The sequence below is a fragment of the Eubalaena glacialis genome, chromosome 6 (genome assembly GCF_028564815.1).
Source record: "Eubalaena glacialis isolate mEubGla1 chromosome 6, mEubGla1.1.hap2.+ XY, whole genome shotgun sequence".
In the NCBI taxonomy this organism is placed as follows: Eukaryota; Metazoa; Chordata; class Mammalia; order Artiodactyla; family Balaenidae; genus Eubalaena; species Eubalaena glacialis.
This window is the reverse complement of record NC_083721.1, coordinates 22,480,793-22,552,881: the sequence shown is the minus strand read 5'-3', so window position 1 is coordinate 22,552,881 and position 72,089 is coordinate 22,480,793. Positions and strand designations below refer to the sequence as shown.

General features: G+C 35.0%; 1 pseudogene; it reads left to right on the top strand.

Annotated features, from left to right (window-relative positions):
* Positions 1 to 23,122: 23,122 nt before the first annotated feature.
* On the top strand, positions 23,123 to 46,048 carry LOC133092933 (protein downstream neighbor of Son-like; annotated as a pseudogene).
* Positions 46,049 to 72,089: the final 26,041 nt, after the last annotated feature.

Below are 72,089 nucleotides of genomic sequence, written 5' to 3'. Positions count from 1 at the left end.
TTTGATATTGAGCTGCATGAGCTGCTTGTAAATCTTGGAGATTAATACTTTGTCATTTGCTTCACTTGCAAATATTTTTTCCCATTCTGAGGGTTGTCTTTTTGTCTTGTTTATGGTTTCCTTTGCTGTGCAAATGCTTTTAAGTTTCATTAGGTCCCACTTGATTATTTGTTTTTATTTCCATTTCTCCAGGAGGTGGGTCAAAAAGGATCTTGCTGTGATTTATGTCATAGAGTGTTTATTCTTCCTTTTTTTTCTTAGCCATGTGGCTGACAGGGTCTTGGTGTTCCGGCCGGGTGTCAGGCCTGAGCCTCGGAAGTGGGAGAATTGAGTTCAGGACATTATACCAACAGAGACCTCCCGGCCCCATGTAATATCAGTCGGCAAAAGTTCTCCCACAAATCTCCACCTCAACGCTAAGACCAAGCTCCACTCAATGATCAGCAAGTTACAGTGCTGGACACTCTGTACCAAACAACTAGCAAGAAAGGAACACAACCCCCCCCCCCCATTAGCAGAGAGCCTGCCTAAAATCATACTAAGTTCACAGACACCCTAAAACACACCACCAGACACAGTCCTACCCACCAGAAAGACAAGATCCAGCCTCATCCACCAGAACATAGGAACAGTCTCATCCACCAGGAAGCCTACACAACCCACTGAACCAACTTTAACCAGTGGGGACAGACAACAAAAACAATGGGAACTACGAACATGCAGCCTGTGAAAAGGAGACCCCAAACACAGTAAGTTAAGCAAAATAAGAAAACAGAGTAATACACAGGAGATGAAGGAGCAAGGTAAAAACTCACCAGACCAAACAAATGAACAGGAAATAGGCAGTCTACCTGAAAAAGAATTCAGAGTAATGATAGTAAAGATGATCCGGAAAAAGAATGGAGAAAATAAAGAAATGTTTAACAAGGACGTAGAAGAACTAAAGAGCAAACAAACAGTGATGAACAACAAAATAAATGAAATTAAAAATTCTCTAGAAGGGAACAATAGCAGAATAACTGAGGCAGAGGAACGGATAAGTGACCTGGAAGATAAAATAGTGGAAATAACTACCACAGAGCAGAATAAAGAGAAAAGAATGAAAAGCATTGAGGACAGTCTCACAGACATCTGGGACAACATTAAATGCAGCAACATTCAAATTACAGGGGCCCCAAAAGAAGAAGAGAAATAAGAAAAGGAACTGAGAAAATATTTGAAGAGATTATAGTTGAAAACTTCGTTAATATGGGAAAGGAAAGAGTCAATCAAGTCCAGGAAACACAGAGAATCCCATACAGGATATATCCAAGGAGAAACATGCTAAGACATATATTAATCAAACTATCAAAAATTAAATACAAAAAAATATTAAAAGCAGCAAGGGAAAAGCAACAAAAAACATACAAGGGAATCCCCATAAACTTAACAGCTGATCTTTCAGCAGAAACTGTGCAAGACAGAAGGGAGTGGCAGGACATATTTAAAGGGATGAAAGGGAAAAACCTACAACCAAGATTACTCTACCCTGCAGGGATCTCCTTCAGATTGGACAGAGAAATGAAAAACTTTACAGACAAGCAAAAGCTAAGAGAATTCAGCACCACCAAATTAGCTTTACAACAAATGCTAAAGGAACTTCTCTAGGCAGGAAACGCAAGAGAAGGAAAACATCTACAATAACAAACCCAAAATAATTAAGAAAATGGTGATAGGAATATACATATCGATAATTACCTTAAATATAAATCGATTAAATGCTGCAACCAAAAGACACAGACTGGCTAAATGGATACAAAAACAAGACCCGTATACATGCTGTCTACAGACCCACTTCAGACCTAGGGACACATACAGACTGAACGTGAGGGGATGGGAAAATGTATTTCATGCAATTGGAAATCAAAAAAAAGCTGGTGTAGCAATTCTTATATCAGACAAAATAGACTTTAAAATAAAGACTATTACAAGAGACAAAGAAGGACACTACATAATGATCAAGGGATCAATCCAAGAAGAAGATATAACAATTGTAAATATTTATGCACCCAACATAGGAACACCTCAATACATAAGGCAAATGCTAACAGCCATAAAAGGGGAAATCAACAGTAACACAATCATAGTAGGGGATTTTAACACCCCTCTTTCACCAATGGACAGATCATCCCAAATGAATATAAATAAGGAAACACAAGCTTTAAATGACACATTAAACAAGAGGGACTTAACTGATATTTACAGGACATTCTATCCAAAAACAACAGAATACCCTTTCTTCTCAATGACTCATGGAACATTCTCCAGAACAGATCATATCTTCAGTCACAAAACAAGCCTTGGTAAATTTAAGAAAATTGAAATCAAATCAAATACCTTTTTTGAGCAAAACGCTATGAGACTAGATATCAATTATAGGAAAAAATCTGTAAAAAATACAAACTCATGGATGCTAAACAATACACTACTAAATAACCAACAGATCACTTAGGAAATCAAAGACAAAATCAAAAAACACCTACAAACAAATGACAATGAAAACACGATGACCCAAAACCTATGGGATGCAGCAAAAGCAGTTCTAAGAGGGAAGTTTATAGCAATACAATCCTACCTCAAGAAACAAGAAAAGTCTCAAATAAACAACCTAACCTTACACCTAAAGCAATCAGAGACAGAAGAACAATAAATCCCCAAAGTTAGCAGAAGGAAAGAAATCTTAAAGATCAGATCAGAAATAAATGAAAAAGAAACAAAGGAAACAATAGCAAAGATCAATAAAACCAAAAGCTGGTTCTGTGAGAAGACAAACAAAATTGATAAACCATTAGCCAGACTCAAAAGAAAAAAAGGGAGAAGACTCAAATCAATAAAATTAGAAATAAAAAAGGAGAAATACAACTGACACTGCAGAAATACCAAGTATCATTAGAGATAAGTGCAAGCAACTATATGCCAATAAACTGGAAAACCTGGGAGAAATGGACAAATTCTTGGAAAAGCACAACCTTCCGAGACTGAACCAGGAAGAAATAGAAAATATAAACAGACAAATCACAAGCACTGAAATTGAAACTGTGATTAAAAATCCTCCAACAAACAAAAGGTCAGGACCAGATGGTTTCACAGGGAAATTCTACCAAACATTTAGAAAAGAGCTAACACCTATCCTTCTCAAGCTCCTCCAAAATATAGCAGAGGGAGGAACACTCCCAAACTCATTCTACAAGGCCACTATCACCCTGATACCAAAACCAGACAAAGATGTCACAAAAAAAGAAAACTGCAGGCCAATATCACTGATGAACATAGATGAAAATATCCTCAAAAAATACTAGCAAACAGAATCCAGCAGCACATTAAAAGGATCATATACCATGATTAAGTGGGGTTTATCCCCGGTAGGCAAGGATTCTTCACTATACGCAAATCAATCAATGTGATACACCATATTAACAAATTGAAGGAGAAAAACCATATGATCATCTCAATAGATGAAGAAAACGCTTTTGACAAAATTCAACACCCATTTATGATATAATCCATCCAGAAAGTAGGCAAGGAGTGAAGTTACCTCAACATAATAAAGACCATATATGACAAACCCACAGCCAACATCGTTCTCAGTGGTGAAAAACTGAAACCATTTCCACTAAGATCAGGAACAAGAAAAGGTTGTCCACTCTCACCACTATTATTCAACATAGTTTTGGAAGTTTTAGCTACAGCAATCAGAGAGGAAAAAGAAATAAATGGAATCCAAATCACAAAAAAAAGAAATAAAAATGTCAGTTTGCAAATGACATGATACTATACATACAGAATCCTAAAGATGCTACCAGAAAACTACTAGAGCTAATCAATGAATTTGGTAAAGTAGCAGGATACAAAATTAATGTGCAGAAATCTCTTGCATTCCTATACACCAATGATGAACAATCTGAAAGGGAAATTAAGGAAACACTTCCATTAACCATTTACCAACAAAAAGAATAAAACACCTAGGAATAAACCTACCTAAGGAGACAAAAGACCTGTATGCAGAAAACTACAAAACACGGATGAAAGAAATTAAAGATGATACAAACAGATGGAGAGATATACCATGTTCTTGGATTGGAAGAATCAACATTGTGAAAATGACTCTACTACCCAAAGCAATCTACAGATTCAATGCAATCCCTGTCAAACTACCAATGGCATTTTTCACAGAACTAGAACAAAACATTGCACAAGTTTTATGGAAACACAAAAGATGCCAAATAGCCAAAGCAATCTTGAGAAAGAAAAACAGAGGTGTTGGAATCAGGCTCCCTGACTTCAGACAATACTACAAAGCTACAGTTATCAAGACAGTATGGTATTGGCACAAAAAAAGAAATATAGATCAATGGTACAGGATAGAAAGCCCAGAGATAAACCCACACACATATGGTCACCTTATTTTTGATAAAGGAGGCAAGAAGATACAATGGAGGAGAGACAGCCTCTTCAATAAGTGGTGCTGGGAAAACTGGACAGCTACATGTAAAAGAATGAAATTAGAACACTTCCTAACACCATACACAAAAATAAACTCAAAATGGATTACAGACCTAAATGTAAGACCAGACACTATAAAACTCTTAGAGGAAAATATAGGAAGAACACTCTTTGACATAAATCACAGCAAGATCTTTTTTGATCCATCTCCTAGAGTAATGGAAATAAAATCAAAAATAAACAAATGGGACCTAATGAAACTTAAAAACGTTTGCACAGCAAAGGAAACTACAAACAAGATGAAAAGATAACCCTCAGAATGGGAGAAAATATTTGCAAACGAATCAATGGACAAAGGATTACTCTCCAAAATATATAAACAGCTCATGCAGCGAAATATTAAAAAAAACAAAAAACCCAATCCAAAAATGGGCAGAAGACCTAAATAGACATTTCTCCAAAGAAGACATACAGATGACCAAGAAGCACATGAAAAGCTCCTCAACATCACTAATTGTTAGAGAAATGCAAATCAAAACTACAATGAGGTATCACCTCACACCGGTTAGAATGGGCATCATCAGAAAATCTATAAACAACAAATGCTGGAGAGGGTGTGGAGAAAAGGGAACCCTCTTGCACTGTTGGTGGGAATGTAAACTGATACAGCCACCATGGAGAACAGTATGGAGGTTCCTTAAAAAACTCAAAATAGAACTACCATATGACCCAGCAACCCCACTGCTGGGCATATACCCTGAGAAACCCATAATTCAAAAGGAGTCATGTACCACAATATTCACTGCAGCACTGTTTACAATAGGTAGGACATGGAAGCAACCTAAGTGTCCATCAACAGATGAATGGATAAAGAAGATGTGGCATGTATATACAATGGAATATTACTTAGCCATAAAAAGAAACGAAATTTAGTTATTTGTAGTGAGGTGGATGGACCTAGAGACTGTCATACAGAGTGAATTAAGTCAGAAAGAGAAAAACAAATACCATATGCTAACAGTTATATATGGAATCTAAAAAAAAAAAAAAAAATGTTCTGAAGAACCTAGGGGCAGGACAGGAATAAAGCTGCTTATGTAGAGAATGGATTTGAGGACACAGGGAGGGGGAAGTGTAAGCTGGGATGAATTGAGAGAGTGGCATGGACATATATACACAACCAAATGTAAAACAGATATCTAGTGGGAAGCAGCCGCATAGCACAGGGAGATCAGCTCAGTGCTTCATGTCCACCCAGAGGGGTGGATTTGGAGGGTTAGAAGAAGACGCAAGGAGGAGATATGGGGACATATGTATATGTATAGCTGACTCACTTTAGTATACAGCAGAAACTAACACACCATTGTAAAGCAATTATACTCCAATAAAGATGTTAAAAAAATAAATAAATAAATAAAAATTTTAAAAAACTTATATATCTATAAAACCATCACTACGATGGTATGAGCAATAAGAAGACGATTTCAATTTAAATGGGATGTAAATTATATATTTAAAGAAAATGTAGGACAGTAATAGGATATTTGTGAGAATGAGAATAATGGAGATAGTGTCCAAAGCTTAATTCCATGCTTGCTAATATATTAAAAATACCAATTAAGATGCAGAGCTGTTAAATCTGGGTTATTTGGGGATGATGTAATTTCTAACAAAATCATATTGGTAATAGTACACGAAGGTAAAACAGTCTAAATCTGGATATGCCTTTTAACATGGTTTCAGAAATTTAAAGCAAAAACTACTAAAAACTACTACTACTAACTATCATGGAGATATAGACTCAAGATCATCAGATTCATGCTCTTTAATAAAATACAGAATATTTGCAAAAAGTATGCTCATATAGTAATCATAAAGCAAATCTAAACACATTTCCCAAGGCCAAAATCATACAGAATATTTTTTAGTAGAGAAAACAATTAGTTTGAGATCATAGGAAGAGGCAGTCCAAGATGGCAGTGTAGGAAGATCCTGAACACATCTCCTCCCACAGACACACAGAGTATACACCTATATATGGATCAGTTCCCTCTGAAAAAGACCTGAAAACTGACTGAACAACTCTTCCACAACAAAGTATAAAAGGGCCACGTGGAGATGGGTTGGAGAGGCGGAGATGAGGGTCTCACCAAAAACTCCACCTTCAGAGCAGCAACACACAATTAAAAGGGATATTACAAAGCAGAAGTTTCTTCCTGAGGAGTAAAGGGTTTGTGCCCCACAGCATGTACCTCAAGCCTTGGGAACTGTACCAGAAAGCACTCAAACCATCTAGTTTTGAAAAACAATAGAGCCTTTGTCCAGGACACCCTAAGGGCTGTAGGAAACTGAGATACTTCTCTTAAGGGGCTTACACACAGACTCAGTCACCCTGGGCCCCAGTGCAAAAGCAGCAGTTTGAAAAGTATCTAAACTATTTGTGAAGGACATCCATTTGCTAATCTTAAAAAGCCTTTTGGGGTGGGGGCGTGCCGGGGGAGGCAGGGCCTGTTGGAAATCTCTCCCGGACAGAGGCAGTGGTGGGCGCCATTTTTGCACTTTCCTCCTGCATTGCTAGTGCAAGCAGGTGTACCCACTTCCTGCAATTTCCCACTTGCCATGCTAATGCCAGCAGGCATGCCCCATCCCTGCACTTTCCAGCAGCTCTGCTGAAGCTGGTAGACATGCACTCTCCTGTTCTTCCATGCTTCCTGCACTTTCCCACTGCCTTGATAAAGCCAGTGGTCATGTTCAGACCACACAAGGGGACTTGACTGCCTGACTCTGGTGGTCAGAGTGGCTTGTGTTCCTACATCTCACAGATCTGTAACAACCGGAGACAGTTCTTGGCAGGCTACCACCCCCACGGCACCACACAGACAGCAGACTGAAACACATCCCCAGTCTTCCTGTGGAAAAGGCCAATTCACATGTTCCTTAGCTTCAGCCTGAGTGGCAGGCTTCAGGTTTTCCACACATCTAGAGGCTATAGTGTTGCTCTCAGGGACATATGCCAGGAGAAGTCACCTTTGTGCTCTCCCTAGGTCTCACTACAGCTAGTTGGTGCCTACCAGAGAAGGGCTTATACTCATCTGGAACCCTGATTTTTGCAACTGTTCACAGGGGACATCTACAGATCACTAGGGTTTATGATGCTGGTCTCACAGGACTGTATATATTTGCACTTTAAAAGTTGTGGACTGAGTGTCTGGCTTCCAATCAGCCTGCAATTAGGTGCTGAGTGACATTCCTCCCTTTGGAACGCTAACAGATTTTTGGCATATCCTCAACAACTGGAACTTACCAAGAACAAATCAGGCTGCTTAGACAATCACAAAGGTTCGAGAGACAACCAAGAGCTAGAGCAAGGTTGAACAAAAAATACTCATTTCCCACATAAGGTCACTCCTTCGCGACTGGAAGAGGCTGTTGTTTCACCTAATACACAGAAACAGAGAGAGCCAAGCAAAATGAGGAAATAGAGGAATATGTTTAAAATGAAAGAGTAAGATAAAATCTCTGAAAAAAAGTAACGAAATTGAAATAATTTATCTAATAAACAGTTCAAAGTAATGGTCATAAAGATGCTCATCAAACTGGGAGAAGAGTCGATGAACACAGTGAGAATGTCAATAAAGAGATAGGAATGATAAAGTATCAAACAGAAGTCACAGAGCTGAAGAATAGAATAATTGAACTGAAAAATACATTAGAGGGGTTCAGGAGTAAACTAGACGAAGCAGCAAAAAGGATGAGTGAGCTAGAAGACAGGGCAGTAAAACTCACCCAAACAAAGCAACAAAAAGAAAAAAATAATTTAAAAAAGTGAAGATAGCCTAAGGGACCTATGAGACAGCATCAAGCAGACTAATATTTGCATTATAGGGGTCCTAGAAGGAGAAGAGAGAAAGAAGCATACTATACACATATATAGTATGAGCCTCATGGTAACCACAGAGGAAAAACCTATAATAGATTCACAAGACAATGAGAAAGGAATCTAGATATGACACTAAAGAAAGTCATCAAACCACAAGAGAAGAGAACAAGAGAGGATCTACAAAACAATCAGAAAACAAGTTACAAAACTGCAATAATTATACACCTATCAATGATTACTTTAAAAGTAAATAGACTAAATTCTCTAATTAAAAGACATGGAGTGGCTGAATGGATTAAAACAAACAAACAAAATAAGATCCAACTATATGCCTTCTACAAAAGACCCACTTCCAATATAAGGATACACATAGACTGAAATTGAAGGCATAGAAAAAGAAGTTCCATGAAAATGGAAAACAAAAGAAAGCTGGAATACTATACTTATATCAGACAAAATAGACTTTAACACAAAGACTGTAATAAAAGACAAAGAAAGGCATTACATAATAGTAAAATGTCAATGCAACATGAGGATATAATATTTGTAAATATTTATGCACTCAGTATAGGACCACCTAAATATATAAAGCAAATATTAAAATATATAAAGAGAGAAATAGTAACACAATAATGGTAGAGAGTTTTAATACCCCACTTACATTAATGGATAGATTATCTAGACAGAAAATACAAAAGAAAACATTGGCCTTAAATGGCATATTAGATCCGGTAGACAGAGAACATTCCATTCCAAAATAGCAGTATAAATATTCTTCTCAAGTTCACATGGAACATTCTCCAGGATATACCATATGTGAGTCTACAAAACAAGTTTCAGTAAATACAAGAAAAGTGAAATCATATCAAGCATCTTTTCTGACCACAGTGATATAAAACTAGAAATCTATTGCAAGAAGAAAACTGGAAAAAATCACAAATATGTGGAGATTAAACAACATCTAATGAACAGCAAATGAGTCAATGAAGAAATCAAAGGAGAAATCAAAAAGTACCTTGAGGTAAATGACAATGGAAATATAACATATCAAAATCTATGGGATGCAGCAAAAGAAGTTCTAAGAGGGAAATTCACAGTGATATGGGTTTACCTCAAGAAAGAAACAAAAAAAGTTCAAATAAACCATCTAACTTACCCCTAACTGAACCAGAAAAAGAAAGACAAATAAACGCCAGTTTACTAGAAGGAAGAAAATAAAAATCAGAGTGCAAATAAAACAAAAAGAGACTAAAAAGGAAAATAGAAAAGATCAATGAAACTAATGGCTGATTCTTGGAAAAGAGAAACAAAATTGAAAAATGTTTAGCTAGAATTACCAAGAAAAAAAGAGAAAGGGCTTTTATAAATAAAATCAAAAGTAAAAGAGAAATTGCAACTGATATCACAGAAATATAAAGGATCATAAAAGACTACTATGGACAATTTTACACCAACAAAATAGTCAAATTAGAAGAAATGAATAGATTTCTAGAAACATACAATCTTCAAAAACCGAATCATGAAAATTTAGTAAATTTGAATAGAGTGATTACTAGTTAGGAGATTGAATCAGTAATCAAAAACTTCCCAACAAACAAACACCCAAGACAAAACAGCTTCACTGGTGACTTCTACCAAACATTCAAAGAAGATTTAATGCCTATCCTTCCCAAACTCCTTGCAAAATATTGAAGAGGAGGGAATACTTCCAAGCTCACTTTACAATGGCCAGCATTATCCTGATACCAAAACCAGACAAGGACACCTCACAACAAAAGAAAATTATAGGCTAACATCACTAATAAACATAGATGCAAAAATCCTCAAAAAATACTGACAAATTGAATTCAACAATACATTAAAAGGATCAAACAAGAAAATCAAGCGGGATTTATTCCAGGATGCAAACATTTTTCAACACCTGCAGATCACTCAACATGATACACTACATTTAAAAAATGAAGGATAAAAATGATTTGTCTCAATGGATGCATAAAAAGCATTTGGCAAAATTAAACATTCATTTATAATAAAAATTCTTAACAAAGTGGGTATAGAGAGAATGTACCTCAACATAAAGGCTACATATGACAAGGCCACAACTAACATCATACTCAGTGGTGAAAAGCAGAAAGCTTTTCTTCTAAGATCAGGAATAAGACAAGGATGCCTACTCTCACTTCTTTTAATCAACACAGTATTGGAAGTCCTAGCCAGAGAAATTAGGCAAGAAAAATAAATAGAAGACATCCAAGTTGTAAAGGAAGAAGTAAAACTGTAACTATATGTGAATCATATGATTATATATATATGGGTGTGTGTGTGTGTGTGTGTGTGTGTGTGTATACACAAACCCTAAAGACTCCATCAACTAACTTTCAACACTAATAAATGAATTCATTAAACTTACAGGGTACAAAATCAATACACAAAAATCTGTTGTATTTATTTACACTAACAGAAAACTATCAAAAACATAAATTAAGAAAACAGTCCCATTTACAACTGCTTCAAAAAAGAAAAAAACAAACCTGGGAATAAACTTAACCAAGGACATGAAAGAACTGTACACTGAAAACTGTAAGATACTGATGAAAGAAAATGAAGACATAAAAAAAACAGGAAGATATTTCATGCTCATAGATTGGAAGAACTAATACTGTTAAAACATTCATACCATCCAATGCAACCTACAGATTCCATGTATTCTGTATCATAAGTTCAATGGCATTTTTCACAGAAATGGAAAAAAAAATCTTAAAATTTGTATGAACACAAGAAAGATCCTGAATAGCCAAAGCAACATTGAGCAACAAAAGCAAAACTGGAGGCATCACACTCCCTGATTTCAAACTATATTACAAAGCTACAGTAATCAAAATAGTATGATATTGGCATAAAAATAGACACATAGGTCAATGGAACAGAATAGGGATCGCAGAAACAAACCCACATATATATTGTCAAATAATTTACAACCAGGGAGGCAACAATATATAATGGGGAAAGGACAGTTTCTTCAATAAATGGGGTTGGGAAAATTGGACAACGACATGCAAAAGAAAATAGATTACTATCTTACACCATTCACAAAAAACTCAACATGGATTAAAGACTTGAATGTAAGACATGAAACCATAAAACTCCTAGAAGAAAACATGGACAATTAGTTCCTTGACGTCTGTCCTGGTGATGATTTTTTTCTATCTGACTCCAAAATCAAAGGCAACAAAAGCAAAACCAAACAAATGGAAGTACATCAAAGTATACATCTGTATAGCAAAGGAAACTGTCAACAAAATGAAAAGGCAATCTCCTGAGTGGGAGAAAATATTCATAAACTGGGTATCTGATAAGGGGTTAATGTCTAAAATGTATAAAGAACTCATACAACTCAATAGCAAAAAAAAAAAAAAAAAAAAAAAATCTGCCCATTCAAAAACGGGCAGAGGATCTGAATAGACATTTTTTCAAGGAAGACATACTAATGGCCAACAAGCACATGAAAAGATTCTCAAACTCACTAATTATCAGGGAAATGCAGATCAAAATCACAATGAGATAACACCTCACAAGTGTTTGAATGGGTATGACAAAAAGGACAAGAAATTTCAACTCTTAGTAAAGCCATGCAGAAAAGGGGACCCTCATGCACAATTTGTATTGATGGGAATACAAATTGGTGAGGTCACTATGGAAAACAGTATGAAGGTTCCTCAAAAAATTAAAAATAAAACTATTATATGATTCAGCACTTCTACTCCTAGGTACTTATCTGAAGAAAAGAAAAACACTAATTCAAAAAGATGTATGCAACCCTGTGTTTACTGCAGCACTATTTACAACAGCCAAGATATTAAACAGCCTAAGTGTTCACTGATGGATGAGTCAATAAAGAAGATGTGGTATACATATGCAATGGAATAGTATTAGCCATAAAAAAGAAAGAAACCTTGTCATTTGCTACAACATGGGAAGGACCTTGAGGAAATTATGCTAAGTGAAGTAAGTCAGAGAGAAAAAGACAAAATACTGTATGATTTCACCTATATGTGGAATCTACAAAACAAAATAAAAAACAAAAATCAGAGATACAGAAAACAGGATAGTGGTTGCTGGGGGTAGGATGAGATTGGGTGAAATGGGTGAAGGGAGTCAAGAGGTTCAAATTTCCAATTATAAAATAAGTAAGGCATGGGGATGCAATGTACAGCAAGGTGACTGTAGTCAGCAATATTGTAGAGCATACAAAGTTTCCAAGAGAGTAAATACTTAAATTTCTCATCACAAGAAAAATAATATAATTTTGTAAGGGAAAGGATACCTAGACCTACTGAGGTGATCATTTCACAGTGTATACAAATAATGAATTATTATATTTTATATCTGTTACTAATATAATGTTATATATCAATTATACCTCAATTTAAAAAAACAGCTTGAAGTTAGTATCCAATATATAACTAGAAAATACCTATGATTTGTTAAGTTAAGAAAATAACTTATTAAATAAACCTTTATGGAAAAGTCCTAATTGAAACTATAGAATATTTAAGTGAATTATAAGCAAAGAAATATGTATGAACACTTGTGCATTGCTATAAAAAGACATTATATAATCTTAGAAGCAAATATTAGTAAGAAAAAATAGTTTTAATTTCATGAAATTTCATCCATATTAAGAAGTTGGGAAAACATTAGATGAAAGAAAATAAAAAGATAAAAACAGAAATTAATGAAATAAACTATACTAGAGAAGATAATTTCAAATGTTTACTTTTAAAGGCTTTTAAAAGACTAAAATGATACAGGCCATGAAAAAATAATAAAGATAAAGATACCAAGTACCATCACTTTGATTCAGTATTGAACTAAAGTTTCTAGGCAGTAATACAAGAAAAAGAAATGATGTTATAAAAATCAGAAAGGAAGAAATAAAGCTCCCATTTTCCATGAAGATGTGGAACACACAACAGACTGAAGATAAATTTAGGGATTTAAAACTGGGTTTAGAAATCTTACAGAATACAAGAAGAAAGAAAATTCTATTGAGTTTCTATAAAATTACACACACTTGGGTATGTAAATGCATATATATTCTAATTTTAGGAATATATATAAAACACCCAGAAGGTATTCAACAAAATGTGCAAGACACATACAAAGAAAATTATAAAAGACTATGAGGAAATTAAGAAAAAGATAACTAGTTAACAGCAAAGATATATCATGTATATGGTTTGGAAGAGTCAATATTAGAATGAAGCTCACTGTCGCAAAATTATTCTGATTCGACTCAATCTAAACAAAAAAATCTAACAAGTAGACTCTAAAGCACATATGGGGAAAAGGGAACAAGAATAGTCAAAATATTATTTAAAAATGGAAAACAGAAAATAATGGTTTTTCCAGACTTCAGGAATTATTATAAATCTGAAGTAATTAAGACAGTGTAGATTGGGACATAAGATACATTTTTTAAAAAATGTTGAATACAGCAGTAGACAGAATATTTTTCAATAAATAGTACTGGGACCATCGAATATCCACATATATATGAAAATAAAATCTGACTCCTTTCTTCTGTCTGCACAAAATTCTAAATAAATTATATGTCTAAGTTCAGATCTTAATTGTATATCATAACGTGAAAATACTTTCTTGGCTTGTACATAATATTTTTAAACAATACACAAAAATTCACAACAAATGAAATGATTAAAAACTAAATTATATTCTTATTAAAAACATAATCAAAAGAAAACAAGAAAGTAAAAATGAATATCATCCTTTGAAAATATATGCAGCTTATTTAACTAAAATATTGTTAATAAAATATACAGGTATCTAACTGTACGAGGAAAATATTAAATGAAATCAGCAAGAGATCTTATCAACCACTTTTAAAAAGAGAATATTCCAAGTTCTAATATGAAAAAGTTCTTAACATCATTATTTATAAGGACAATTAAAATTAAAAAACAAAACGCTGCGAACCTACTCTGATGACTGAAATTCCAAAGATTTAAAATATAAAGAATTCATAAGTATATGGATCAATGGATCTTTTGATGAAAGAGTAAGCTGGCACAATTGCTTTGTAACAATCTCTACTGAAGTTCAGAAGTATCTATTGAAGTTGAACACATGTATTCAGACATGTATCAGCATTTGCACTGAGAAATATGGACAAGAAATTTCTGCAAAACTTAACCGTAGTAGCTAAATCCTGGAAACAACACGAATGTCAACCAATACTATAATGTAAAAGTAAATTAAGATATATTCATAAAATGGACTTCTATTTAGTAATAAAAAATAATGAACTCCTTCAAGCTATTTAAAAGATAAATCTTACAGATGCAATGTAATCAATGAAGCCAGACACAAAGAAACAAACTTCATTCTTTCCTTGATGCAACAAGCATCAAGCATTCTTTCCTTTATCAACAAGCAAACCTAAACTGTAATTTTAGGTGTAAATACATAGGTGACAAAACCCTAAAGAAAAGCTAATTAATTACACTGAAGGAGAAATGAAATTGGCAAGAGGTATGTGGAATGCTTTGGGTTCCTAATAATGCTTTATTTCTTTTTCCATGTGGTAATTACATGCATTTAATTGATAATAAATACAATAAGTTGTACTTTCTTTCACCATAAAAAAGTGAAAATTCAGTTGCACTTAAAACAGAGAGCGAATGGAAGTGAGAAACTTGAAATAGTGAGTATGAAAAGAAATATTAAAGAAATGCTCAGTTCACTAAAGAGAAATGGTTGGTTGTAGGGGTGATGTGAGAAGTTTTTTGTTTTTTGTTTGTTTCTCAAAATTATGGGAGGCATTACAACATGGATATATAATAGTCAATGTATTAGTAGATAGACTTTCTTATAAATTTAGAACAGAATGATAAGTTATAATTAGGACAACAGAACCAGAAAGTTTACCAATTTATATAATAGAATAGAAAGCCATAGAAAAATATTTAATATTACTATAGTAAAAAAGATTAAGAACAATATTGAATGTCAAATATATTTTTAACATACCAGATTTGCAAAAAGAAAAAATATATACAGTGTGTAAACTGGAGGAAAAGTGCATATTGTGAGGAGAAACAAGCATTCTAATACAGTTATTTATAGTAAAATACTGTTAAATATTCCAGAAGAATACCTGATAAAACTCATCAAAAACTTTATACTTTTTTTTACATGGAAATTCTACTTCTAGGTATTTAAAAACAACAACAATTTCTTTCTCTACAATAATTATATACAATATTTTATTGCAAATTGTTAACAATTGCTGAAATATAAAATAAACATCTATGGGAAATTGACCAAAATTATTATATTTATGGATACATGAAAAGTCACCTGACATAGCTATTCTTAATTATAAAAGACGTTTGCAAGAAAGCATTCTCAGTGTTATCCTATTTTGGGGAGAGAGAGTACCTCATATACTTTTTAGTTATCCACCTATCTTCCCACATATTTTCCTAAAGAATTAAAAATAATAATGATAATGGAATACATTCATGTACTGCTTAATTCGGGTCAAACACAGTTTGGAAATCTTAACATTTATGCTCGTATTTAACCTTTACAAGTGCCCTATGATAAAGATATTATTCCAATATCATCTGTGTCTTTTCAGATTCAAAAACGTATGACACAAAAGGTTAATTAACTTGCCCCAAACAATCCCTAAGTGTTCGAGTTTGAATTTTAATTCAGGCATTTGCTTCAGCATTTATGGTCTTAAACACTACACTGAACTGTCATCACCACAAAGTATTCTATTAAAGCAATCAGGAAACAAACCATTATCTCGATAGTTTATTTTTTCTGATCTTGTCAGCTGTTAAATTTCACAGGTACCTCTTCTCTGGAGAACTGTCCTCTGCTAAATGGAGCTGCCTCACCAGGGAAGTTCCACTCCCAACAGCAGTCTTCAGTCAATGCCTGCCTGACCTGTGGTTACAAAGGCTAGATCAGACCTTTAGAGGCTTAACCTTGTGATGCAACTGATGCTCCAAGGGAGTCCCTCTGTGGGTAAGGCCAAGGCTAGGCTTTACCTGAAACCAAATCCTTGCTCAGCTCTCTCCTAGATTCCTGTTCTGCCTCACTTCTTCCCTTGTACGCATTCCGTGAAAAATCCTCTCCGAACAAATCATACGCACTTGGATCCTTGTCTCAGGCTCTGCTTTTATAGAACCTGGCCTAAAAAGTTCAACCTTCTCACGCCACATTTTCAAAATGCAAATACATGGAAAATTGAGACACTAATGAAAATAAATGAAGTTGACTGCAGATAATGAACTACAGAATTGAGGACCTCTTAGAGAGGCAGCAGTTACAGGGGAATGCAGCCAGGTGTAAATTCAGCATCCAGGCTCAATTTTCCCAGATGTCTATTTTTAAAAAGATTCAGAAAATATTTAATTTAGGTGAAGCATGTGATGGCTAAATTCGACAAATTCTTCAATTAAAAAGTTACATTATGTGAGATAAAACATTTACAAGCTAATATGGCATGCAGGCTCCACTGTTAAATTTCTGTATTTCCTTTTTATAATCAGAAAATAAGTTATAAAGTCCAGATGATATTTTAAATTTATAGTCTTATCTGATTAGGTTGGATTTTACCTAGCAACTAATGTTTATTGAATCCCCTAAGAATTTTATAACTACACACTTATAGGATCATCAGAACATGATTAATACTTATTAATTATTAAAATCATTATCATTTAGACAAGAGAACTGAAAATAGATATATTAACTTTACTCTCTGTATGACAATGGGCAACTGGTAGATCAGAGTGTCAAAGATAGATCAGAGTGTCAAAGATTATGTTTTAAACACCATGCTATCTTGCCTCTGACCAACAAAGCTGTTGTTTGTTTTGTTCCACTCTGAAATGAAATAAAGCGTATGAAAGAAAGTATCAATTAGAAAATGTCCCTAAAGGATGGTGAACTGCTCTAGGACAGATTATACATTCATAGAATTAATCAGTTCTTCATAGGACCACCTAATCTACTTTGCTGACTGTTAGACTGAATTGACCAATTTAAAGAGTCGATTTGTCTTCGAGAAAATACATCTTTGAAGAACAGTCACAAAGCCCAGATTTAAGGGGAGAGGATGAAAGAATATTAGTGCCAGATTTGAAAATTGACCTACATACACAGAAGTATGCATACACACGATTTCCAACCTGAGTTTTCTGTTTTGTTCTCTTATGCTTAAATTTTTTCCATCACAAATCATTTTAAAATTTATTATTTACATGAGTTTCATATTTTTGAATGCCTGCAATCTGTCTTATAAAAATAACTGGTTGATAATGAAAAGATTTATCAGAGACCATTAGGCTTGGGCAAATAAGCTAACTGAGAAAATCTTGAGGAATTAGTGACAGGTAGTGAGTCTACATTAGAAAAGAAAAATAAAGTCTGCTGAAAAATGTAAACTGATCCATTAAATATGTATTTGCAAAGAAGGAGAAACCAGTGAAGTATTAAAATAAAGAGAGAGCAGCTGTTCCCAAGTATGGTCCATAAACCGGTAGCATGGACATTACCTGGGAACTTATTAGAAATCCAAATTCTTATATCCTATCCCAAACCTATGGAAATTCAATCTGAGGGTGAGGCCCAGAAATCTATTTTAATGATTCTTGCAGGTGACTCTAATCTACTCAAGAGTTTAAAAATCACTGATATATAGAATATAAATTTTTGTGCATATTCAGCATGCCACTCAGCAAATTTTGCAGGTTAGACAGGCTCTTATTTGTTGTTCATTTGTTGTTTATTTTAACTTAAATTATATCTTAACAGAGATCATCAGAATTAAGAATAATTGTCTCTGCTAAGCAATCTCAAAAGAACTGATGCATTAATCAAAAGGCAACTATTAATTTCCTAAAATAGATGATTGATATGTAAATGTAGGTTTTGTATGAGAACAGAAAACACTGCAGGTATTTTATTGAAATGTAAGTTACAGAAGAAATGTGTTGCCCTCAAAACCATTGCAAATGGATGGGGAACAGATACCATGAGGACCAACAGGAGGGAATCTGGTGGTACAGAGGTCATGGGCAGCTACCTCCAGTGGTCTAGCTGCCTGCATCACGTAATCTGATTCACTGTAGATGTCCTGGAAGCCACAGCCAACATCATTTCTTCTAACTGCCCAAGCAGTTAGCCATTTCTGCAGGTGTAGAATAATAGCTTATGCTTTTCTTCTAATTTCTAAACCTCACATATGTGCTTTTAATTTGGAATCCTGCAGTCAAGGGAGTCTGGGAAATGTAGTTGCTAGGTTTCCAGCCCTTGCTACACAACAAGATATTAGATGGGTAATGGTAGTTTTTAATACAAAAATAAAACAGCCCACACAATCTGTCCCTTTGGATGCTCAACTTTCAAATACACCCTTCTTTACAAATTAAAGTACAGAAACAATAATAACCAAAAACATGTTTCCACACTGTATGGTTGTAAATACTGTACAAATGAACAGATGGTCACCCTTTTCCCCAATAGGGAAGGCACAAAATCCATCAATCACTGGAGCCATTTCTGGGTGACCTACAGAATCTTCTATCTTCCAAATATATACCCCTTACCTGATAGCAGTCTCATTTCTTCTCGATCATGATAATAAAAATCAATTACCACAGTCACTGGTGATGCTTCAGTAGCATATGTCTCAGAACCCAAAATGGCCAGATGGCATGAAGAAATCAAAATGGAAAGGCGATAGTATCAAACTCTAGTTCAGTGGAACCATTACTGTGTTCCATGGTAGAAACACTACTACCTTGGAGAAACAATACCTCTAAATCACAAGAGGGTAAAATTGGGGAAATAAGAATTAAGGACAACTGAGAACGTAATTAGGAGTGGTAGTGAGAGAGTATTCTGCCTTGCACCTCTTGGTTCTTATAAGTGAGTTCTGGTTTGCAATAAAGTACTCTATTTTAGATGCAGATTTCAAGGGCATGGTATGTTTTTATAGACAGTACCTAAATATGTAAGCTCTTATTACCTAGATGGCAGTGTAACTGATATTTCAATATTCTGTTACAAATCTTTCCAAATGTCATGTATGTAGTAAGACCGCACACTTCCTTGAGGTGTTGCTCGTTGCCTCTTTTGTTATACAATTATTGACTCGTCAAAAGCAATGTTGTGTGAGGTGGCAGGGAAGAAGATAATGACTAAATCAACATATGAAAATGTGGACAGCAGCCACAGAAGCAAGGAAGGTAAATCAACATTAAGATTAATTCACTTATCTAATAAAGTGAATTTATTAGATAAAAATAAAAATCAAAAAAAAAAAAAAAACTCAGTGTAATCAATTTGCTACCAGGTAGCTAGCTTGTTCTCTTATGGAAAAGTAGCATATTGGTAACTCACACTGGTCTCTACCATTGACAGAAGTGGTACTCAGAAATATGTCATGGCTAGTTATGACAATGAAAAAATAGTATGGCTGAGAAAGCAAGCTGACAATCATATAAACAACTAGCTACGTGGTATCCTTCATTATCAAGATGTTCCTCTATGATGGTGAAATTTGGTGTACATTCAAATAGGACACAAAATACGCTTGAAATACCAATTTTGCTATCAATATAAACCTGTCACAGATCTCCAAGTAAACAATTCCATGATCATACACCAAATCATTACTTACTGTGTATAAATCAATGTATCTTTTATCCCTGGTCATATTATATACCAAGGAAGGTAAGCAGCAAGATCCACTTTTGACATTCTAATCAATGGGAGGATTTTTTCTCCAATTTTCTTACATAATCATATAAGTATAGGGTTATAATGCAGGACAGGCATTGTCAACTCTTACCAGAATCTTCTAAAAACCAAGATTGAGGTTTCCTTGTTTGTTTGTTTTCGCAGACAAAATTTCTTTGGAAACCACTATGAGACCAGAAGAGAGGGTTGATGGAGAGATCTAAATACATCATAAATAGCTGCCCAGTGGATGAAGTCAGTGTCAAGAACTGTATAGGGTCTGAGATTTTAAACTAGTTGCAAGCTAACAAGTTAGGCTGCCTCAGTTTCAAGGATGTTGGTAGTTGACAGGAAATTCCTGAGTCAGAAATGAAGAGAAGTTTATTCCTCACGAAAATAGCAGTAGGCAGAGTATCAGCATTTTTTTTAACCTACTCCCAAGTCCAAATTCCCACAGGGAGATGGTAAAGCGAGTCAGATGGTTACCAGCACCCATATGGAGTAGCATTATAGGAGAGGAACCCTGAGCTTAGGGAATCTGAGTCTTTTACAATGGACACCAAACATGCCGTCCCTTTGCTCTTGAGGAATACATTTATTATACTAGATAATAAACATACCTGTCTTTTGCTGTATAGACAGTAACTGAAGTATGCATGTGTAATAAGTAATTTGTATCAAAAATATAAAAAAACCTTATGACTCAGTAATAAGTAGACAAGCAACTCAAAAATAGGCAAATGTTTTGAACAGACATATCACTAAGTATGGAGAAATATAAGCACATAAAAGTATGCTCATTGCCTTTCATCTTCAGGGAAATGCCAGTTAAATTTCAGGAAGATTCCACTACACCCAACAGGATATATAATATTCGAAAGACTGAAAATACCTATTTTTTGTAAGGATAGGAAACAATGTTTTTTCTCATACATGGCTGGTGGAATTGTAAAAATATACAACCATTTTGGAAAGATATATGAGAGTTTCTTATGAATATAAATATTTTTAATAAACAAATCACCAATGTCACTCTCTGATATTTATATTATTCCTTACTTATTTATTGCCTTTACCCTGCTACCAGAATATAAGCAGTGTAACAAATATTCAAATAAACCTCTAAATCAGAGGTTCCCAATTTTGGCTAATTAATATCTGGAAATTTAACTATATATTTATAGTTATAACTATATAATTAAACTATATTAGTAACTGTATACTGTATATTACATATAATTTATGTATTGTTATATACAATTTAATATGTATATATAATATGTATTATTAAGTATGTAACTATCTGGATTTTTAAAAAATACCTATACCATTTATCACCACACACACACACAAACCACCCCCCCTATGTGTAAGTCTCACTCCAAACAAACCGAATCAGAATTTCTGGGAGTGGGCCTGGGCATCATTTTAGTAGATGAAACAAAACATAGGATGTCAGAACTATGTCAGCCATGTCACAAGAGGCAGGATTCCCATTTGCTTTACATGTGTGAAAGAACAATTAAATAGCAATACAAAAATCTGTGAGGCATATTTTGCAAGTAAATCTTTTTTTTTTTTCACGATAGATTCATTTTATTATTTCCCTATGTCCGGCCCTGCCAGTTTATACCTAGAATCTGCATAGCCAGCTTTCTTCCCCCTATACATATAAGACAAACATTTGAACATGCTTTGATTGTCATTTTCAGTTTCTTACAAACTCAGATACACTCCTACACTTGTCTAGTTGCTTCTGAACATCAGGTAGAATGACTGTTCTCTGCTGTCTTACTCAGAATCATTTGGGTCTTGGAATTAAAATTTATGTTTCCACTCCATACGGCAGTGTCAAACAATGACACCTAATTTCCTATGGCTGTGTTCTTTGTCACTAATTATCTTGTAAAACTGAAATATTTAAAGAAACATTTCTGATATGATTGTACACTATTACTCTGTTAAAGTACATATTGAGGTATGCATGCATTGTGTTAATGCAGATCTTTGGGATTTTTCAGGCTTGAAAAACACCATTTCTTTTTTACTTCATACAAAATTTTTGTTAACCTGAAGCCATTTTACCTCTCCTATCTAAAGTGATTGAGACTAGTTTGTAGGAATCAATAGTTGTTAAGGGATGCCGTAAGCTCTGAGGCAGAAGAAATTATTTTATCATGTCCTCCTCCTTGGATATTCAGTTTAAAGGAATGTAGTGGCTTTAAACCTAGGCAAGAGACAGCCCTGCATCTTGCCCCAAGTATATGGGAACCCTTGTCTGAGCTGCATTACCCCTGGAATGAATTTTGTCTACCTTTGAAGAGTTTTATTCTTGGAGAGCAGAATACTCGAGCATAAATCTTGACTCTAATATACTGGTTGACAAGTGTTGGGTGAGGCATTTAATTCTCTGAGCTTCAATTTTCCTCAAGTGTAATGTGGGGGATGATTTCCATCCCAAAGGACTGTTGATTGACTAAGAAAACTCATGTAAAATCTGGTGTTGGCAAACAGAGAAGTCGAAATCCAGAAGTCATTACTATTCAGAGACTTACCAGGAGGGTCTGTGCAGAGGTCCTCCCAGGTGGAATTTACACCAACAGAGGAGAGGGGGAGGTTTGAGATTATTGTCCAAGGGGTGACTCTGGCTGCAGTGTGGTGTCCATCACATGGGCTGTACTGTAGCCCAAGCCTTGGGACTTCTGCCTTAGTCTCAAGAGGAGCAGTGCAAGTGGAGCCAAGGGCATTAAGATGCTGCAAGCAGAAGTCAGGATTGTGTTGCAGCCCGTATATCACATGTGGCACAAGGAGCTGTAGGGCACTGTTCACACTTGGTCTGAGTGATGGCACGAATCATGGGCTTGATGATGAGCTGGTGCAGCCTTTGAGGGACACCTCGCTTCAGGAGCTCTGAGGCCCAGTCACAGCAGACATCCCACTGCTGCTTGAGCAGGAGGAAATAGGTATGACTCATTCATGGACTCCTCAGACGGACACATCCTCAGAACCACTGTGGAGGTATTTGAGGCAATGCTCAAGTATCCAACAAGAAATGGGGGAGGGTGGAGCCAAAAAAAATTTGCTCTTTCCAGGCTGCTCTGGCTATGGGACCCGGGTTATTTTTGCATTCTCAGTGATACCCCACAGAGCTCTTCATTCCAGATATCAAGTTCTAGTTCCTCTCTAGTTGGCTTGCCATCTATTTTTTTCCTCTTCTATATTTGTCTATGTATCATTTGTGCCATTCTTGGAGTACGAATAACCACATGTCATTTCTTTGGATTTGTTATTAGTTGGATTTTGCCCAACCTTTGTAGTGTATAGAATGTGGAATATGGTTTTCACACTTGAAATCGTTTTCGCTCCTATTCCTCAGACTTGTTCCTTGAACCTCTCTATCCAGATAATCTTAGTTCTCCCTTAATACTTTCTTTTTCCTCCAGCTTTCACTTCTGTTTGCTTTTCTGTTGTTTCTTTTAATATTTTTAACATCTTTATTGGAGTATAATTGCTTTAAAATGGTGTGCTAGTTTCTGCTTTATAAAAAAGTGAATCATCTATACATATAAATATATCCCCATATTTCCTCCCTCTTACATCTCCCTCCCACCCTCCCTATCCCACTCCTCTAGGTGGTCACAAAGCACCAAGCTGCTGTCCCGGTGTCATGCGGCTGCTTAACACTAGCTATCTATTCTACATTTGGTAGTGTATATATGTCCATGCCACTCTCTCACGTTGTCCCAACTTACCCTTCCCTCTCCCCATGTACTCAAGTCCATTCTCTACATCTGCGTCTTTATTCCTGTCCTGCCCCTAGATTCTTCAGAACCACTTTTTGTTTCTTTTAGATTCCATATATAAGTGTTAGCATATGGTATTTGTTTTTCTCCTTCTGACTTACTTCACTCTGTATGACAGACTCTAGGTCCATCCACCTCACTACAAATAACTCAATTTCATTTCTTTTTATGGCTGAGTAATATTCCACTGTATATATGTGTCACATCTTCTTTATCCATTCATTTGTCGATGGACAATTAGGTTGTGTCCATGTCCTGGCTATTGTAAATAGAGCCCCAATGAACACTGTGGTACATGACTCTTTTTGAATTATGTTTTTCTCAGGGTATATGCACAGTAGTGGGATTTCTGGGTTGTATGGTAGTTCTATTTTTAGCTTTATACCATTCTCCATGGTGGCTGTATCAATTTCCATTCCCACCAACAGTGCAAGAGGGCTCGCTTTTCTCCACACCCTCTCCAGCATTTATTGTTTGTAGGTATTGTGATGATGGCCATTCTGACGGGTGTGAGGTGATACCTCATTGTAGTTTTGATTTGCATTTCTCTAATGATTAGTGATGTTGAGCATCCTTTCCTGTGTTTGCTGGCAATCTGTATATCTTCTTTGGAGAAATGTCTATTTAGGTTTTCTGCCGATTTTTGGATTGTGTTGGTTGTTTCTTTGATATTAAGCTGCATGAGCTGCTTATAAATTTTGGAGATTAATCCTTTATCAGTTGCTTCACTTGCAAATATTTTCTCCCATTCTGAGGGTTGTCTTTTCGTCTTATTTATGGTTTCCTTTGCTGTGCAAAAGCTTTTAAGTTTCATTAGGTCCTATTTGTTTATTTTTGTTTTTAATTTCCATTTCTTTAGGAGGTGGGTCAAAAAGGATCTTGCTGTGATTTATGTCATAGAGTGTTCTGCCTATGTTTTCCTCTAAGAGTTTGATAGTGTCTGGTCTTACATTTAGGTTTTCAATCAATTTTGAGTTTACTTTTGTGTAAGGCGCTAGGGAGTGTTCTAATTTCATTCTTTTACGTGTAGCTGTCCAGTTTTCCCAGCACCACTTATGGACGAGGCTGTCTTTTCTCCATTGTATATTCCTGCCTCCTTTATCAAAGATAAAGTGACCATATGTGTGTGGGTTTATCTCTGGGCTTTCTATCCTGTTCCATTGATCTACATTTCTATTTTTGTGCCAGTACCATACTGTCTTGATTACTGTAGCTTTGTAGTATAGTCTGAAGTATGGGAGCCTGATTCCTCCAGCTCCATTTTTCTTTCACAAGATTGCTTTGGCTATTTGGGGTCTTTTGTGTTTCCATACAAACTGTGAAATTTTTTGTTCTAGTTCTGTGAAAAATGCCATTGGTAGTTTGATAGGGATTGCACTGAATCTGTAGATTGCTTGGGGTAGTATAGTCATTTTCACAAGGTTGATTCTTCCAATCCAAGAACATGGTATATCTCTTCATCTGTTTGTTTCATCCTTAATTTCTTTCATTAGTGTCGTGTAGTTTTCTGCATACAGGTCTTTTTTCTCCTTAGGTAGGTTTATTCCCAGGTATTTTATTCTTTTTGATGCAATGGTAAATGGGAGTATTTCCTTAATTTTTCTTTGAGAATTTTCATCATTAATGTATAGGAATGCCAGAGATTTCTGTGCATTAATTTTGTATCCTACTACTTTACCAAATTCATTGATTAGCTCAAGTAGTTTTCTGATACTAGCATCTTTAGGATTCTCTATATATAGTATCATGTCACCTGCAAACAGTGACAGCTTTACTTCTTCTTTTCTGATTGGATTCATTTTATTTCTTTTTTTTTCCTCTGATTGCTGTGGCTAAAACTTCCAAAACTATGTTGAATAGTACTGGTGAGAGTGGAAAACCTTGTCTTGTTCCTGATCTTAGAGGAAATGGTTTCAGTTTTTCACCATTGAGAATGACGTTGGCTGTGGGTTTGTCCTATACAGCCTTTATTATGTTGAGGTAAGTTCCCTCTATGTCTACTTTCTGGAAGGTTTTTATCAAAAATAGATGTTGAATTTTGTCAAAAACTTTTTCTGCAACTATTGAGATGATCATATCGTTTTTCTCCTTCAATTTGTTAATATGGTTTATCACATTGATTGATTTGTCTATATTGAAAAATCCTTGCATTCCTGGGATAAACCCCACTTGATCATGGTGTATGACCCTTTTAATGTGCTGTTGAATTCTGTTTGCTAGTATCTTGTTGAGGATTTTTGCATCTATGTTCATCGGTGATATTGACCTGTAGTTTTCTTTCTTTGTGACGTCTTTGTCTGGTTTTGGTATCAGGGTGATGGTGGCCTCATAGAATGAGTTTGGGAGTGTTCCTCCCTCTGCTATATTTTGGAAGAGTTTGAGAAGGATAGGTGTTAGCTCTTCTCTAAATGTTTCCTGAAATTCAACTGTGAAGCCATCTGGTCCTGGGCTTTTGTTTGTTGGAAGATTTTTAATCTCAGTCTCAATTTCAGTGCTTGTGATTGGTCTCTTTATATTTGCTATTTTTTCCTGGTTCAGTCTCGGAAGGTTGTGTTTTTCTAAGAATGTGTCCATTTCTTCGAGGTTGTCCATTTTATTGGCATATAGTTGCTTGTAGTAATCTCTCATGATCCTTTGTATTTCTGCAGTGCAGTTGTTACTTCTCCTTTTTCATTTCTAATTCTATTGATTTGAGTCTTCTCCCTCTTTTGTTGATGAGTCTGGCTATTGGTTTATCAATTTTGTTTACCTTCGCAAAGAACCAGCTTTTAGTTTTATTGATCTTTGCTATCGTTTCCTTCATTTCTTTTTCATTTATTTCTGATCTGATCTTTATGATTTCTTTCCTTCTGCTAACTTAAGGGTTTTTTTTTTTGTTCTTCTTTCTCTAATTGCTTTAGGTGTAAGGTTAGGTTGTTTATTTGAGATTTTTCTTGTTTCTTGAGGTAGGATTGTATTGCTATAAACTTCCCTCTTAGAACTGTTTTTGTTGCACCCCATAGGTTTTGGGTCATCGTGTTTTCATTGTCATTTGTTTCTAGGTATTTTTTGATTTCCTCTTTGACTTCTTCAGTGATCTCTTGGTTATTAAGTATTGTATTGTTTAGCCTCCATGTGTTTGTATTTTTTTACAGATTTTTTCCTGTAATTGGTATCTAGGTCTCATAACATTGTGGTCAGAAAAGATATTTGATACGATTTCAATTTTCTTAAATTTACCAAGGCTTGATTTGTGAGAATGTTCCATGAGCACTTGAGAAGAAAGGGTACTCTGTTGTTTTTCGATGAAATGTCCTATACATATCAATTAAGTCTATCTTGTTTAATGTATCATTTAAAGCTTGTGTTTCCTTATTTACTTTCATTTTTGATGATCTGTCCATTCGTGAAAGTGGGGTGTTAAAGTCCCCTACTATGATTGTGTTACTTTTGATTTCCCCTTTTATGGCTGTTAGCATTTGCCTTATGCATTGAGGTGCTCCTATGTTGGGGGCATAAATATTTACAATTGTTATATCTTCTTCTTGGATTGATCCCTTGATCATTATGTAGTGTCCTTCTTTGTCTCTTGTAATAGTCTTTGTTTTAAAGTCTATTTTGTCTGATATGAGAATTGCTACTCCAGCTGTCTTTTGATTTCCTTTTGCATGGAATATCTTTTTCCATCCCCTCACTTTCAGTCTGTACGTGTCCCTAGTTCTGAAGTGAGTGTCTTGTAGACAGCAAATATATGGGTCTTGTTTTTGTAACCATTCAGCCAGTCTATGTCTTTTGGTTGGAGCATTTATTCCATTTACATTTAAGGTAGTTATCCATATGTATGTTCCTATTACCATTTTTTTAATTGTTTTGGGTTTGTTATTGTAGGTCTTTTCCTTCTCTTGTGTTTCCTGCCTAGACAATTTCCATTGTTTCAAATGGCAAAGAAAGAAAGAACCACAGATAAAGAGAGGGAGGAATAGATGAAGGGAGAGTGGAAAGAGGGAGACAAGATACAATTGAAGCAGGAAGAGGTCCATGCTACAATGCGTATCAGTTGTCAGACCCTTTTGATGGTTGTGACATGCATGAGATAATGGGCTTTGACAGCGCTGGTTTTAAAAGGACTTTAGTGCTGCAGTGAACATTGAGGTGCCTGTATATTTTCGAATTATGGTTTTCTCCAGTTATATGCCTTGCACTATTTATAACAGCCAGGACATGGAAGCAACCTAAATGTCCATCAACAGATGAATGGATAAAGAAGAATGTGGTACATATATACAATGGAATATTACTCAGCCATATAAAAGAACTAATGCCATTTGAGGTAACATGGATGGATGACCTAGAGATTTTCATACTGAGTGAAGTAAGTCAGACAGAGAAAGACAAATGTCATATATCACTTACACGTGGATAAAAAAATGGTACAAATGAACTTACTTGTGAAACAGAAGGAGAGTCACAGATGTAGAAAACAAACTAATGGTTACCAAGGGGGAAAGGGGGAGGAAGGATAAATTGGGAGATTGAGATTGACATATACACGCTACTATGTACAAAAATGATAACTAATAAGAACCTACTCATAGCACAGGGAACTCTACTCAATACTTTGTAATGACCTATATGGGAAAAGAATCTAAAAGAGAGTGGATATATGTATATGTATAACTGATTCACTTTGCTGTACAACAGAAACTAACACAACATTGTAAATCAACTATACTCCAAAGAAATTAATTTAAAAAATAAATTAAAAGACTTCAGGAAATAATAAGGATGCAGAATTGTAAGGGTCATGTGCTTCCAATTTGCATATTTTAGATAACATGAAAAGATAAAATTTTATTATGTCATCTACCTTTGCCACAATACAAGTTTAATATTTGACCCTTATAATGTATGGATTTCAAAGAATAAAAATAAGCACTACTTAGTATAGACTATACACATTTTTTCCTGTCTTAATATCAAAATTAGCTCATTGTATCAAAAGAAATCAATCACTGAGACTTTGGAAAAAATAAAACACAAATCAGTAAATCAATGTCTGCATATAGAAATGACTTCAATTGAATATATGTAGCCTCTTTAAAGTGGATGCTGAGCAATTACCCCATTAATGTGATGAATGTAGACAGTAATTTGTGATGATTTAAGTTTTGAAATTCTATTTTTCTCTTAGATGCAGAGGGTTTGTTTTACTTTAATTATTTGGGTCATTGCCTTAATTCCCCATTTCACATTACTTGTAAAAAGACGTTCCCATTTCTAAAACGTGGCCTTTTTAATGAAGTTCTTTCTACTACTGACTTTAACCTTTAAGCTCCCCATGTTATGGCACTATATGTAAATAGCCACCTTAATAATGACATTTGGCACAGCTCTGGAAAGAGGAGTAGCAGGAAAGCAGTGAACTTGAGCTTTTTTCCCTTCAATTTTAAATATACTGGACTGAAACATCAGTTCTCTTGGAACTGAAAAAAAAATTATTCTTGGATATTTTTCTTTTAATTTCTCTTTCAACCCCTTTCACTCCCTTACTCTCTCCTGTTATATTTTAGAGTGCAGTTTTTATAAAGACTAAATTATATACAAAACTTTGGACTTTTATTTGCACAAGTCTTAATATTATTTCCTGAGCAATGTTTCAATAATTATACATATTAGTTCATAAACTGATATTGTTTAAAATTTAAGTGTACTTCTTCATTAAATGTGTTTAAAATATGACATTGAATTTTTGTTTGTTATAAACTAAAACACCTCTATATATGCATTTTCAAGATGGACTGAAAAAAAATTGAGTTTAGTAATTTAATGAAATGTGAGTTTTGAGGTCAAGTTAATATTCCCCCCAAAAGACAATGTTGCTTTATGTTTAGTTTTGTTTTATCATGACATACTTATGTGCCATTATTCTTTAACCCTATTCAGTTTAAAACTTTTGTCTTAGAAAATTTTTATTGCTTTTTTGCCTTTATGATTGATAGATGTTCATGCCTTGAGGATGAGAATAACAAATTAATTTTTACATTTAATTCTAATATAATTACCAATGATAAATTGACAAAAAGAATTAGGTACTCATACCTAAGCTGAATTTTACTTTTAATTTAGCTAAATTTCAATTCTCCATCTTTTTTTTTTTTTTTTTAATTTATTTATTTTTGGCTGTGTTGGGTCTTCGTTTCTGTGCGAGGGCTTTCTCAAGTTGCGGCGAGCGGGGGCCACTCTTCATCGCGGTGCGCGGGCCTCTCACTATCGCGGCCTCTCTTGTTGCGGAGCACAGGCTCCAGACGCGCAGGCTCAGTATTTGTGGCTCACGGGCCTAGTTGCTCCGCGGCATGTGGGATCTTCCCAGACCAGGGCTCGAACCCGTGTCCCCTGCATTGGCAGGCAGATTCTCAACCACTGCGTCACCAGAGAAGCCCAATTCTCCATCTTGCTGTGAGATAGAACAGCAGGATAATTTTCTTTACAGTCATTAAGCAAGATTTTGCAATATCTAGGGTGATGTTTATGCTTTAAGGGTCCATGTTGATCACTCTGGTTTACGTTTATAAGGGGCTTGGGAATCTTCTGGGAGGAAATTCACTCTAAGCAAAATAGAAGCAAAGAAATCTACATAGGATACAGTTTCAGAGATTATGCATTCTCAAATCCTTGAATTTATCTCCAAATATATTTTCCTCTTGTCTACCCAACCATTATGCCATGCTGAAATCCTAGATCTTATCATTACCAGTAATAACACCTTCCAGAGTATCCAAGTGCCCCAAACTTCAGGCTGCACTCATGACTTTCCAGTACTCTAACCCTGTAGTATTTCAATTCCAGAGGTTTTTGGATAAAAATGCAGTCACACTCAAACACATGAAAGTATAATAATTCTTAGCTGTCTTCCTCCCCACTTGATTGAATGATGAACCATCTATTGTCCTGTGTAAGGAGAGGTGCTCTTGTGTACAGGATACAGTGTATGTTTGATTATTTGATCATATTACATATGCAATTGTTCCTTTGTACTTTTTCATGATTGACTATTTCAGCTTTATTGAATTAGTCCTGTCAATGTACAAGCCAGTACATGAAAAGAAGAAAAAGCAAATCCTTCCAATGATTCTATATCTCATTCAACTATGACTCATTTCTCTGCTCATTTTTACAGCTATAATATTCTATTCTTTCTTGAATCCACACTAAACAGGCTTTTGTCACCACCATTCCTCTCAAGCAGCTATTAACCTCTAAATGTTGAATCCAATCATCATATCTCAGAAGTCATCTTACTTAGCCTGTGAGCAACATTTGAAACAACTGATTCTCCCAGTTAAGGGAATACAACCATTTATAACAAGATGCCTGTGTTCAAAGCTGCCTTGTGGTTCAAGATATTCCTGTTCAATTACCACTGCACTGTGGCACAAGATTTATTTTCCAAATTACCTTTCCAAGTCCTCTTATGGCATGAGATCTGTCTAATTGTGTTCTACGGCACAACGTAACTCTGCCCACAAGCTCACCTATATTAAAAGAAACCTCTCCCCAGACAGTAAATAAGACCCATCAAACTACAATGAAGGGTAATCTTGTAAAGAGACCCTTCATTAATTCCTCATAACTACTGTGTCAGAGACTGCCAAGTATTTCTTGGTTACTTGCTATTCATGAGCAGATAGGGTAAAAATCTTTCTCAGCTTTTCTGTGCAATTAGTTCAGTGCCAGATGACTGCATTCTGGTCAGGATTGTGTGGGAAGAAGTAGAGTTGACCCTTGAACAACATGGGCTTGAACTGTGTGGGTCCACTTTTAAGCTGATTTTTTTCAATAAATATATATATTACTACACTATGCGAGGCTGGTTGAATCTGTGAATGTGGAATGACAGGTACAGAGAGCTAACAATGGGACTTATATATCTGAGGATTTTAGATGTGGGGAGGTCCTAGAGGTACCGCTGCAGGTATTGAGGGAAAGCTGTATTTGGAACCCTTCAGTCCTGGGCATAAAGACCCCTACATGCTATTCTGTTATGTCTCTCCTTCTGTGAAGGCTACATAGGTCATGTGTCTAAATGACAGCAAAACAGAATGACAGGCGATAAGAACACAGTGCCATTTCTTGGAGAGTCATGCAACATGTACTGAACTGTGATTTAAGAAAAAAAAATATTGTAAGACACAGAGATATGGGATTTAATTTAGTAGCCAAATATAAATATATATAAAATTTCATACTTTTCTCCCATGTTGACACACATATCTATCATCTGAAATTCTGCTCTTGGAATCCTGATTAGCAGCTGCAAATTGAAATAACCAACACTTAATTCTTGACTTTCACTTCTTCCAAATAATAGGTTGGTCTCACAGTGTTGCCTCATTTTATGTGCAATTTAGGCCAAAAATCTTGAGTCAGTCTTGACTCTTTTCTTGTGCTCACATGCTATATCTAGCACAACCGATTTCTTTGGGCTAAAACTTACAATATTTATAATCTCTATCCAAACACTTTTCCTTCCCATTGTTAGCACCCTAACCATATTACCTCTTATCTAGAACATCGCAATGACCTTCTAACTGATGTTTGTTTTGAATGCATCATACTTCTGACTGGATCTCTACAGTGAATTTTCATCTTTTCAGACAAGCCAAACCATGTACCACAATGTTCACTGCAGCTCTATTTACAATAGCCAGGACATGGAAGCAACCTAAGTGTCCATCGACAGATGAATGGATAAAGAAGATGTGGCACATATATACGATGGAATATTACTCAGCCATAAAAAGAAACAAAACTGAGTTATTTGTAGGGAGGTGGATGGACCTAGAGTCTGCCATACAGAGTGAAGTAAGTCAGAAAGAGAAAAACAAACACCGTATGCTAACACATATATATGGAATCTAAAAAAGAAAAAAAAAATGGTTCTGAAGAATCTAGGGGCAAGACAGGAATAAAAACACAGACATAGCAAATTAACTTGAGGACACGGGGAAGGGGAAGGGTGAGCTGGGATGAAGTGAGAGAGTGGCAGGGGCATATATACACTACCAAAGGTAAAATGGATAGCTAGTGGGAAGCAGCCACATAGCACAGGGAGATCAGCTCAGTGCTTTGTGACCACCTAGAGGGGTGGGATAGGGAGGGTGGGAGGGAGATGGAAGAGGGAGGAGATACGGGGATATATGTATACATATAGCTGATTCACTTTGTTATACAGCAGAAACTAACACCATTGTAAAGCAATTATCCTCCAATAAAGATGTTAATTAAAAAAATAATAAAAAAAAAAAGGTCTATGCTGGATTTAGCCCTAATCTCATAAGGAAACTTTGGTAGGAGTCATAGGAAAAGATTTTTGACCTAAGAATCAGCACCTACTTGTATCAGGTGGTAGAAGTTGGCTTAAGAAAGATGGCTAGAAGCAGGCAGCATGGATTCTTTCACTCTTAGAGATTCTGTATGAATGTGAATTTCCCCTTGCTTCTGAATAGAAAGCTCTTACAAACATATAATAAGGAATATTGAAGATTCTAGTGCAAGTTCTTAAATAACCCTATTTGTAACAAGTTAGTGACATTCCAGGTATTGTCCATGATATCAAAGGACCATGGTTAATTATGGCAGAGGCCACAAAAATATCAATTATCATGAAGCAAGGATATTTTGGAGATACACAGCTAAGAAGGGAAATCGTGTAAATCCTTGCATGCAAGGCTATGGCTATAAAAATATCTTAAAATCAAAAAGCAATATATTTTATGAAGATAATTTTGTCAGTTGGTCAGTGAGATAAATTGAAAGATCTAAGACTAATGATGAGAAAAGAGTTAGCAATATACTGGAGGAATCCAGATAAGAAATAATGAGGATTCAAATCTCTGTACAGCAATGGTGTTGTAGAGGGGGTGATTGACAATAATGAAGGAAAATTATAAGAATTTTGTGATTTGGGGAAACACTGGACACTGGACATAAAGAAAGGAAAGGGCTACAATACATAACAATACCAGCTTTTGGAAATCAGTGACTTGTGCAATCATCATCTGATACAGAGTTTATAAGAAGTGAAGTTTAGTTTTCCACTTACATATTACCAAGGATCATTTTAACTTAGATTGCAAAAATCAACTTGAAAATTTAATTGCTGCTCCTAATCTAAATTTCAGTAGTGGCAAATGGAAGTTGATAATACGTGTGGTCTGAAAAACATTTTAACTATTAAAATGGATTTTTTTTCCTATTGTTCTAACCACATGAATGAACACCTTAATGTACCAAAAAAAGAAGAACACAATATTGAAAGAAACATCATCAGGTCCATGATTCTAAAAAGAACTGGATAGTTGTTTTGTCTATAGATTTTAAATTAAAAACCTAAATCTTAATCTACAATTAAGTGCAACTTCTGGGTATAATTGACCATAGTGATATAATTACTGATTTGGGGCATTCACACAGACACACACACACACTCACTCTTACATTTCAGAAAGTATTTAGACTTACACCTGGAAATCACACATAAAAGATGTAATTCAGGCCTCTGTCATATAGCTGGAAACAACTGTGAAATAAAAATGCTCTAAATACAACATACTATCAGGGAAAAAGACTGAAACTAAAATTTTCATTTTGTAAGATCAGGACAACACGTGGTTACCGTGACTTTGTTAATACATATAAATAATTAGTACCTTCATTCATTAGTTAGCTCCTCCTTAATTCTCTCAACTGGCTAAAGGGCCTCATTACTCTCTCAGGCTGTACTATCATTTTATTAAAAAAATTGGGAATTCCCTGGCAGTTCAGTGATTAGGACTCCACACTTTCAATGCTGAGGGCCCGGGTTCAGTATCTGATACGGGAACAAAGATCCTGCAAGCCATGCAGCACAGCAATAAATAACTATTAATTAAAAAAATAAAAATATTAAGGCAAAATCAATTGAATCGCTCTTGGGAAATATATCTGCTGGAAGAATCAGAATTAAAAATAAAATAAACCTTATAACAGTGGATCCATTACATCATACTCTATCTTGATATTGGAAGAAAGATATTAATAAAAGTAATAGAAATAGTCTACTAATACAAGTAATAGGTTTGTAAAATTTAATAAGCAGAAACCTCAATTAAATACATGTGGGAAACCAGAGGGAGGAGCTGTCACACCTTGCAGTGATAGCAGAACCCAACAGGAAGAAGAGAGACTCCTCTTCTTTCCTGGCAAGGACTCAGCCAATCAAAAGCCATGTTTGTTTACTATAGCCCTCCCACTTTCCGCTCTCCCTCTATAAAAGACCTCTCCATCCCTGATGAGCCAGGACTTACATGTGGCTCTCCATGTTGGCAGACCCCAAATTGCAAATCTCTGCTGATCCTGAATAAACCCACCCTTGCTGGAGAAATATCTGACAGTCTAATTTTGCAGCCAACAAGTATTAATATTAGTATTAAAAACTGTCTAAATGCCAAGTGCTCTTTTAATTACTTTATGTCTATTATATGATAATTATCAGAACATCCTTCAGAGATAATGTTTTACATGAGGAATGGAATTTATAATTAACTTTAAGGACAAACAGTCAGTGGTGGTGCTAAATTTCAAACCTGATTATAATATACTGGCTTCCTTTATTTGAAATATTCCTAATATTTTACGGATAGAAATCATTTCTGATTTTGGCACTGTGGCATTTGGTATTAATGATTTTAAGATTTACTTGTGGGTGTGCTTCAAGATGGTGGAGGAGTAAGACGTGGAGATCACCTTCCTCCCCACAAATATATCAGAAATACATCTACATGTGGAACAACTCCTACAGAACACCTACTGAACACTGGCAGAAGACCTCAGATTTCCCAAAAGGCAAGAAACTCCCCATGTACCTGGGTAGGAAAAAGAAAAAAGAAAAAACAGAGACAAAAGAATAGGGATGGACCTGCACCTCTGGGAGGGAGCTGTGAAGGAGGAAAAGTTTCCACACACTAGGAAGCCCCTTCACTGGCAGAGATGGGGGGTAGGCATGGGGAAGCTTCGGAGTCATGGAGGAGAGTGCAGCAACAGGGGTGGAGAGGGCAAAGCAGAGAGAGTCCCGCACAGAGTATCTGTGCTGACCAGCACTCACCAGCCCGAGAGGCTTGTCTGCTCACCCGCTGGGGCGGGCGGGGGCTGGGAGCTGAGGCTCGGGCTTCAGAGGTCAGATCCCAGGGAGAGGACTGGGGTTGGCTGCGTGAACACAGCCTAAAGGGGGCTAGTGCGCCACGCCTAGCTGGGAGGGAGTCCGAAAAAAGTCTGGAACTGCCTAAGAGGCAAGACACCATTGTTTCAGGGTGTGTGAGGAGAGGGGATTCAGAGCACCGTCTAAATGAGCTCCAGAGACGGGAACGAGCCACGGCTGTCAGTGCAGGCACCAGAGACCGGCACGAAACGCTAAAGCTGCTGCTGCAGCCACCAAGAAGCCTGTGTGCAAGCACAGGTCACTATCCACACCTTCCCTCCCGGGAGCCTGTGCAGCCCGTCACTGCCAGGGTTCCGTGATCCAGGGAAACTTCCGCGGGAGAACACACTGCGTGCCTCAGGCTGTTGCAACCTCACGCTGGCCTCTGCTGGAGCAGGTTCGCTCTGCATTCCATACCCCTCCCTCCCTCCGGCCTGAGTGAGCCAGAGCCCCCGAATCAGCTGCTACTTTAACCCCGTACTGTTTAAGGCAAGAGCAGATGCCCTCAGGCGACCTACACGCAGATGCAGGGCCAAATCCAAAGCTGAACCCTGGGAGCTGTGCGAACAAAGAAGAGAAAGGGAAATCTCTCCAAGCAGCCTCAGGAGCAGTGGATGAAATCTCCACAATCAACTTGATGTACCCTGCATCTCTGGAATACCTGATTAGACAACGAATCATCCCAAAATTGAGGCGATGGACTTTGGGAGCAGTTGTAGACTTCGGATTTGCTTTCTGCATCTAATTTGTTTCTGGTTTTATGTTGATCTTACTTTGGAATTTAGAGCTTATTATCATTGGTAGATTTATTGATTTGGTTGCTCTCTTCCTTTTATTTTTATTATATATATAGATTATATTTTTTTTTCTCTTTTTGTGAGTGTGTATATGTGTGCTTCTTTGTGTGAGTTTGTCTGTATAGCTTTGCTTTTACCGTTTGTTCTAGGGTTCTGTCCTTTTTTTTTTCTTTATATAGTTTTTAGCACTTGCTGTCATTGGTGGATTTGTTTTTTGGTTTGGTTGCTCTCTTCTTTCTTTCTTTCTTTTTTTTTATTACTTTTTAGTTTTTTAAATTTTTAATATTTTTTTAAATTTTTTATTCTAATAATTTTATTATTTTTTTTTCTTTCTTTTTTTCTCCCTTTACTTCAGAGCCATGTGGCTGACAGGGTCTTGGTGCTCTGGCCGAGTGTCAGGCCTGTGCCTCTGAGGAGGAAGAGCCAAGTTCAGGACATTGGTCCACCAGAGACCTCCCGGCTCCACGTAATATCAGACAGTGAAAGCCCTCCCAGCGATCTCCATCTCAACGCTAAGACCCACCTCCACTTAACCAACAAGCTACAGTGCTGGACACCGTATGCCAAACAACTAGCAAGACAGGAACACAACCCCACCCATTAGCAGAGAGACTGACTAAAATCATAATAAGGTCACAGACACCCCAAAACACACCACTGGACACAGACCTGCCCAACAGAAAGACAAGATCCAGCCTCATCCACCAGAACACAGGCACAGTCCCCTCTACAGGAAGCCTACACAACCCACTGAACCAACCTCACTCACTGAGGGCAGACACCAAAAACAACGTGAACTACAAACCTGCAGCCTGAGAAAAGGAGACCCTAAAAACAGTAAGTTAAGCAAAATGAGAAGACAGAGAAATACGCAGCAGATGAAGGAGCAAGGTAAAACCCACCAGACCAAACAGATGAAGAGGAAATAGGCAGTCTACCTGAAAAAGAATTCAGAGTAATGACAGGAAAGATGATCCAAAATCTTGGAAATAAAATGGAGAAAATACAAGAAACGTTTAATAAGGACATAGAAGATCTAAAGAGCAAACAAACAAGGAACAACAACACAATAAATGAAATTAACAATTCTCTAGAAGGAATCAATAGCAGAATAACTGAGGGAGAAGAACAGAGTAGTGACCAGGAAGATAAAATAGTGGAAATAACTACCGCAGAACAGAATAAAGAAAAAAGAATGAAAAGAATGGAGGACAGTGGCACAGACCTCTGGGACAACATTAAACCCACCAACATTCGAATTACAGGGGTCCCAGAAGAAGAAGAGAAAAAGAAAGGGACTGAGAAAATATTTGAAGAGATTAGAGTTGAAAACTTCCCTAATATGGGAAAGGAAATAGTCAATCAAGTCCAGGAAGTGCAGAGAATCCCATACAGGATAAATCCAAGGAAAAACACGCCAAGACACATATTAATCAAACTCAAAAATTAAATGCAAAGAAAAAATATTAAAAGCAAGGGAAAAGCAACAAATAGCATACAAGGGAATCCCCATAAGGTTAACAGCGGATCTTTCAGCAAAACTTTGTAAGCCAGAAGGGAGTGGCAGGATACATTTAAAGTGATGAAAGGAAAAATCCTACAACCAAGATTACTCTACCATCAAGGATCTCATTCAGGTTCGATGGAGAAATTAAAACCTTTACACACAAGCAAGAGCTAAGAGAATTCAGCACCACCCAACCAGCTTTACAACAAATTCTAAAGGAACTTCTCTAGGCAGGAATCACAAGAGAAGGAAAAGACCTACAATAACACACCCAAAACAATTAAGAAAATGGTAATAGGGACATACATATTGATAACTACCTTAAATGTAAATGGATTAAATGCTCCAACCAAAAGACACAGACTGGCTGAATGGATACAAAAACAAGACCCGTATATATGCTATCTACAAGAAATCCACTTCAGACCTAGGGACACATACAGACTGAAAGTGAGGGGATGGAAAAAGATAAGAGAATCCTAAAGAGAATCCTAAAGATGCTACCAGAAAACTACCAGAGGTAATCAATGAATTTGGTAAAGTATCAGGATACAAAATTAATGCACAGAAATCTCTTGCATTCCTACACACTAATGATGAAAAATCTGAAAGAGAAATTAAGGAAACACTCTCATTTACCATTTCAACCAAAAGAATAAAATACCTAGGAATAAACCTACCTGAGGAGACAAAAGACCTGTATGCAGAAAACTATAAGACACTGATGAAAGAAATTAAAGATACAAACAGATGGAGAGATATAACTTGTTCTTGGATTGGAAGAATCAACATTGTGAAAATGACTCTACTACCCAAAGCAACCTACAGATTCAATGCAATCCCTATCAAACTACCAATGGCATTTTTCACAGAACTAGAACAAAAAATTTCACAATTTGTATGGAAACACAAAAGACCCCGAATAGCCAAAGCAATCTTGAGAAAGAAGAACAGAGCTGGAGGAATCAGGCTCCCATACTTCAGACTATACTGCAAAGGTACAGTAATCAAGACAGTATGGTACTGGCACAAAAACAGGAATATAGATCAATGGAACAGGTTAGAAAGCCCAGAGATAAACCCATGCACATATGGTCACCTTACCTTTGATAAAGGAGGCAAGAACATACAATGGAGAAAAGACAGCCTCTTCAATAAGTGCTGCTGGGAAAACTGGACAGCTACATGTAAAAGAATGAAATTAGAACACTTCCTAACACCATACACAAAAATAAATTCAAAATGGATTAAAGACCTAAATGTAAGGCCAGACACTATAAAACTCTTTGAGGAAAACCTAGGCAGAATACTCTATGACATAAATCACAGCAAGATCCTTTTTGACCCACCTCCTAGAGAAATGGAAATAAAAACAAAAATAAATAAATGGGTCCTAATGAAGCTTAAAAGCTTTTGCACAGCAAAGGAAACCATAAACAAGACCAAAAGACAACCCTCAGAATGGGAGAAAATATTTGCAAATGAAGCAACTGACAAAGGATTAATCTCCAAAATTTACAAGCAGCTCATGCAGGTCAATATCAAAAAAACAAACAACCCAATCCAAAAATGGTCTGAAGACCTAAATAGACATTTCTTCAAAGAAGATATACAGATTGCCAACAAACACATGAAAGGATGCTCAACATCACTAATCATTAGAGAAATGCAAATCAAAACTACAATGAGGTATCACCTCACACCAGTCAGAATGGCCATCATCAAAAAATCTACAAACAATAAATGCTGGAGAGGGTGTGGAGAAAAGCGAACCCTCTTGCACTGTTGGTGGGAATGGAAATTGATACACCCACTATGGAGAACAGTATGGAGGTTCCTTAAAAAACTAAAAATAGAGCTACCATACGACCCAGCAATCCCACTACTGGGCATATACCCTGAGAAAACCATAATTCAGAAAGAGTCATGTACCACAATGTTCATTGCAGCTCTATTTACAATAGCCAGGACATGAAAGCAACCTAAATGTCCATCGACAGATGAATGGATAAAGAAGATGTGGCACATATATACAATGGAGTATTACTCAGCCATAAAAAGGAACGAAATTTAGTTATCTGTAGTGAGGTTGATGGACCTAGAGACTGTCATACAGAGTGAAGTAAGTCAGAAAGAGAAAAAGAAATACCGTATGCTAACACATATATATGGAATCTAAAAATAAATAAATAAATAAGGTTCTGAGGAACCTAGGGGCAGGACAGGAATAATGACGCAGACGTAGAGAATGGACTTGAGGACACGGGGAGGGGGAAGGGTAAGCTGGGATGAAGTGAGAGAATGGCATGGACTTATATATACTACCAAATGTAAAATAGATAGCTAGTGGGAAGAAGCCACATAGCACAGGGAGATCAGTTCTGTGCTTCGTGACCACCTAGAGGGTTGGGATAGGGAGGGTGGGAGGGAGATGCAAGAGGGAGAAGATATGGGGATATATATATATGTAGAGCTGATTCACTTTGTTATAAAGCAGAAACTAACATACCATTGTAAAGCAATTATACTCCAATAAAGATGTTAAAAATATAATAATAAAATAAAGTAAAAAAAAAAAAGGAAAATGGGAAATAGTAAAGAAAATAAGAAATATTTAATAAAAATGGCATATCGTCTTGGAATTTTAAGTACGTAAGCCCAAACTAAGCTATACAAATATACAAATTTTAAAAATTCAAATTTTAAATATGATGGAGTTTTAAAGCAAAAATTAAAAACAATATATAAGAGGAATTCTGCAAGAACAAAACCATTGTAGAAGGAAACAAATGAAAAATGGATTTAATTATGTGAGTCTGACTGTTATCTGGGTGTGAGGCAGAGGTGCAGATAGGAACAGGAATGGCACACCTATAATGGGTCTTGAAAATGTTCTACAGGAGAGACTGTTATACTTGTGAGACTAACTGAACATGTCTGAGAGATAAAAGTCTTACTATCTCCCAAGCTCTCCAAGGAAACTTTGGCAATGATAGTCACATTTCTCTTAAGGCATACAAAGAGACAGTGAGGGAAAAGGCATAAATAAAGTTTAGGACTGAGATATCCAAAAACATCCCCTGTCCCAGACATGTTGAAAAGAACATTAGAGTCATAGAAAAGCAAGGTACCCTAACTGCAGATTTGGCAACATGATTAATACTACCATTATGTAAGGGGGTTTGGTGACCTGTAGTGAAGTGAAATGATTAAGTTAGGAAATCTAGGAGACAGAATAGGTCAAATGCAAGTATAATTTATAATTCCCCCATCTTCAAACACTTACCAAATGACACTCTGAGAAGGCTTATAGGTCTTTTAAGTTAAATCTCACTGCAGATTACAGGAACACACAACACACCTGCTATTCTAGATAAAAAATATCAACTGGATATTGCAGGTAAGGAAACCCAGAAAGAGGAACACAAGACAGATGAAGATTTAAAGTTTTAGGGTCAGTATCCTTTATGTCTAAAATTATATTAATTTTGAATATGAGTTTGAGAGGGTACCTACTATTACTGTCAAAAGATGGAGGAAAACTTTCAAACGAGAATTAAAATAGCACTTGTGTTAGAGCATCTCAGAGACCCATCGACATGGGATAAGTGTATAAACAAAAGTTTCTGAGTTGGAAATGAATTACTGGAAATCACATGAGATTTGCCTAGTTTTCTCTATAATGTTGCATCCAGTCACTGATTTGTTACTGGAGAAAATTAAATGCTCATATTTGGCAAGAAATGGTAGCATCTGTACAGCTCAGAGGGAAGATTACTGATTTTTTTTTCACTTATGTGAAATTTGGTCCCATCCACCTATAGACTTCCATATTCCTATTATATATTCTTTCCGTAGCTCATTATCGGGAGAAGTAAAAATGGAACTGTCACACTGGTGGGTGTTTCAGAGTTCACACTGCAGGGCAACTCCCTCTATTTCAGGGAAGATTTAAGAGATGTATAAAAGAGCCCTGGACTTGTCCCCAGTCATTGTCATAGATCTATGGATTGTGGTCTGGAGCTCCTGCTTTATGTGGGACTGTTGGATTTAGGGAAGTTTTGAGAATTCCTTCTTGCTTTCATTCTCCATCTTTTATAGCCCCAAACTTGAATATCTCCAGCCTTAAATTTTATGCAAATTATACACTTCCTGAAAATAAAGTTTATAACACTAGATGTTCAAAGATCATGCAAACATATTAATATTACAGTAATAGACAAATTACCCAAAATGATGAAAAATACTAATTTTGATATGGGATGGCAGTTTACCAAATGAGTCGATAATATGCCAGTTATATAACCAGAATTAAGGTATCTGCTGGTATTTCTGTTTCATGTGTGTCCCCAAATTCAGAGACTTAATAAATGGATAAATTTGAACTCTTGAGAAAATTTCTTTTTTAAACATCTTCAGGCTTATTCATATTCACACTATATAGAGTAAAATGGGGTGGGAGTTAACAGGCAGAGTTGTTTGCCCAAAATACTGAGTCATGAAAACACTCATCATTTGATAACAGCTGTTAAATCTTACTGCTGAACAGCTGGAATATGTCAAGGAACAAAGCAGACAAATCTCCCGCTCTCGTGGGGCTCAGGATTTAATGGCTTGTTTGTGTGTGACGAAAGGAGGAATAAACCAGTTTATCTAGCTACACTTAATTCAAATAATGATCATAGCCTGACTAATCCAAGGGGATTATAAAATCTGCAAGGGTTTTTTGTTTGTTTGTTTTTCAATTGCTACGTGGCATACCTGCAGAAAGTAATAAAAATCTTAAGTGTATGGTTTGATGTTTGATATATACCCATGTAATTCCCCCCGCATCAAAATACATAACATTTTAAGCACTTCAGAATCCTATCTTGTGATCCCTCTACAGTACTATCAATTCCCCTGGTAAAGATGACTATTTTTATTTCTATCACTGGTGATTAGTTATGCCTGATGTGGGATTTCTTACTTTTTTTCATTCCAGGTTGTATCTGTGAGATCCATCAGTGTTTTACATGTAGCTATTTTTGCTAAGCCTTTAGCCTCCCTGCTACTTCTTTCTGCTGTAATTCTTGGTAATTCTTCATCTAGCATACAAGTAGTTTACAGGTAAGCAAATATTTGAAGGAAGGAGAGCTGGCACAGTTTGAGATTAAGTTCATCAATGTTTCCTCCTCTCCATGATTCTATCCCCTAGATTTAGCTGCTTTGTCTACCATGAACTCAAATCTCAGATTCCTCATCCCATTTCTCTCTTCTGCATCTCAAGTTTCTCCCTTTTCTGGATTTTCTTCCACCATTATACAGACATACATGGATGTCTTTTACAATGAAATCTATCACAACCACATGTGCATGCATGCATGCTCTCATGCCAAACATCTCTCTTCCTTCACATTTCTCTCCAGCTATTTATCCATTTCCTTATTTCTTTCACCCAAATCTCTGGTTTATCACCTCCTTTCTCTTCTTATCCCACTTCATTCCACACCATTTCACTCAAACTGCTTTTAACCATATCACTAATGGCCCTTATATTGCTGAATTTTGTGTTTGCTAGTCTGTAAACATCTTCAGCTAGTCAGCATTTGATGCAATTTTTAATTTCCTCTATACCAAAAGATTCTTCTTTCGGCTTTGACGTCACATTGATCTTATATGTATTTTTAAGATATCTTTATCCACTGGGTGGACCACTGACTATAAAGAATAAAGAGTAAAAGGAGAGACCCATGTTAGGTGACTATTACAGCAATCCATAAGTGACTTAGTCTTGCACTTAGGTGCAAAGAAGGATAGAGAGATAAACACACATAACCAGGACATGTTTTCTAATTAGAATAGAAATTAAAGACACTATAGGCTGGTGAGGGAAAGGAAATAATGTCTCAAAATGGCTTTATTTTTAGATATGATAATTGGCTGAGTGTGGGTACAGTTATCCAAAATGAACATTTGCCAAAAGAGATCTGTGAAAAATCAGAATTTCTCATTTAAGTATGTCAAGTAGTGGATAGGATATACAAGTTTTACAGAGTTTGACATATAAATGTGAAGTCCTTGGAATATAACGTGAGCCATAGGGAAGGACCTTTGGAAAGAAAATAGATAGCAAAAAAAGGGGGAAACAGGATTGAGCCCTCCCTTTTCTCAATATTTACAAATAGATCTCAGAAGATTAAACAGTTACTGAATTGCTCCAGACTCCACAGACATCCTTCTCCAAATCTGATATTCCATCTTCAAGTACTGAGTTACCTGTGGACTGAAGTATTAAAACTTGACTCCTTTTCACTCCTTCTCAACCTTTTTCCTAGGCAGATCATTTGAAATCATAGGAAGTAGCTCGAGGTCTTGTCCAGCTTTGTAGGGCAAAAGAGTTATTGGGTTGGCCAAAAAGTTCGTTTGGGTTTTTCCACACCATCTTAATGGAAAAACCCGAATGAACTTTTTGGCTAACCCAATAGTTTGTCTCAACATAAACAGAATCCCAAACTCCCACAGAGCTCCACTGGGCCTTAAGCAGAGCCTTACCTATCAGGTGTACCCTCCAATGCCACCTTGCCTTGGCTACCACTGTTCCCTCGTGTTGAAGTTGATAGAAAAATGGCTGGAAAGACAAGACCTTAGTCAAATGATGAAAACCTGCAACATATTTAAATTGGTGACTGGTCTGTATGCTTTACGTCTCTATATAATCTGCTGGAGATGAACTTTGCCCGTGTCTATGCTTGTACCTATCAGTCTACTATCCCATTTCGCACAGCAGGATTAGTAGTAAGTGACATAATCATGACTCTCAGATCTCCTACACGTAGAGGTGTAAGAAGAGCTATGAGAAAATGAAGGTATTGAATTCTCTCTGCCTTTAATAAAAGAAAATGGCTATAAGAAAAAGAAAGCATCTGGAACAAACTTGGGACACAGGAGGGAGGTGCGAGCATTCAGTGATGAAGGTTAAGTAGATTTTTCTGGCTGGAAGAGATGAGAGTGAAAGATAAAATTTTAGAACAAGCATATTTTCTATCAACCTAAGTAAAGAGAAACGGATTACAGACCTGAGTCTACTGTGTTGGTGAAAGGGGTCAACACCTTAACATTGCTAAAGTTTTTGATCAACTGTAAGAACTTAATTGCTAACTCAGGTCTATAGGCATGACTTCCACCAACCCTCTTATCCCCTACAGCTTTCCAAGGTGCCACAATACAAATGTTTAAGGCATGAAGTGTAAATATGAAAACACAGGCTCTTTCTGGATATAAAGATTAATTTAGTTTGGAGATTGTAAGTCTTATCATGCTTTATTCTCTACATTTTGTGACCATGCTACTCAAATCTTCAGAGAGTGGGTCTTTTTCTGTAGGACTATATACACATGAGCCAACTACAATATTTCATATCTGCCTGCCAACAGATAAGGTACTGGAAAATGAGACTGTTCATAAGAACCTTGCCGACTATGATCTACAACTAAGACGCTGGACCAATTTAGCCAAATACCATCACTGGGGAAATCATCTTTACAGCATTTGGAAATGAGTGACTACATTTATCACTGGAGATCCAAAACACCAAAGTAACCCTAAAAGGAAACTCTGAGGGAAAAAAAAGCCTTCTAGCAAGGACATTCATGGTTCTTAAACCACTGACTTTAAAGTTCATTTTGGAAAGGAATATAACAAAAATATTCAAATGTTGTTTATAAACAGTATCTTTTTACATTACCTTTTATTACATGCACTAAGCAATAGGATTAAGGTTTTAAATCAACATTTTCTGTTTTTACTACTTTAAGTTAGATATTCAGATATGACTATAACTCAAACTTAAAAAAAAAAAAACCCTCAAATAATGTGAATGAGAATTCTAGATTCCTTACAACTTCATTATAAACTTAGTAGAAAACTAAGTTAACATCAGTGTTACCTTGAAAATGGAAAATTGAGGCTAAATAGTAGCAGTTACCTTATGGTATGATGGCTAATGGCATCAGGGCAAAACTATATTACTTTAACAATTTACTTAAGATTATTAGCAGGTTCTAATTTTATAAAGGTAGAAGACAAATGTAGAGTATCTACTGAGCTCAGTGTTCACGATTCTACCTTAGCTTCTTTCCTTCTGATTTCAAATTCCTATATTCTCAAATATATTAAATTTGTATTTCAACACATGTTGATTCAGACAAGGTATTATATTACATTAGGTATTATATATATATAAGGTATTATATAGGTATTACATAAGGTATTATATAATATACATATACTACCTAAGGGTAATATTGATATATATTATAATAAGGGTTTATACTATATTGTAAGGGTATTATATTCCATAGGGAATAGTGTTAAGAGTTGTAAAGTATGCTTAGCTGTCATGGCAAAGTAGTGCTTAATGTGTTTATAAATAAAAAACATGAAAAGGAAGGCAAGGGAAGGTAGAATTTTGGTGTCTTGGAAACAAGTATAATAAAATACTTCAAGATCAATAAGCTATCTCCTGAATAAATAGTGGTGGGAAGTTGACTAATATTGTATCAGAAAGGAGGCAACAGGGACTTGTCAACATGGAAGCAACTGGTGATTAAGAAATAATGTTGGGGGCTTCCCTGGTGGCGCAGTGGTTGAGAATCTGCCTGCCAATGCAGGGGAGACGGGTTCGAGCCCTGGTCTGGGAAGATCCCACATGCCGCGGAGCAACTGGGCCTGTGAGCCACAACTACTGAGCCTGCACGTCTGGAGCCTGTGCTCTGCAACAAGAGAGGCCGCGATAGTGAGAGGCCCACGCACCGCGATGAAGAGTGGCCCCCGCTTGCCGCAACTAGAGAAAGCCCTCGCACAGAAGCGAAGACCCAACACAACCAAAAATAAATAAATAAATAAATAAATAAACTCCAATCTCTTTAAAAAAAAAAAAAAGGAAGAAAGAAATAATGTTGGTGGCAAGGGAAAGATGAAACTCAAAGTACAGTAGCTTGAGAAGAGAATGAGTTTGAAAAAAATGAGACAACTTAAAACAACTCTTTAAAGAAGTTTGTTTGAGGACAGGTGAGGAAACAGTTACATTTAATTCTTCTGCATTTTGAAAAACAAAGACACAATGAGAGACAGTTCTGGAGTAATACAACATGAAAATGAGGAAGGAAATTTATTATTAAAGCAGAATATTAAGATAGACTGAGAATGGAGACTTTTAGGGTACATCTGTCTGTATAAGGAGGGGGAGAAACATTTTGTAGGACTTTTTTTTCTCTGTAGGGAAAAGAAATTGGCTTTTTTTTTTTTTTTTTTTTACCTGACCTGCACTATGTAATTCTTTAGAAGAGCTGCCTGTCTTGGCTAAAATAAGCCTTATGATTAAGTTATTCATTGATAGACTTTTGGGAGCAACATCCAAGTTGATTCTTAAAAGTCCTAAATCAAATAGAAACAGTGATTCTGACAAGGAGATGTCTCGAAATAGTGCACAATTCTCTGACACTCCGTAATTCTTCCCACCCCATCCCAGCTCCTAGAAATTAGCCACAGTTCTGGAAGACAACAGGCTCAGATGATAATCCCATTAAGGTTACGAAAGAAGAAAAAGAGAAAAAAATCAGACAAATCAGTAATCAATCAATCAGTCAGGATAAGTTGCGGCTTACAGTTAAGTTTCCTATTTTATGTATCTTCTTTTTTATTACTCAGAATCAGTGATGGGCAAGGATCTGGGTATTTCTCCTTGCCTTGACTAGGTATTCTTTTTCTGAGATGAATTTTTCACTGAGGTTGACTTTTGAATGCAAGTGGTTTACACTCACATTTTCCTAAGCTTTTTTTGGCTGTTAGATGTATTTAGGATTTGTTTTCTTTACAATGATGGTATTTGATTCACATTTTAAGCTTGTGGGCCTGAAACAGATAAAGGCAAACCTGCCTACTGAGGTTAATATTGCCTGCGTGACATGAAGTGTCTCCATGCAAAATTATAGGCCAGCCACATTCTATACTGAATTTTGGAGTAAAATAACAAGATACGATGTGGTCATGTTTCATCACCTGTTCACAAATGTCCCTTTTGGATTTTGAGGCAAGGGGTGGCTGATTAAGGACAGAATCACATTTGAAGAACCTGATGTTACAGATGTCTATGTTTTTAATGTGTCTGTATCCATTATTGGCTTGACTAGTGATTTTCCCATTTAATTGTTACAAACATTAACTAAATCTCATATTGCATTTCTAGATTTTCATATTTTGAAGTGATGTCTCAATAGGTTTTGTTGTTGTTGTTGTTTGTTTGTTTGTTTTTCCTTTAACCATAGAAAATGTTCCTACTTAGGAGCAAAATAAAAAAACAAATCAAAGCTCCCTCATGCTCAGGAATGAGCTGATTATTTGTTGTAATTCTGAACAAGTAGGAATGATCATTTAAACAGTGTTTCAAATGTCTGAAAGGAACATTAGCATTCAAACTAAAACCATAGCATTTTAATATTCTCATCAGGGCTGATGAGTTAATAAAAATGGGTCATTAGAAAATAACTAGCTAGGCCTCTCATTAAGGCACACATAAACCAAAATAATATTAATGTCTTCCACATTTGCCTAATATTCATGGAGACAATAGTAGTCAAGCACCGACCTCTTTCCTATGTTATTAAATTTTCCTAATTGTATATATATTGTATGTGTATGTGTTGATATAAAACACGGGGGAGAGAGAAAATGTAGGAGGCAGAAAATGAATTCACAGTCAGTCATGTGATTGCGTAAAACTGGGGTCACTGGCTCTTAGCAAGTCAAATGGACATTGTCAGGGCTTTTCTAATTTGACTTAGCAGCAGACCTCTTACCCCATCTCAGATCACACTGTTCCCTGGGGGGCACAGTCCTTACACTCCCGTGATTGTCCAGCTGCCCCTCTAGCTGCTCCTTCTTCATATCATCTTTGCCTTCATCCCTGCACCAACTAGAAAACTGAGTTATCCTTGATGATGCTTTATCCTTCATCCCCCACACCCAATAAACACAAGTCCTTGGAGATTCTCTTTAATAATCTACAGTTCTCATCTACTTTTCTTTATTCCACTGTTTTGGCCCAAATCACCAAATTCTGTGGTCTGGACACTATAATTGCTGTTTTTTAGTGGCTTCCACCAATGAATTCACACTTCTAGCTACACACCATCAATATTTACTGAGCAAACATGTATGTTTATCACCCTCGTGCATATTACAGTAAAAGAGCTTCTCATTACTTTAAAATAATAATTTTTAAAATAATCTATTACATGGCTACCATCCCATGCCATGTACCTTCCCAGTGTGTTTTCACCCTTGTCACACATTTGTATTCCATGATATAATCTTTCAGATATTCCTTATGAGAAAATATGGTATGTTTTTTCTGGACTCAGCATGCTTTACTTACTGTCTTAGTCTTTCTATATTTCTATTTCGGTTAACTCTAATTTATCATTTCAGTATCTGCTTAAAAGTTACTTTACAATTAAGCATTTAATGACTTTTAAAACTGATTGAGTAGCCAGAGTATATGGATTCATAACATGCTGCATTTTATGTTTTTAAAAATTTATAACATACTTAATAATTTATTTGACTGCCTATCACAGTAAAATATATGCTCTAGGAAATAAGGGATGAGATGTCTTGTACACTAATATATCTATAGCGTTTCTTTATTGCTTGCTAAATAGATGATCAAATGGTCATAAATGAATTAATTATTAAATGATTTAATACCTCTTACCTTATAATTCACTTGATTTTTGGAAGATATGGAAATGCAATTGATGTTAGACCTCCAAAAGAATTAATAACTGTTCTTTATGGTAAGAAGTATCTTTTATTCCATAAAAATCCCCATTTATTGTGTTAAGATCTTAGAATAAGGTAGATGATTATTGTTTTAAAAAATCAGTAAAACACTCTAAAGTATGTATAAGGGCATCGGTTAAGCATTCTGGAACGAACATACCAGTTTACAGCTGCTCTTTTAAAAACAAACTTACACAAAATGAGTGGGTTTAAACAATAAATAAACTCAAATACCAAGAAAATGAGAAAAGGAAAACAACAACAAGCTTTGGAAACAGGAAAGTATAGGGCTAATAAATAAATAAACAAATAAATAAATAATATTATGCAAAAAAAGTGAATAACGCTGAAATTCTCAGAATGGCTCAGGAATTTGATGAGCCAAGTAGCCAAGTACCTCTGAAATTTTGGGGTGCCTGTGAAGCTGACAGCAGGAGAAATCATATGAAATCTGTAAAAACAGAAAATAGACTCATGATACTCTTTACCATCCTTTTCAACTGGTAAATTACCCTTTGCTCCTTGAAGAGTAAACTGTAAATTTCCTCTTTGGAGACACTGAAACAGAAAAACTTAGAAGGGATCCTAAGACACGGTGGAGATTAAAGATGCTATGCTTTAAACATGGAAATAATTATAAAGTTTATGTTCAGAATACAGGTGAGACTTCCTCCCAAGACCCTTTCTCCCACTGTGAGAACATGGTAGCCAGGCTTAAAATCTCATGCAAGAGACTGAAGAATTGCTTTCTGGTAATAATTAGCTTTCTAAGAGAGAAAAAAAAAAAAAGTGCAGAAATACTGCTCTTTGAGATGTCCTTTTATATAAAGGTCTGGAAAGATCACAGTAAAATTAAAAATCAACAAACTCTGTTAACCCAAATAGAACTTCCAATTAGCTAAGATACGGTCTTACTCTTTAATATGAAGGTAGAACCCAGTCTCACCAGACATTGGCAGAAAACCTTTAACATGAAACACAGATACCAGAGCAAGCAGACACACATAAAAAAGAAAGAAAATTCAGGGAAAAGAAAAAAGGCAAAATTATAGTTAATTAAATAATATTAATGTATCACAAAATGAATACTAATTAGATTATCCATGCAAAACACCAATAGATTCTACAAAGAAACAGTAGGAGGACTTGAATAGTACTTTCTCCAAGAAATAGACAAAATTGCTAAACTAGATGGAAGGACTAAGTGGAGAGTTATACTTCTGGTGGAAAGTTAAGGTATATTTTATCATATATACACAGAAAACTAAGCAAAGAGTAAATGAGACTATTATTAGAGAAAACACAAACTGTACACATAAGGGAATAAAATCATAATATGATATTTACATCTATAAGTATTAACTATCTGTTCTTTACAATGTTATCATGTAATACTGAAGTAGCACAAAATTATGATACAATTATATCAAAAAATATATGAGGAATTGTGTACATGTGGGGAGAGATATGAGGGAGCTAGCTGTATTTTTCCTTAGTGAAAACTCAGTTTCCCTTAGTAGAAATATTCCAAAAGAGACAAACCAAAAAACATTAAGATACACTTTTTGAGAAATAGAGACAAATTCAGAAAGAGGTTAGCTAAAGATTATAAAGCCTTTACCTCTGGAAAATGTGAATTAGGTGAGAGATGTGAGAATGCTATTGTTTTCCAATATCTGTTTGGTAAAACTCTTTAAATTATGAAAATTTGCATCTCTAGTACAAACATTTACAAACAAACCAAAAAACTTCATGCCCAGGTATTCTAAAAAGCCTTGTGTACAGAAGCGTATCACCCCAAGCTTTTACTCTACTCCTGACTAAATACATGATTACTCAGGTAAGGAAACTAATGAGAATTCTCTTTGAATACTGTGCATTAGATTTTTTATGTATTTATTTCTCTGAAATTATTTTCAGTAAGTAATAGCGACAGTTAAAGTTATATTTTAAAATGTTTTATTAAAATATATTTTTATATCTACATACATATAAAAAATACAATGAAATGAATTAAATTAAGGTATTATTTCCTAATACAATTACATGTAATTATATTCAATTCTGATGGTGGTGTGGTGATACAGAAGCATGCATAACCTGTTGCTTTGAATATAAAGCAAGAAATTTAAAGCAAGATAACATTTCCTTTGTCCTATAATCTCTTTGGCAAATACACCAATATGCATGAAACAAGTTTTATCCAAAATGTTTGTGAATATTATAGGATATGTTTTATTATAATTTGTGTAATTCTGATTGTCACTTATAATGGAAAATTTGGAAATGACAAAAATGATTTTAAAATGTGAAAATCATATTGGCAAACAAGTAAGGTTGATATATATGACAAAATTGCACACATTTATTAAAAACAATACGTTCAAACAAATTTACTGACTTTGGGAGAAGTTCATAACATAAATATAAGCAAAATTGTCCACAAAAATCATTATTTATAAAGGTGACTCAACAAAATGTTGTCATTAGTTTTTAGTTTTACTTCATATATCCTCTATTTACAGGTATATATATTTAAAAGGAATAAAGCATTACATATTAAAATATTACTATGCACCTTAATATGACCAGTGTGACATATTTCTGTTTACTAGATGCCAAAACAAGTAAATACAATGGTGTTTTTGAAGAATTAAATAAATATAATTTAAAACTTCATTAATCCATTCACTGAGTATCAAATATTTGAAATATTCTATATTTGCTGACCAATTCCATAAGATGAAAAAAGACATAACTTTTTTAAAAAGAGTTACTACTTTATCTATTGTATTTTTTGTCTTTCAGATGATCTACTCTAGACTTAAATGCAATAAAGTTTATGGCTATCATTTTATGATTGCTAATGCCTGTTGCCATTTTCCACTTTACTATATGTTAGATAACCATCTTTCATTTTTTGCATCAGAAATGTGTATTCTATTTTCTACAATAGGCTTTTAGTTACATAGGTCCATTGACCACATGTATTTATCAATTCCCAAGACACTATTAAAGTGATACTACAGGAATTCTAATAGGAAAAATAAAATAAAATACCAATGGTCATAAAACAAAGAGTTGGAATGTCAAGTAAAAGATATACCTTAATGGGAAATAAAACACTGAGTAAAAGAAAGATAAAGAGAGAATTAGAGAACCGGGAAGTAAAGTATGTGTCTATTACAATATTCAGAGAGGGGGAAAAAAGAAAACAAAATAAAGGACATTATCAAAAGAGTAAATTGGACTGAAATTATATATATATATATATATATATATATATATATATATATATATATATATAAAATGTTCAGTTACAAATGCTTTTTTAAAAAATAACTAAATCTCAATCTGAAGAAATAAATCTTGTACCAAAATTTTGTAAATACTAGGGGGAAAATAATCAATTGGTTTAATGCAGTATTAGAAAATCTATTTCTTGGAATATGTTTGATCACAAAAGCCAAAATGGAATTAAACCATAAAGTAGAGTTATCATGAATCTAAGAAGAGCAAGCTATTTCCGTCTCAATATTTTAAGGACACATTAATAAAAGAATGTGGATATACAAGGCTAATAGGGTCGAGATGCAAGTAGCGCACAGTCTCCAAAGCAATACTGAAAGACGGAATCCTGACTAAAGCAAGAGAAAGGACGAAAATGTCTTCATAGAATTTGCATAAATATATAAATATACAGGTGATAGTTTCTGAGATCTTTCATAATATTCCAGACTTGATGCTTCTGTCACTGACTCTGGATAAGTTATTTTGTCTAATAAATCGTGTAATTTTACACTTTTGTTGTTTTGATCCTCTTAATAATCTATGTACATCAGTGTATGGAAGTGTATGGTAAAAATCATGGGTTAGGAAAAAAGTAGAGTCCCCTCTCCACTGTTTCCCTATGTGAGTTGTTCAGCTCTCCAATATGTCATTGGATGATGTCTCTGTCATTCTTATCCTCTGGAGCACTGAGCTCACACATGAGTGGCAGTGAACCCATATGCATAGATGTAGAACTAACTATAGATGTAGATATATAGATAACAGAAAATCATGAAATAGTGCAAATGAAATATGCCATAACACATTTCAGCAGCTAAAGTGCCTATGAATAATTTTAACCTCAAATTCTCTATTCAGCTAAATAATTAATAAGATGTGAATAAAATAAATTTATTTTCATCCTCATAAGTATTCATATATTGTGATTTGGATCTACTTTATTCTCACATAGATAATTAAAAATGTACTCTAACAAAATAAGGACAAAAAATAAAGAATATGTGGTATTACTTTTGACTAAACTTAGGAATATCCTAAAGGAAAGCCTCAGGATGAAAGCTGTACAGAAGAACAGTCAATATTGGAGCAGGAGGACTGTGGCTCTGGGAAAAAGGACTCTGGAGATGTAACAAAAAAATGGTGTTCGCATGGTATGTATGTTGGGGGAGGTGGTGAAGATTAATAGACTTCTTGATATAATGGATCACATGAAAACCAAAGCGTATACTATGATAAAAAAAAAAAAAGATAGTGAAAGAGAAAGGCAATTAGAGGGGCAAGAGAAGGCAAGGACCTAATAGAAGTGCTACACTTGGATTTAGAATGAATATTCCTTAGTCTTAGGTGTCTGGTCTCAGACCAGGTGGCATAGACTCAGTTTTTCATGTGTCTAACCACTAATACAATTAAGTACCCTGGAAATAATTCAAAAGAAAAACATAAAAGGACTCTGAGATGTGGGAAAAAGGGGGAAAAAGCTAGGATGCACAGGACTTAAAGGGTGACACTATGGTGGTTTTCCTGTCTTCACTTGTTTTTTATCTCCCATTTCATCTTCCATATTCACAAAATTAGGCCCCTGAGAGTACTCCAACCCAGAAAAATATATCAAGAATAGACCGAAAAAAAAAAGATCTGACACTATAAACTCCTGAACAAACATAGCCTGTCAAGATAGGGGTAGGGAACTGAGATACAAAGTAGTATATATAAAATAAATACAGAACAGAGAAATAAAGCCATTATTTTGTGATAATTTTAAATGAAGTATAATCTGAAAATACTGAATCACTATGTTGTACACCAGAAACTAATATGATATTGTAAATCAACTATACTTAAAAAAAGATATATAGCCTGGCATAATTCTGGGCAATGCATTTTTGGATTTTACACCAAAAGCACAGGCAGCAAAAGCAAAGATCAACAAGTGGAAATACATCAAACTAAGAAGCTTCTGCAAAACAAAAGAAACAATCAACAAAATGAAAAGGCAACTTACGAAATGGGAGAAAAGTTTTGCAAACCTATGTTGGATAAGGGGTCAATATCCGAAATATATAAAAACTCATATAACTCAGTTAAAAAAAAAAAAGCAAACAATCTGGTTTTTAAAATGGGCAGAGGATCTAAACAGACTTTTTTCCAAATAAGGCAACCAAATGGTCGACAGGTACATGAAAAGACGCTCAACATCACTAATCATCAGGAAAATGCAAATCGAAACCCCAATGCGATATCACTTTACACCTGTTAGAATGGCCATCATCAAGAAAAGCCAATTGTTAACCAGGATGTGGAGATAAGGGAACACTTGTAAACTGTTGGTGGGAATGTAAATTGATTCGCCATTATGGAGAACGGTATGAAAGTTCCTCAAAAAAATTAAAAATAGAACTACCAAATGATACAGCAATTCCTCTCCTGGATATATATCCAAAGGGAATTAAAACAGGATTCTGAATTGATAAATGAACTCCCATGTTTACTGCAGCATTATTCACAATAACCAAGATATGGAAACAACTTAAGTGTTCATCAACAGATGAATGGATAAAGAAGATGTGGTATATATGTATACAAATATAAATAATATAATATATCTTATACATAAACACACACACACATCCATACCATGGAATGATATTCAGTCATGAGAAAGAAGGAAATTCAGCCATTTGCAACAGGTGGATGGATTTCGAAAACATAATGTTAAGTGAGGTAAGTCAGAAGAAAAATACAAATACTGTATGATATCCCATATACATATATATGGAAACTTAAAATACCAAAATTGTAAAACAGAGTAGAATGGTGGTTACCAGAGCCTGAGGATGGGAGAAGGGAAGAGATGTTGCTTGAGGCTACAAACTGGAAACTAATAGATAAATTAGTTCCAGAGATTTAATGCACAACATAGTGATTATAGATAACAATACTGTATTATAAAATTTGAAGTTGCTAAGAGACTAGATTTTAATTGTTCCCACCACAAAAAAAAGAAGTGATAATTATGTGTTGTAATAGAGGTGTCAGTTGTAATCATATTATAATATATAAATGTATCAAGTCAAAATGCTGTAAACTTTAAACGTATTCAGTGTTATTTGTCAGTTACATTGCAATAAAAATAAATTAGAACAAACAAACAAAAACAAACATAACAAAACCAAGAGAAGCCAAGTCTCTTTGACCTAAGGACCAGAATAAAAAAAGCCCACAGTAGATCTAGAAGGGGTATGCATTTTATTAACATATCCAGTGAAACTGTGTACCTGAGATTTCAATAGAGATTGGTGCCAGCAGATGCTGGCTAAGCTGACCTACCCCTTTGCAGCAAAGCCACCAGCACAGGTGATTAACCTACTCTCAGAGGCAACATTGGTTGGATCAAGTTAGGCTGATGCCTCACTCTTCCCTCCATGCACTAGATGCACTAAACTCCATCATTCTGCAACTGTAGAGTCAGTGGAGTCCAAGCAGGCCAACCCATCCTTTGCCTCATACTAGATGACCATGGAAGCTCTCATATGTTCTCAGTGTCAGGCAGTATAACCAGCAACAAAATTGGCCAACACATAGAGATTGTGGTAGGCTTGATGTATGCTCACCATAGAACCACTGGCCTCAGGTGTGGAAAACCATACTTATTCTACAATAGACAAAAGCAGGCAGGCACATTGGACTCAACCTGGATTACCTTAAGGCCTAGTTTCTTCTGATCCTCCATCCCATGGCATGGAGGCAACCTAGGTCCAGCATCTCCCAGACCTCTACCCGGCAGTAAAAGGTGAACTATGCAGGCCCAGTGACTAACGGATCTCCACCCAGTGACAAAGTTCTCTAGATCCAGATACTCCTAGCCATACACCCAGCAGCTTAAGACCACCCATGCCAGGCACTTCCCTCCCCTTTGTCAGGCAGCAGCTTATGTATTTTCTTCCACCCCTTGAGGCACTGGAATAGATAGAGTGAGAAGTTACAGAAACTCGGGGGTTGGATAACTGACCAGGGGACATGCTCTCCTTTGCAAGTCCAGCTTTTATTTCATCTCTTAGCAACAACGTGGTGGCCAAGGAAAGCACCTTACCACCAACATAGACGGAACCAGCACGGATTCAGCAAGTGCCCCAGTAAAGCTCCAAGAATAAAGCAGACCAGAATAACACTGCCAGGCCTTAGAATGTCAGATTGGAATTACAGCTCAAAAGTATTCTAGAACCTACATACTAAACCTGATCAGGAACACTGGCTACCAAGATTTAAGTAAGATCCAGTCTCCTAGTACAATTTCTAAAATTTTCAGGATACTCTATAAAGCCACTTGTCATACCAAGAACCATTAAATCACAAATGGAATAAGAAAAGATAATCAACTGATGCCCAAACTGAGATGAATGAGATGAGTCATGTGTTGGAACTACCTAACAGATATTTCAAAGCAGCCATGATGAAGTTGCTTCAACACACAATTGCAAATTTTATTGAAACAAACATAAAAAAGTAGACAAAATCCACCAATAAATTAAAATTATAAAAAATAACTAAGTGGAAAATACAGAACAGAAAAAATAAAGGAACAGAAATTAAAAAAAATACTCATTGGATGTTTTCCCTAGGAGAGTAGAGATGACAGAACAGAATCAGTCAACTTTTGAGAACAGATCAATAGAATTTACTCAATCTGAACAACAGAGAGAAGAAACAAAAAAGAAAGAGAAAGAAAGAAAGAAAGAAAGAAAGAAAGAAAGAAAGAAGGAGGAAGGGAGGAAGAGAGGGAGGGAAGGAAGGAAGGAAGAGAAGGGTGAGCCTCAGGGACATGTGAGACTATAGCAATAAATCTAACATTCTCTTGTTTGTGTCACTGGCATCCTAGGATGACAAGAGAAAACAGCGAAGCTGAAAAGCTACTGAAAGAAATAAGAGCTGAAAACTCATCACATTTGGCAAAAGACATAATCCTAGAGATTTATGAACCTGAGAAAATCCACATGGAATAAGCCCAATGGAATGCATGCCATGCCATCATTAAACATCTAAAAAGTAAGGACAAAGATAAAATCTTAAAAACAGCAATAGAATCATGACACCCTATTTGTAAGGGAAAAATGAGTTAGATGACAGTGAGTTTCACATCATACACTATGGAGACCAAAAAAAGTGGTACAAGTTCATTGATTAGCTCTAGTAGTTTTCTGGTAGCATCTCTAGGATTTTTTATGTATAGTATCATGTCATCTGCAAACAGTGACAGTTTTACTTCTTCTTTTCCAATTTGGATTCTTTTTATTTTGTTTTCTTCTCTAATTGCCATGGTTAGGACATCCAAAACTATGTTGAATAAAAGTGGTGAGAGTGGACATCTCTGTCTTGTTCCTGATCTTAGAGGAAATGCTTTCAGTTTTTCACTATTGAGAATGATGTTTGCTGTGGGTTTGTCATATGTGGCCTTTATTATGTTGAGGTATGTCCCCTCTGTGCCCACATTCTGGAGAGATTTTATCATAAATGGGTGTTGAATTTTGTCAAAAGCTTTTTTTTTGCATCTATTGAGATGATCATATGGTTTTTATTCTTCAGTTTGTTAATGTGGTGTATCATATGGATTGATTTCTGTATATGGAAGAATCTTTGCATCACCGGGATAAATCCCACTTGATCATGGTGTATGATCCTTTAAATGTGTTGTTGGATTTGGTTTGTTAGTATTTTGAGGATATTTGTGTCTATGTTCATCAGTGATATTGGCAAGTAATTTTCTTTTTTTGTGATATCTTTGTCTGGTTTTGATATCAGGGTGCTAAAGATGTTACCAGAAAACTACTAGTGCTCATCAATGAATTTAGTAAATTCACAGAAACCTATTAATCAATACACAGAAATCTCTTGCATTTCTATACTCTAACAACAAAATATCAGAAAGAGAAATTAAGGAAACAATCTCATTTACCATCACATCAAAAAGAATAAAATACCTAGGAATAAACTTACCTAAGGAGGAAAAAACCTGTACTCAGAAAAATATAAGATACTGATGAAAGAAATCAAAGGTGGCACAAACAGATAGAGAGATATACCATGTTCTTGGATTGGAAGAATCAATATTGTAAAAATGACTATACTACCCAAAGTAATCTACAGATTCAATGCTATCCCTATCAAATTACAAATAGCAGTTTTCACAGATTTAAAACAAAAAAATTACAATTTCTATGGAAACACAAGACCCCAAATAGCCAAAACAATCTTGGAAAAGAAAAATGGAGCTGGAGGAATTAGGCTCCCTGACTTCAGACTATACTACAAGGCTACAGTCATCAAAACAGCATGATACTGGCACAAAAACAGAAATATAAATCAATGGAACAGGATAGAAAGCCCAGAGATAAACCCATGCACATATGGTCACCTTATTTTTGATAAAGGAGGCAAGAATATACAATGGAGAAAAGACAGCCTCTTCAATAAGTGGTGCTGGAAAAACTGGACAGCTACATGTAAAAGAATGAAATTAGAACATTCTCTAACACCATACACAAAAGTAAACTCAAAATGGATTAAAGACCTAAATGTACGACTGGATACTATAAAACTCTTAAAGGAAAACATAGGCAGAACACTCTCTGACATAAATCACAGCAAGATGTTTTCAACCCACCTCTTATAGTAACAAAAATGAAAACAAGGGACCTAATTAAACTTAAAAGCTTTTGCACAGCAAAGGAAACCATAAACACAACAAAAAGACACCCCACAGAATGGGAGAACATATTTTGCAAATGAAGTGACTGACAAGGGGTTAATCTCCAAAATACACAAACAGCTCATGCAGCTCAATAGCAAAAACAAACAAACAAACAACCCAATCAAACAATAGGTGGAAGATCTAAATAGACATTTCTCCAAGGAAGATATACAGATAGCCAAAAAGCACATGAAAAAATGCTCAACATCACTAATTATTAGAGAAATGCAAATCAAAACTACAATGAGCTATCACCATGCACTGGTCAGAATGGCTATCATCAAAAAAGGAAAATAATTACAAACAATAAATGCTGAAGAGGGTGTGGAGAAAAGGGAACCCTCCTACACTGTTGGTGGGAATGTAAATTGGTACAGCCACTATGGAGAACAGTATGGAAGTTCCTTAAAAAACTAAAAATAGAGCTACCATATGACCCAGCAATTCCACTCCTGGGCATATATCCAAAGAAAACCATAATTCAAAAAGACACATGGGCCCCAGTGTTCATTGCAGCACTGTTTACAATAGCCAGGACATGGAAGCAACCTAAATGTCCATAGATGGATGAATGGATAAAGAAGATGTGGTACATATATACAATGGAATATTATTCAGCCATAAAAAAGAACAAAATAATGCCATTTGCAGTGACTTTGATGGACCTAAAGATTGTCATACTGACTGTCGTATGATATCACTTATATGTGGAACCTAAAAAAAGGATATAAATGAACGTATTTATGAAACAGAAATAGAGTCACAGATGTAGAAAACAAACTGATGGTTACCAAGGGGGAAACAGTTGGGGGGGGGGAGGGATAAATTGGGAGATTGGGATTGACATATACACACTCTTGTATATAAAATAACTACTGTACTGAACCTACTGTATAGCACAGGGAACTCTACTCAGTACTCTGTAATGACCTACATGGGAAAAGAATCTAAAAAAGAATGGATATATGTATATGTATAACTGATTCACTTTGCTGTACACCTGAAACTAACACAACATTGTATATCAACTATACTCCAATAAAAATTAATTTAAAAAAAAGAAGTGGTACAATGAAAGTAAACAGCTGTCAACCCAGAATTCTATTCTTCAAGAATAAAGAAGAATATCAAGGCATTCCTAAATCACTGATGTGGGGGGAGTGGGACTATTGCAAAGAGAGATTTCATTAATAACTACTAAAGCAACCTCTTAAGACAGAAAGGCAATGATAGCATAAGAGGCTTAGAACTTCAGAAGAAAATAAGAATAATGGATAAGGAAAAGTAAAGGTAAATATAATATTTTTTTTCTTTTCTCTTGAGTTTCTTAGATTACATTAGATGTTTAAAGCAAAAATTCTAGTATCTGATGTGGTGCCCAGTGTAAATAGAGGAAATGTTTAGAACAATTATATTTTTAAAATGGAGAGGATATAGGGACCTAAAAGGAAGTAGGGTTTTAATGCTTAACTTGAAGTAGTAAAACAGTATGCTGTATAGTATACTGTAGGCTGTGATATTACACATATATATTGTAATATCTAGGGCAACCGTTAACAAAATTACGTAAAGTGATATACTTGAAAATACTATAAACAAATGACAGAATCTTAAAAATGTCTAAGTAATCTAAAGGAAGGCAAGAAAAAGGGAAACAAAATACTGAGAAAGAGAACAGATGACAAATAATAAAATTCAAAATAGAGATTTAAAGGTCTCTCAATACTCAACATTTAAAAAATATCCAGTTAGAAAATGGGCATAAGAGATGAGATGTTTCACTTAAGAGTGTATAGAGATGGCAAATAATCATATGAAAAGATATTTCACAGCTTTAATCATTAGATAATTGCAAATTAAGATCAGATGTCAATTCGCACCTGTCAATACAGTTTAAAATTGTGGTAAACTGGATCACTCATACATTTCTGGTGGGACTGGAAAACAGTACAGCTATTGTAGAAAACTGTTTGGAAGTTTCTTCTAAAATAAAAATACACTTACCATGACCCAGCAATTGCAATCTTGGGCATGCATACCAGAAAAAATGGAAAATTATATCCACACAAAAACTATATGGAAATATTCACAGTAGCCTTCCTTGTAATAGCCAAACATTGGAAACAATCTGTATCTTTCCATGGGTAAATTAAACAAATTGGTGCATCCATGACATACAATACTACTCAATACTAAAAATGCACAAACTATCAATACACCTAACTTGGATGAGCATCAACAACATTACACAGAATGAAAAATCCTATATTAAAATATTACATACTGTATGATTCCATTTGGATAACATTCTTGAAATAACACAACTATGGAGATAACGAAAAGGTTAGTGTTTGCCAGGGGTTACGGAGGGGTGAGGAGGTAGTGATGACTGTGACTATAAAAGGGTAGGATGAGGGAGCCTCAAGGTGATGGAACAGTTCTGTATCTTATTTTGGAAATGGTTCCATGATGCTACATATGTGATAGAATTACACACATACACACAAACACACACACGACACATACACAAATGAGGGCATGCATAAAAAGTGAAATCTGAATAAGCTCATTGATTTGTACCCATTTCAATTCCTGGTTTTGTGATCTTGCTATAGTTATGCAAGTTGTCGACATTGGGGGAGGAATGGTAAAGGATGCATAGGACCTTCATGCACATTTCTCTCCAACTTCCTGTGAATCTATAATTATATCAAAATTTCAAAATAATTAAAGTAATATAAGCACGGACTATATAGTTTTAATAATTATGTAAGTATATGTTGGAATGATCAAGGTAAAAATTTGGATCCTATAGGTAAGCTCAAGACAGACCAAGCACTACCAAAAATAACCCCAAATTCTCCAACTAAATGTAGGAATTTTTTTGAGCAAGCAGAGCTTAGAAAATTTGTTACAAGCAGGTTCATGCTATGCTACACAAAGTCCATCAAACTGAAGGAAAATGGTACTCTAGAGATACCTGAATCCACACAAAGCAAAGAGCAGAACATGGTAAATGCATAACGTAATTAAAACAAATAATTTTATTGATAAATTTCATTAATAGACAAACAAAATTGACTGCTTAAAAATAATTGCAACGCACTGTGGAGTTCATATTTATGTAGAAGAAAAATGTATGACCATGATGGTACAAAGGACCATAGGAGAAGTAAAAATATAACATTATGGGGTATTTATGTTATACATGAAATACTAGCAAGTTAGAGTGTATAAATTAAATACACATATTAAAATTCCTAGGCAAATGTAAAAATAATATGAAAAATAAGTGAATAAATGAATAAAATTCAAAGTTATAAAGTAATAGTGGAGGTTAAATAGATTATTAAAACTATTCATCTAAAAAGCAAACAAAGTGGATAAAAAATGAAAAACAGAAGACACAACATGAAAACACAGAGTTGCCATATGATCCAGCAATCCCACTACTGGGCATAAATTCAGAGAAAATTCTAATTTAAAATGATAAATGTACCCCAATATTCATAGCAGCATTGGTTACAAAAGTCAAGACATGTAAGCAAACATTGACAGATGAATAGATAAAGAAGATGTGAGATATATATATGCAATGAAATATTGCAGCAACACGGATGGACCTAGAGATTATCATACTAAGTGAAGTAAATCAGAATGAGAAAGACAAATACCATATGATATCACTTACATGTAGAATCTAAAATATGGCACAAATGAACTTATTTACAAAACAGAAAGAGACTCACAGACATAGGAGACAACTTATGGCTACCAAAGGGGAAAGGGGGGGGGGCAGGATAAATTAGGAGTTTGAGATTAGCAGGCACAAGTTGTTATGTATATAATGTATAAATAACAAGGTCCTACTGTATAGCACAGGGAACTATATTTAATATCATGCAATAAACCATACTGAAAAGAATATGAAAAAGAATATATATATATATAAAAACTGAATCACTTTGGTGTACACCAGACACACAACATTATAAATCAACTATAATTCAATAAAAAAAGAAAACATATCACATCACATATCAATATAATAGATTAAATACAACCATATTTAAAATTACCATAAGTCTAATGATCCATATACAATTAAATCTCAGAGATTTTTAGACTGGATACAATAGCAGTATCCAATATATGCTGGGTTAAAGAAATATATATTTTTTTGAATATAAAATGTTTAAAAGGGAAATAATAGAATATGTCATTGTATGCAACCACTCTTCACAGGAAAGCTGGATAAATTAATATCAGAAAACCTATATATCAAAACATGGAAAATGACCAGAAATAAAGGTGAGGTATTATGATAAAGAGGTCCAAAGATTGAGAAGATTAAATAATCCTAGAAGAGTATGTCACAAACTAAAACTTTAATATACAAAAAACAAACAAAATATTGACAGAACTAAAAAAGAAATCAGAAAAATACTCAACAATTTGTGAGAGACATAAAAATCTTACATATATTTATGCCTAATCACAAAGCATAAATATATGTAAAATAAATCTGAGAGATATATGAGAAGAAATAGAGAGATTCACTATTATAGTTGGATACTTCAATATTCCTTTCTCAATAATTGACAGAACAAGTAAACTGAAAATTAGTAATATTGAATAACATAATCAATATTTTTTAGTAGTTTATAGCATTTACAGTAAGTCCCCTATATACGAATGAGTTCTGTTCCATGAGTGCATCCGTAAGTCCAATTTGTTCATAAGTCCAACAAAGTTAGCCTAGGTACCCAACTAACACAATTGGCTATAGAGTACTATACTGTAATAGGTTTATAATACTTTTCACACAAATAATACATAAAAAACAAACAGAAAAAATAAAGAAAACATTTTTAATCTTACAGTACAGTATCTTGAAAAGTACAGTAGAACAGTACAACAGCTGGTATACAGGGGCTAGCATCGAGTGAACAGGCAAAAAGAGTTACTCACTGGAGGAGGGAGAGGAGGTGGAAGATGGTAAAGCTGAAGGATCGTCAGCAACAGGAGATGGAGGGCAAGCTGCAATTTCACTCACACCTGACGTTGATGGCACAGGTTCTGGTTCCTTACTGGATTCAATTCTATCTACCCTCTTGAAAAAACGATCCAGTGATGTCACTGTAGTAGCTATTTTTTCTCATCATAGATGACACTATAGCACTGGATTGCATTCTGAAGAGCTGCTGCAACCTTTGTGTACCGTTCCACTTTTGGGTCCTGTGCTTCAAAAACTAACAGTGCCTCCTCAAATAGAACTAACAAACATGATTCGACATGCGAACGCGTGTTCATCACTTTGAAAGTTAGCGGCTTGAAGGTTCATATATGGGGGCTTACTACACTAGTCATACTAAAAAAGAAAGTCTCAGTCTAAAACATAAGCTTTTATCCTTAAAAGAAGAAATAATAACATAATCAAATTAAGCCCAAAGCAAAAAGACATAAATAATAAGTTACTGAAATAGAAAACAGGATAACAATAGAAAAAAATAAAATAAATCCAAAGGCAGCAGAATATACATTCTTTCAAGTGCATATGAAACATTCTGCAGTATAGACCACATGCTATGCCACAAAACAAGCCCCAATAAATTTAAGAAAACTGAAGTCACGCCAAGCATCTTTTCCTACCAAAACACCATGAGACTAGAAATCATGTATAAGAAAGAAAAAAAGAAAGAAAGAAAGAAAGAAACCTGCAAACAACAAAACACATGGAGGCCAAACATTGTGCTAAGCAACCAATGAACCATTGGACCACACTGAAGAAATTCAAGAGGAAATTTAAAGAAAAAATCTGGAAATAAAAGATAACAGAAGCACGATACAAAATCTATGGGAGGCAGCAAAAGCAGTTCTAACAGGGAAGTTTATAATGATACAAGCATACCTCAGGAAACAAGAAAAATCTCAAATAAATAACCCAACCTTATACCTCAAGGAACTAGAAGAAGAATTTTAAAAGTGCAAAATTATTAAAAGGAAAGAAATAATAAAAATCAGAGCAGAAATAAATGAAATAGAGACACAAAAATCAATACAAAAGATCAGTGAAACTAATGATTTGAAAAGATAAACAAAGATGATAAACATTTAGCCAGGCCAATCAAGAACAAGAGAGGACCCAAATAAAATCAGAAATGAAAAAGTAGTTACCACTGACAACAAAGAAATACAAAAAATCCTAAGAGATTACCACAAACAATTATACACCAATATAATGTAAAATTTAGGAGAAATGCATAAATTACTAGAAATGTATAATCTCCCAAGATTAAATCAGGACTCAGATGAACTACCAGTAATGAAAATGAATCAGGTAAAAAAAAATCCCCACGAACAAAAGTACAGGATCAGAGGGTTTCGCAGGCAAATTCTACCAAACATGGAAAGAAGAATTAACACCTATCCTTCTCAAACTACTCCAAAAAGCTGAAGATGAAGGAATGCTTCCAAATGCATTCTGTGGGGGCAACATCACCCTGATACCCAAACCAGAAACAGGTATCACACAAAAAAAGAAATATCACTGATGACCATAGATGCAAAATTCCTCAACAAAATAAGAGCTAACCAAATTCAACAATACATTAAAAGATCATACACCATGATCAAGTGGGATTTATCCCAGGAACACAAGAATAGTCCCATAGAGTATTTGCAAATCAATCAACTGCATTAACAAATTGAACAAAACTCAGAGGATGATCTTAACAGACATAGAAAAAGCTTTTAACATAATTTAACATTCATTTATAACAAAAAAAAACCTCTCAATGAAGTGGATATAGAGGGAATGTACCTTAACATAATAAAAGCCATATATGACAGGCCCACAGATAATTTCTTACTTGATGGTAAAAAGTTGAAAAATTTTCCTCTAAGATCAGGAACAAGACAAGGATGCCTACTCTCACCACGTTTTTTCAACATACTGTTGAAAGTCCTAGTCACAGCAATCAGAAAAGAAACAGGATAAAACGTATCCAAATGGGAAAGGAAGAATTAAAACTGTCACTGACTGCAGATTACATAATACTGTATATAGATCATAAGATGCCACCAAAATAACTAATAAAATTAATAAATGAATTCAGTAAAGTTGTAGGATATGAAATTAATATACAGAAATCTTTTGCATTTCTACACACTAACAAAATATTATCAGAAAAAGAAATTGAGAAAAACAATCTCATTTACAATTGCATCAAAAATAATAAAATACCAAGAAATAAATCTAAGGAGTTAAAAGACCTGTACTCAGAAACTATAAGACACTGATGAAAGAAACTGAAGATCACACAAAAAGATGGAATGATACACCTTGTTCATGGATTGGAAGAATTAATATTTTTAATTAATTATTAATTAATTAGTATTGTTAATGACCATATTGCCCAAGGGAATCCACAGATTCAATGCAATCCCTATCAAAATAGCAATGGTATTTTTCACAGAACTAGAATAAATAATTTAAAATTAATATGAAAACACAAGACTCAGCACAGCCAAAATAATTTTGAGAAAGAACAACAAAGCTAGAGGTAATCTGCTCTCTCATTTCAAACTATACTACAAAGCCACAGTAACCAAAACAGTATGGTACTGGCACAAAATGGGATACATAGATCAATGGAACAGAACAGAGAGCCCAGAACTAAACCCACACTTATAAGGTCAATTAATCTATGACAAAGGTGTCAATAATGTACAACAGGGTAAAGACAGCCTCTTCAACAAATGGTGTTGGGAAAACTGGACAGCTACATGCAACAGAAGCAAACAGAACTACTTTCTCACACCATATACAAAATAAATTCAAAATGGATTAAAGATTTAAATATAAGACTTGAAACCATAAAACCCCTAGAGGAAAATACAGGCAGTACACTCTTTGACAACATTCTTACCTATACTTTTGTTGCATCTGTCTGGACAAACAAGGGAAACAAAAGCAAAAATAAACAAAGGGGACTACCTCAAATTAAAAAGCTTCTGCACAGTGAAGGAAACTCAACAAAAGGAAAAGGCAGCCTACTGAAAGAGAAAAGGTATCTGTAAACAATGTATGCGATAAGGGGTTAATATCCAAAGTATACAAAGAACTCATACAGCCATGCATCAACAAACCAAACAACAGGATTAAAAATGGTCAGAGGACCTGAATAGACATTTTCAAAGAAGACATACAGATGGCCAGCAGACACTTGAAATTAAGCTCAACACCAGTAATCACCAGGGAAATGCAATCAAAACCTCAAAGAGGTATCACCTCACACTTGTCCAAATGGCTATCATCAACAGCAAATAATTATCGTTGGCAAGGATGTGGAAAAAACAGAACACTTTGGGCTATTGGTGGAGATGTAAACTGGTACAGTCACTATGGAAAGCAGTACGGAGGTCCTCAAAAAATTAAAAATAGAACTACCTTAAGATCAAGCAATTCTACTTCTAGTTATTTTCCCAAAGAAAACAAAAACACTAATTTGAAATGATACATGCAACTCAGTGTTCATAGCAGCGTTATTTACAATAGCCAAGATATAGAAGAACCTAAGTGTCCATCAATAGATGAATGGATAAAGTAGTTCTGGCATATATATATATATTTTATATATATATATATATATTTATATATAAGGAATATTACTCAACCCTAGTAAAGAATGAAGTCTTGTCATTTGGGACTACATGGATGGACCTAGAGGCTATTATGCTAGGTGAAGTAAGTCAGACAGAAAAAGACAAATATCATATGATGTCACTTATACGGGGAATCTAAAAAACAAAACAAATGAACAAACATAACAAAACAGAAATAGAGTCATAAATATAGAGAACAAACAGGTGGTTGCCTGAGGGGAGGAGTGCTTGCGGATGAGTGAAATAGGTGAGGGAAATTAAGAGGTACAATCTCTAAGAAATAAATGAGTCATAGGGATAAAATGTATAGTGTGGGGGAAATGGTCAATAATAATGTAATATCTTTGTATAGTGACAGGTGGTAACTAGATGTATTCTGGTGATCATTTTGTAAAGTACAGAAATATAGAATCACTATGCTGTACACCAGGAACTAATATAGTATTGTAGGTCAATTATACTTCAAAACACAATTTCATAGAAAAAGAGATCAGATTTGTGGTTACCTAAGGCATGAGGTGTAACGGAAGTTGGATGAAGTTATTTCAAAGGTACAAACTTCTAGTCATAAGAGTAATAAGTACCTGGGATGTACTTATCATTAGTACAGCATGATTAACACTGTTGTATGTTATATATGAAAGCTGATGAAAGATTACATCCTAATAGTTCGTATCACAATGAAAACATATTTTTGTCTTTTATTTTCTATCTATATGAGATGATGGATGCTCACTAAACTTGTTGTGGTAATCACTTCATGATGTATATAAGTCAAATCATTATGCTGTACACCTAAACTTTTACAGGCTGTAAATTATATCTCAATAAAACTGAGAGAAGAAAAAAGAAATCACTGAAATAGAAAACAGGAAAACAATAGAGAAAAATCAATAAGCCCAAAGCTGGTTCTTTAAAAGAAATCTTTAGCCATACTCAGAATATTTTGATTAAAGATCTGGAGTGAAAAATGGGATATCACTATAACTACTACAGACTCTAAAAAGTTAACAGGAGAATATGATGAACAATTGTGTGGCAAGGTAGTCCATAAATTATAGAAAGTAGTCAAATTGCTTGAAATATTTTTTTAAATGCTCACTCAGGAATAAACAATGGTGTGTTTATTGAACAAATTAAATTCACACCTAAATATCTTTCTACCAAGAAATCTTCAGATCTACCTGGCTTTATTAGTGGATTTTACTAAACATTTAGGGAATAAGACAAATTTTATACAAACTATTTCACAAAATTAAAAAGGTAAGAAATCTCCCCCATTCATTTTGTTACACAAGCATTAATATGATACCAAAACCAGAAAACGACATTACTTGAAAAGGAAGGTACAGATACATATTTCTTACAAATACAGATATTTGACTGCAGCAAATAATACTCAACAACAAAAGGCTAACACACCAAAAGTAAATGGAGTTTATTGAAGGAATGTAAAGTTTACATGACATTTAGAAATCAATTAATATGACTTACCATGTCAAAAGACTAAAAATATACTTCAGCATTCTTATACTTCATGATAAGAATCGCTTAGCAAAATAAAAACTTAGGGGATCTTCTTTAAATTAAATAAACATACCTAACAAAAACTTATAGTTTATACCATACTTAATAGTTAAATATTGAATGATACACCTCTAATTTAGGGAAAAAGAAAAGATATTCACACTCATTACTTCAAATCAACATTATATTGGAATACATAGCCCATGCAAAAAGACATAAATAAAAGCATCATATAGATAGGAAAAGAAGAATTATAACTGCCCGACTGAGATGTTTCTGATTTCCTGACCCACAAAATCAGTAAGCATAATAAAATTATCATTTCACAACACCAGATTTTTAAGTTGTTTGTTAGGTGGCATAGAAAACTTAAATACAAGTTTCTAAACAGAAGCTATAGCAATGGTCCACGGAAATTATGATGGTGACTTAGAAAAGGTTGTAACAGTGATGTTAATAAGGTCCGGATACTGAATATGTATTTTGAAACGGAAGATGTTTTTTAGACACATAAATGGAGAGGTTAGGAAAGCAACTGAATATAGGAGACAGAATTTCAAGAAGGATCTCTGGTTGGGAGGTAGACATTTGAGTCATCAGAAATTATATGGTATTTAAAGACATGAGACTGGATGAGAAAAACTATGGTGGTGAATTTAGTTGGACAAAGGGAGAAATTCAATAACCCTTGATGTTTCATGTGGAAGAGGTACGAAAGAAGTGCGGTAAAGAAAGGTAGATACAGAGAAGTCAATGAGGCTGAAATAAAATCAGGATTATTAGGGATTTTTCCATGAAAGACAAATGAAGCAAATATAATCAGAAGGCAAACTGTTCAACAGTATTAGATTATGCTCAAGTAAGTAAGATAAGAACCCAAAACTGATGAGCATTTATTTAATACAGAAGTCACAGTTAACTGGATCAAGGTCAGCTTCAGTGAAGTGGTGGGCAATATTCTGATTAGAGTTGACTTACAAGAGACTAGCAGAATAAAAATTCAACTAATACAGACAACTCTTTAGATAGATTTGGTTCAAAGGGAAGCAGGAAAGGGAGTGGGTCAAGAGAAGATTTTTCTGTTCTTTTGAAAACAGTAGAAGAGATAATGTTTGCAAGTGTGCGAGTTTACAAGAATAATCTAGTAACAAGAGAAAAAGAAACAAAATGTAATAGAAAGGTGTTTAAGATTTATTTTAATATTAGAATTCATGGGTGAGATTTTGTTTGTGGACTGACACATTAACATGAATTGAAGAATAAAGTCAGAAAATTTTTCCATGACTGAAAGTAAGTCTGATTGTTTTGACAATAGAGTAGTTTGCTAATTAGCTTATAAGGTAGATATTTTCCATAGATCAAATGAAATCATCTGTAATTGTATATATTTAAAGCATATGATAGCATACACATGTTTTATAAGATATACTGTTTCAGGTATATAAATTTAAAATATATTTTCATTTTCTAAAACTAGAAGTATATTGTGTTAAGCAGTATTTCTCTAAGTGAAAGTGTAATATAACTATTTCTATTATTTCTTCTAAACTACATATCTTTCACATTTTT